The sequence below is a fragment of the Salmo salar genome, chromosome ssa25 (genome assembly GCF_905237065.1).
Source record: "Salmo salar chromosome ssa25, Ssal_v3.1, whole genome shotgun sequence".
Classification (NCBI taxonomy): domain Eukaryota; kingdom Metazoa; phylum Chordata; class Actinopteri; order Salmoniformes; family Salmonidae; genus Salmo; species Salmo salar.
Window position 1 is genome coordinate 44,831,348 of NC_059466.1, and position 72,089 is coordinate 44,903,436.

Genomic DNA, 72,089 nt, shown 5'->3' on the forward strand with positions numbered 1-72,089 from the left:
CATCCTGCTCCCTCAGAGGTGATAACTGTAGAGCATCCTGCTCTCTCAGAGGTGATAACTATAGAGCATCCTGCTCCCTCAGAGGTGATAACTATAGAGCCATCCTGCTTCCTCAGAGGTGATAACAATAGAGTCATCCTGCTCCCTCAGAGGTGATAACTATAGCGTCACCCTGCTCCCTCAGAGGTGACAACTATAGAGTCATCCTGCTCCCTCAGAGGTGATAATTATCGAGTCATCCTTCTCCCTCAGAGGTGATAACTATAGAGTCACCCTGCTCCCTCAGAGGTGACAACTATAGAGTCATCCTGCTCCCTCAGAGGTGATAATTATAGAGTCATCCTGCTCCCTCAGAGGTGATAACTCTTATAGAGTCATCCTGCTCCCTCAGAGGTGATAACTATAGAGTCATCCTGCTCCCTCAGAGGTGATAACTATAGAGTCATCCTGCTCCCTCAGAGGTGATAACTATAGAGTCATCCTATATAGAGTCATCCTGCTCCCTCAGAGGTGATAACTATAGAGTCAAACTATAAGAGTCATCCTGCTCCCTCAGAGGTAATAACTATAGAGTCATCCTGCTCCCTCAGAGGTGATAACTATAGAGTCATCCTGCTCCCTCAAATGTAATAACTATAGAGTCATCCTGCTCCCTCAGAGGTAAAAACTATAGAGCATCCTGCTCCTTCAGAGGTGATAACTATAGAGTCATCCTGCTCCCTCAGAGTGAATAACTATAGATCATCCTGCTCCTTCAGAGGTGATAACTATAGAGCCATCATGCTCCCTCAGAGTTGATAACTATAGTTCATCCTGCTCCTTCAGAGGTGATAACTATAGAGTCATCCTATATAGACTATCCTGCTCCCTCAGAGGTGATAACTGTAGAGCATCCTGCTCCCTCAGAGGTGATAACTGTAGAGCATCCTGCTCCCTCAGAGGTGATAACTATAGAGCATCCTGCTCCCTCAGAGGTGATAACTATCGAGCATCCTGCTCCCTCAGAGGTGATAACTATAGAGCATCCTGCTCCCTCAGAGGTGATAACTGTAGAGCATCCTGCTCTCTCAGAGGTGATAACTATAGAGTCATCCTGCTCCCTCAGAGGTGATAATTATAGAGTCATCCTGCTCCCTCAGAGGTGATAACTATAGAGTCATCCTGCTCCCTCAGAGGTTATAACTATAGAGTCATCCTGCTCCCTCAGAGGTAATAACTATAGAGTCATCCTGCTCCCTCAGAGGTGATAACTATAGAGTCATCCTGCTCCCTCAGAGGTGATAACTATAGAGTCACCCTGCTCCCTCAGAGGTGACAACTATAGAGTCATCCTGCTCCCTCAGAGGTGATAACTATAGAGTCATCCTGCTCCCTCAGAGGTGATAACTATAGAGTCATCCTGTGCTCCCTCAGAGGTGATAACTATAGAGTCATCCTATATAGAGTCATCCTGCTCCCTCAGAGGTGATAACTATAGAGTCATCCTGCTCCCTCAGAGGTGATAACTATAGAGTCATCCTGCTCCCTCAGAGGTGATAACTATAGAGTCATCCTGCTCCCTCAGAGGTGATAACTATAGAGTCATCCTATATAGAGTCATCCCGCTCCCTCAGAGGTGATAACTATAGAGTCATCCTGCTCCTCAGAGGTGATAACTATAGAGTCATCCTGCTCCCTCAGAGGTGATAACTATAGAGTCATCCTGCTCCCTCAGAGGTAATAACTATAGAGCATCCTGCTCCTTCAGAGGTGATAACTATAGAGTCATCCTATATAGTCATCCTGCTCCCTCAGATGTGATAACTATAGAGTCATCCTGCTCCCTCAGAGGTGATAACTATAGAGCATCCTGCTCCCTTAGAGGTGATAACTATAGAGCATCCTGCTCCCTCAGAGGTGATAACTATATAGTCATCCTGCTCCCTCAGAGGTAATAACTATAGAGTCATCCTGCTCCCTCAGAGATGATAACTATAGAGCATCCTGCTCCCTCAGAGGTGATAACTATAGAGCATCCTGCTCCCTTAGAGGTGATAACTATAGAGCCATCCTGCTCCCTCAGAGGTGATAACTATAGAGTCATCCTGCTCCCTCAGAGGTTATAACTATAGAGACCCTATATAGAGTCATCCTGCTATCTCAGAGGTGATAACTGTAGAGTCATCCTGCTCCCTCAGAGGTGATATCTTTAGAGTCATCCTGCTCCCTCAGTGGTGATAACTAGAGAGTCATCCTGCTCCCTCAGAGGTGATAACTATAGATATCTATCATCCTGCTCCCTCAGAGGTGATAACTATAGAGACCCTTTAGAGTCATCCTGCTCCCTCAGAGGTGATAACTATAGAGTAAGTCATCCTGCTCCCTCAGAGGTGATAACTTTAGAGTCATCCTGCTCCCTCAGAGGTGATAACTATAAGTCTAGAGTCATCCTGCTCCCTCAGAGGTGATAACTATAGAGTCATCCTGCTCCCTCAGAGGTGATAACTATAGAGTCAAACTATATAGAGTCATCCTGCTCCCTCAGAGGTGATAACTATAGAGTCATCCTGCTCCTTCAGAGGTGATAACTATAGAGTCATCCTGCTCCCTCAGAGGTAATAACTATAGAGTCATCCTGCTCCCTCAGAGGTGATAACTATAGAGCATCCTGCTCCTTCAGAGGTGATAACTATAGAGTCATCCTGCTCCCTCAGAGGTGAATAACTATAGAGTCATCCTGCTCCTTCAGAGGTGATAACTATAGAGCCATCCTGCTCCCTCAGAGTTGATAACTATAGTGTCATCCTGCTCCCTCAGAGGTGATAACTATAGAGTCATCCTATATAGACTATCCTGCTCCCTCAGAGGTGATAACTGTAGAGCATCCTGCTCCCTCAGAGGTGATAACTGTAGAGCATCCTGCTCCCTCAGAGGTGATAACTATAGAGTCATCCTGCTCCCTCAGAGGTGATAACTATGCCGAGTCATCCTGCTCCCTCAGAGGTGATAACTATAGAGCATCCTGCTCCCTCAGAGGTGATAACTGTAGAGCATCCTGCTCTCTCAGAGGTGATAACTATAGAGCATCCTCTATAGAGTCATCCTGCTCCCTCAGAGGTGATAACTAATAGAGTCATCCTGCTCCCTCAGAGGTGATAACTATAGCGTCACCCTGCTCCCTCAGAGGTGACAACTATAGAGTCATCCTGCTCCCTCAGAGGTGATAACTATAGAGTCATCCTGCTCCCTCAGAGGTGATAACTATAGAGTCATCCTATATGTCATTCCGCTCCCTCAGAGGTGATAACTACAGAGTCATCCTATATAGAGTCATCCTGCTCCCTCAGAGGTGATAACTATAGAGTCATCCTGCTCCCTCAGAGGTGATAACTATAGAGTCATCCTATATAGAGTCATCCTGCTCCCTCAGAGGTGATAACTATAGAGTCATCCTGCTCCTTCAGAGGTGATAACGATAGAGTCATCCTGCTCCCTCAGAGGTGATAACTATAGAGTCATCCTATATAGAGTCATCCCGCTCCCTCAGAGGTGATAACTATAGAGTCATCCTGCTCACTCAGAGGTGATAACTATAGAGTCAACCTGCTCCCTCAGATGTGATAACTATATAGTCATCCTTCTCCCTCAGAGGTAATAACTATAGAGCATCCTGCTCCTTCAGAGGTGATAACTATAGAGTCATCCTATATAGAGTCATCCTGCTCCCTCAGATGTGATAACTATAGAGTCATCCTGCTCCCTCAGAGGTGATAACTATAGAGTCAATCTGCTCCCTCAGAGGTGATAACTATAGAGTCAACCTATATAGAGTCATCCTGCTCCCTCAAATGTGATAACTATATAGTCATCCTGCTCCCTCAGAGGTAAAAACTATAGAGCATCCTGCTCCTTCAGAGGTGATAACTATAGAGTCATCCTGCTCCCTCAGAGTGAATAACTATAGATCATCCTGCTCCTTCAGAGGTGATAACTATAGAGCCATCATGCTCCCTCAGAGTTGATAACTATAGTTCATCCTGCTCCTTCAGAGGTGATAACTATAGAGTCATCCTATATAGACTATCCTGCTCCCTCAGAGGTGATAACTGTAGAGCATCCTGCTCCCTCAGAGGTGATAACTGTAGAGCATCCTGCTCCCTCAGAGGTGATAACTATAGAGCATCCTGCTCCCTCAGAGGTGATAACTATCGAGCATCCTGCTCCCTCAGAGGTGATAACTATAGAGCATCCTGCTCCCTCAGAGGTGATAACTGTAGAGCATCCTGCTCTCTCAGAGGTGATAACTATAGAGCATCCTGCTCCCTCAGAGGTGATAACTATAGAGCCATCCTGCTTCCTCAGAGGTGATAACAATAGAGCCATCCTGCTCCCTCAGAGGTTATAACTATAGAGCCATCCTGCTCCCTCAGAGGTAATAACTATAGAGTCATCCTGCTCCCTCAGAGGTGATAACTATAGAGTCATCCTTCTCCCTCAGAGGTGATAACTATAGCGTCACCCTGCTCCCTCAGAGGTGACAACTATAGAGTCATCCTGCTCCCTCAGAGGTGATAATTATCGAGTCATCCTGCTCCCTCAGAGGTGATAACGATAGAGTCATCCTATATAGAGTCATTCCGCTCCCTCAGAGGTGATAACTACAGAGTCATCCTATATAGAGTCATCCTGCTCCCTCAGAGGTGATAACTAAAGAGTCATCCTGCTCCCTCAGAGGTGATAACTATAGAGTCATCCTATATAGAGTCATCCTGCTCCCTCAGAGGTGATAACTATAGAGTCATCCTGCTCCTTCAGAGGTGATAACGATAGAGTCATCCTGCTCCCTCAGAGGTGATAACTATAGAGTCATCCTATATAGAGTCATCCCGCTCCCTCAGAGGTGATAACTATAGAGTCATCCTGCTCACTCAGAGGTGATAACTATAGAGTCAACCTGCTCCCTCAGATGTGATAACTATATAGTCATCCTTCTCCCTCAGAGGTAATAACTATAGAGCATCCTGCTCCTTCAGAGGTGATAACTATAGAGTCATCCTATATAGAGTCATCCTGCTCCCTCAGATGTGATAACTATAGAGTCATCCTGCTCCCTCAGAGGTGATAACTATAGAGTCAATCTGCTCCCTCAGAGGTGATAACTATAGAGTCAACCTATATAGAGTCATCCTGCTCCCTCAAATGTGATAACTATATAGTCATCCTTCTCCCTCAGAGGTAATAACTATAGAGCATCCTGCTCCTTCAGAGGTGATAACTATAGAGTCATCCTGCTCCCTCAGAGGTGATAACTATAGAGTCATCCTGCTCCCTCAGAGGTAATAACTATAGAGCATCCTGCTCCTTCAGAGGTGATAACTATAGAGTCATCCTGCTCCCTCAGAGGTGATAACTATAGAGTAATCCTGCTCCTTCAGAGCTGATAAATATAGAGTCATCCTGCTCCCTCAGAGGTGATAACTATAGAGTCACCCTATATAGAGTCACCCTGCTATCTCAGAGGTGATATCTGTAGAGTTATCCTGCTCCCTCAGAGGTGATATCTTTAGAGTCATCCTGCTCCCTCAGTGGTGATAACTATAGAGTCATCCTGCTCCCTCAGAGGTGATAACTATAGAGTCATCCTATATAGAGTCATCCTGCTCCCTCAGAGGTAATAACTATAGAGCATCCTGCTCCCTCAGAGGTGATAACTAAAGAGTCATCCTGCTCCCTCAGAGGTGATAACTATAGAGTCATCCTATATAGAGTCATCCCGCTCCCTCAGAGGTGATAACTAAAGAGTCATCCTGCTCCCTCAGAGGTGATAACTATAGCGTCAACCTATTAGTCATCCTGCTCCCTCAGAGGTAATAACTATAGAGTCATCCTGCTCCCTCAGAGGTAATAACTATAGAGTCATCCTGCTCCCTCAGAGGTGATAACTATAGAGTCATCCTGTCCTTCAGAGGTGATAACTATAGAGTCATCCTATATAGAGTCATCCTTCTCCCTCAGAGGTGATAACTATAGAGGATCCTGCTCCTTCAGAGGTGATAACTATAGAGTCATCCTGCTCCCTCAGAGGTGATGGCTATAGAGTCATCCTGCTCCATCAGAGGTGATAACTATAGAGCATACTGCTCCTTCAGAGGTGATAAATATAGAGTCATCCTTCTCCCTCAGAGGTGATAACTATAGAGTCACCCTATATAGAGTCATCCTGCTCCCTCAGAGGTGATAACTATAGAGTCATCCTGCTCCCTCAGAGGTGATGGCTATAGAGTCATCCTGCTCCATCAGATGTGATAACTATAGAGCATACTGCTCCTTCAGAGGTGATAACTATAGAGTCATCCTGCTCCCTCAGAGGTGATGGCTATAGAGTCATCCTGCTCCTTCAGAGGTGATAACTATAGAGTCATCCTGCTCCCTCAGAGGTGATAACTATAGAGCATCCTGCTCCCTCAGAGGTAATAACTATAGAGTATCCTGCTCCCTCAGAGGTGATAACTATAGAGTCATCCTATATAGAGTCATTCTTCTCCCTCAGAGGTGATAACAATAGAGTCATCCTGCTCCCTCAGAGGTAATAACTATAGAGCATCCTGCTCCTTCAGAGGTGATAACTATAGAGCCATCCTGCTCCCTCAGAGGTGATAACTGTAGAGTCATCCTTCTCCCTCAGAGGTGATAACTGTAGAGCATCCTGCTCCCTCAGAGGTGATAACTATAGAGCATCCTGCTCCCTTAGAGGTGATAACTATAGAGCATCCTGCTCCCTCAGAGGTGATAACTGTAGAGCATCCTGCTCCCTCAGAGGTGATAACTATAGAGTCATCCTGCTCCCTCAGAGATGATAACTATAGAGCATCCTGCTCCCTCAGAGGTGATAACTATAGAGCATCCTGCTCCCTCAGAGGTGATAACTATAGAGCCATCCTGCTCCCTCAGAGGTGATAACTATAGAGTCATCCTGCTCCCTCAGAGGTGATAACTATAGAGACCCTATATAGAGTCATCCTGCTATCTCAGAGGTGATAACTATAGAGTCATCCTGCTCCCTCAGAGGTGATATCTTTAGAGTCATCCTGCTCCCTCAGTGGTGATAACTAGAGAGTCATCCTGCTCCCTCAGAGGTGATAATTATAGAGTCATCCTGCTCCCTCAGAGGTGATAACTATAGAGTCATCCTATATTGAGTCATCCTGCTCCCTCAGAGGTGATAACTATAGAGTCATCCTATATAGTCATCCTGCTCCCTCAGAGGTAAAAACTATAGAGCATCCTGCTCCTTCAGAGGTGATAACTATAGAGTCATCCTGCTCCCTCAGAGTTAATAACTATAGATCATCCTGCTCCTTCAGAGGTGATAACTAAAAAGCCATCATGCTCCCTCAGAGTTGATAACTATAGTTCATCCTGCTCCTTCAGAGGTGATAACTATAGAGTCATCCTATATAGACTATCCTGCTCCCTCAGAGGTGATAACTGTAGAGCATCCTGCTTCCTCAGAGGTGATAACTGTAGAGCATCCTGCTCCCTCAGAGGTGATAACTATAGAGCATCCTGCTCCCTCAGAGGTGATAACTATCGAGTCATCCTGCTCCCTCAGAGGTGATAACTATAGAGCATCCTGCTCCCTCAGAGGTGATAACTGTAGAGCATCCTGCTCTCTCAGAGGTGATAACTATAGAGCATCCTGCTCCCTCAGAGGTGATAACTATAGAGCCATCCTGCTTCCTCAGAGGTGATAACAATAGAGCCATCCTGCTCCCTCAGAGGTTATAACTATAGAGCCATCCTGCTCCCTCAGAGGTAATAACTATAGAGTCATCCTGCTCCCTCAGAGGTGATAACTATAGAGTCATCCTGCTCCCTCAGAGGTGATAACTATAGCGTCACCCTGCTCCCTCAGAGGTGACAACTATAGAGTCATCCTGCTCCCTCAGAGGTGATAATTATCGAGTCATCCTGCTCCCTCAGAGGTGATAACTATAGAGTCATCCTATATAGAGTCATCCCGCTCCCTCAGAGGTGATAACTATAGAGTCATCCTGCTCCCTCAGAGGTGATAACTATAGAGTCATCCTGCTCCCTCAGAGGTGATAACTATAGAGTCATCCTATATAGAGTCATCCCGCTCCCTCAGAGGTGATAACTATAGAGTCATCCTGCTCACTCAGAGGTGATAACTATAGAGTCAACCTGCTCCCTCAGATGTGATAACTATATAGTCATCCTTCTCCCTCAGAGGTAATAACTATAGAGTCATCCTGCTCCTCCAGAGGTGATAACTATAGAGTCATCCTATATAGAGTCATCCTGCTCCCTCAGAGGTGATAACTATAGAGTCATCCTGCTCCCTCAGAGGTGATAACTATAGAGTCATCCTGCTCCCTCAGAGGTGATAACTATAGAGTCAACCTATATAGAGTCATCCTGCTCCCTCAAATGTGATAACTATAGAGTCATCCTGCTCCCTCAGAGGTAATAACTATAGAGCATCCTGCTCCTTCAGAGGTGATAACTATAGAGTCATCCTGCTCCCTCAGAGGTGATAACTATAGAGTCATCCTGCTCCCTCAGAGGTAATAACTATAGAGCATCCTGCTCCTTCAGAGGTAATAACTATAGAGTCATCCTGCTCCTTCAGAGGTGATAACTATAGAGTCACCCTATATAGAGTCATCCTGCTATCTCAGAGGTGATATCTGTAGAGTTATCCTGCTCCCTCAGAGGTGAAATCTTTAGAGTCATCCTGCTCCCTCAGTGGTGATAACTATAGAGTCATCCTGCTCCCTCAGAGGTGATAACTATAGAGTCATCCTATATAGAGTCATCATTCTCCCTCAGAGGTGATAACTATAGAGTCATCCTGCTCCCTCAGAGGTGATAACTATAGAGTCAACCTATATAGAGTCATCCTGCTCCCTCAGGGGTAATAACTATATAGTCATCCTTCTCCCTCAGAGGTAATAACTATAGAGCATCCTGCTCCTTCAGAGGTGATAACTATAGAGTCATCCTGCTCCCTCAGAGGTGATAACTATAGAGTCATCCTGCTCCCTCAGAGGTAATAACTATAGAGCATCCTGCTCCTTCAGAGCTGATAACTATAGAGTCATCCTGCTCCCTCAGAGGTGATAACTATAGAGTCACCCTATATAGAGTCATCCTGCTATCTCAGAGGTGATATCTGTAGAGTTATCCTGCTCCCTCAGAGGTGATATCTTTAGAGTCATCCTGCTCCCTCAGTGGTGATAACTATAGAGTCATCCTGCTCCCTCAGAGGTGATAACTATAGAGTCATCCTATATAGAGTCATCCTGCTCCCTCAGAGGTAATAACTATAGAGCATCCTGCTCCCTCAGAGGTGATAACTAAAGAGTCATCCTGCTCCCTCAGAGGTGATAACTATAGAGTCATCCTATATAGAGTCATCCCGCTCCCTCAGAGGTGATAACTAAAGAGTCATCCTGCTCCCTCAGAGGTGATAACTATAGCGTCAACCTATATATAGTCATCCTGCTCCCTCAGAGGTAATAACTATAGAGTCATCCTGCTCCCTCAGAGGTAATAACTATAGAGTCATCCTGCTCCCTCAGAGGTGATAACTATAGAGTCATCCTGTCCTTCAGAGGTGATAACTATAGAGTCATCATATAGAGTCATCCTTCTCCCTCAGAGGTGATAACTATAGAGGATCCTGCTCCTTCAGAGGTGATAACTATAGAGTCAACCTATATAGAGTCATCCTGCTCCCTCAGAGGTGATAACTATAGAGTCATCCTGCTCCCTCAGAGGTGATGGCTATAGAGTCATCCTGCTCCATCAGAGGTGATAACTATAGAGTCATCCTGCTCCTTCAGAGGTGATAAATATAGAGTCATCCTTCTCCCTCAGAGGTGATAACTATAGAGTCACCCTATATAGAGTCATCCTGCTCCCTCAGAGGTGATAACTATAGAGTCACCCTATATAGAGTCATCCTGCTCCCTCAGAGGTGATGGCTATAGAGTCATCCTGCTCCATCAGATGTGATAACTATAGAGCATACTGCTCCTTCAGAGGTGATAACTATAGAGTCATCCTGCTCCCTCAGAGGTGATAACTATAGAGTCACCCTATATAGAGTCATCCTGCTCCCTCAGAGGTGATAACTATAGAGTCATCCTGCTCCTTCAGAGGTGATAACTATAGAGTCATCCTGCTCCCTCAGAGGTGATAACTATCGAGTCATCCTGCTCCTTCAGAGGTGATAACTATAGAGTCATCCTATATAGAGTCATCCTGCTCCCTCAGAGGTGATAACTATAGAGCATCCTGCTCCTTCAGAGGTGATAACTATAGAGTCAACCTATATAGAGTCATCCTGCTCCCTCAGAGGTGATAACTATAGAGTCATCCTATATAGAGTCATCCTTCTCCCTCAGAGGTGATAACAATAGAGTCATCCTGCTCCCTCAGAGGTAATAACTATAGAGCATCCTGCTCCTTCAGAGGTGATAACTATAGAGCCATCCTGCTCCCTCAGAGGTGATAACTGTAGAGTCATCCTGCTCCCTCAGAGGTGATAACTGTAGAGCATCCTGCTCCCTCAGAGGTGATAACTATAGAGCATCCTGCTCCCTCAGAGGTGATAACTGTAGATCATCCTGCTCCCTCAGAGGTGATAACTATAGAGTCATCCTGCTCCCTCAGAGATGATAACTATAGAGCATCCTGCTCCCTCAGAGGTGAGAACTATAGAGCATCCTGCTCCCTCAGAGGTGATAACTATAGAGCCATCCTGCTCCCTCAGAGGTGATAACTATAGAGTCATCCTGCTCCCTCAGAGGTTATAACTATAGAGACCCTATATAGAGTCATCCTGCTATCTCAGAGGTGATAACTATAGAGTTATCCTGCTCCCTCAGAGGTGATATCTTTAGAGTTATCCTGCTCCCTCAGTGGTGATAACTAGAGAGTCAGCCTGCTCCCTCAGAGGTGATAATTATAGAGTCATCCTGCTCCCTCAGAGGTGATAACTATAGAGACCCTATATAGAGTCATCCTGCTATCTCAGAGGTGATAACTATAGAGTTATCCTGCTCCCTCAGAGGTGATATCTTTAGAGTCATCCTGCTCCCTCAGTGGTGATAACTAGAGAGTCATCCTGCTCCCTCAGAGGTGATAATTATAGAGTCATCCTGCTCCCTCAGAGGTGATAACTATAGAGTCAAACTATATAGAGTCATCCTGCTCCCTCAGAGGTAATAACTATAGAGCATCCTGCTCCTTCAGAGGTGATAACTATAGAGTCATCCTGCTCCCTCAGAGGAAATAACTATAGAGTCATCCTGCTCCCTCAGAGGTAAAAACTATAGAGCATCCTGCTCCTTCAGAGGTGATAACTATAGAGTCATCCTGCTCCCTCAGAGTTAATAACTATAGATCATCCTGCTCCTTCAGAGGTGATAACTATAGAGCCATCATGCTCCCTCAGAGTTGATAACTATAGTTCATCCTGCTCCTTCAGAGGTGATAACTATAGAGTCATCCTATATAGACTATCCTGCTCCCTCAGAGGTGATAACTGTAGAGCATCCTGCTCCCTCAGAGGTGATAACTGTAGAGCATCCTGCTCCCTCAGAGGTGATAACTATAGAGCATCCTGCTCCCTCAGAGGTGATAACTATAGAGCATCCTGCTCCCTCAGAGGTGATAACTGTAGAGCATCCTGCTCTCTCAGAGGTGATAACTATAGAGCATCCTGCTCTCTCAGAGGTGATAACTATAGAGCATCCTGCTCCCTCAGAGGTGATAACAATAGAGCCATCCTGCTCCCTCAGAGGTGATAACTATAGAGTCATCCTGCTCCCTCAGAGGTGATAACTATAGAGTCATCCTGCTCCCTCAGAGGTGATAACTATAGAGCCATCCTGCTTCCTCAGAGGTGATAACAATAGAGCCATCCTGCTCCCTCAGAGGTTATAACTATAGAGCCATCCTGCTCCCTCAGAGGTAATAACTATAGAGTCATCCTGCTCCCTCAGAGGTGATAACTATAGAGTCATCCTTCTCCCTCAGAGGTGATAACTATAGCGTCACCCTGCTCCCTCAGAGGTGACAACTATAGAGTCATCCTGCTCCCTCAGAGGTGATAATTATCGAGTCATCCTGCTCCCTCAGAGGTGATAACGATAGAGTCATCCTATATAGAGTCATTCCGCTCCCTCAGAGGTGATAACTACAGAGTCATCCTATATAGAGTCATCCTGCTCCCTCAGAGGTGATAACTAAAGAGTCATCCTGCTCCCTCAGAGGTGATAACTATAGAGTCATCCTATATAGAGTCATCCCGCTCCCTCAGAGGTGATAACTATAGAGTCATCCTGCTCCTTCAGAGGTGATAACGATAGAGTCATCCTGCTCCCTCAGAGGTGATAACTATAGAGTCATCCTATATAGAGTCATCCCGCTCCCTCAGAGGTGATAACTATAGAGTCATCCTGCTCACTCAGAGGTGATAACTATAGAGTCAACCTGCTCCCTCAGATGTGATAACTATATAGTCATCCTTCTCCCTCAGAGGTAATAACTATAGAGCATCCTGCTCCTTCAGAGGTGATAACTATAGAGTCATCCTATATAGTCATCCTGCTCCCTCAGATGTGATAACTATAGAGTCATCCTGCTCCCTCAGAGGTGATAACTATAGAGTCAATCTGCTCCCTCAGAGGTGATAACTATAGAGTCAACCTATATAGAGTCATCCTGCTCCCTCAAATGTGATAACTATATAGTCATCCTTCTCCCTCAGAGGTAATAACTATAGAGCATCCTGCTCCTTCAGAGGTGATAACTATAGAGTCATCCTGCTCCCTCAGAGGTGATAACTATAGAGTCATCCTGCTCCCTCAGAGGTAATAACTATAGAGCATCCTGCTCCTTCAGAGGTGATAACTATAGAGTCATCCTGCTCCCTCAGAGGTGATAATTATAGAGTCATCCTGCTCCCTCAGAGGTGATAACTATAGAGTCAAACTATATAGAGTCATCCTGCTCCCTCAGAGGTAATAACTATAGAGCATCCTGCTCCTTCAGAGGTGATAACTATAGAGTCATCCTGCTCCCTCAGAGGAAATAACTATAGAGTCATCCTGCTCCCTCAGAGGTAAAAACTATAGAGCATCCTGCTCCTTCAGAGGTGATAACTATAGAGTCATCCTGCTCCCTCAGAGTTAATAACTATAGATCATCCTGCTCCTTCAGAGGTGATAACTATAGAGCCATCATGCTCCCTCAGAGTTGATAACTATAGTTCATCCTGCTCCTTCAGAGGTGATAACTATAGAGTCATCCTATATAGACTATCCTGCTCCCTCAGAGGTGATAACTGTAGAGCATCCTGCTCCCTCAGAGGTGATAACTGTAGAGCATCCTGCTCCCTCAGAGGTGATAACTATAGAGCATCCTGCTCCCTCAGAGGTGATAACTATCGAGCATCCTGCTCCCTCAGAGGTGATAACTGTAGAGCATCCTGCTCCCTCAGAGGTGATAACTGTAGAGCATCCTGCTCCCTCAGAGGTGATAACTATAGAGCCATCCTGCTTCCTCAGAGGTGATAACAATAGAGCCATCCTGCTCCCTCAGAGGTTATAACTATAGAGCCATCCTGCTCCCTCAGAGGTGATAACTATAGAGCCATCCTGCTCCCTCAGAGGTTATAACTATAGAGCCATCCTGCTCACTCAGAGGTAATAACTATAGAGTCATCCTGCTCCCTCAGAGGTGACAACTATAGAGTCATCCTGCTCCCTCAGAGGTGATAATTATCGAGTCATCCTGCTCCCTCAGAGGTGATAACGATAGAGTCATCCTATATAGAGTCATTCCGCTCCCTCAGAGGTGATAACTACAGAGTCATCCTATATAGAGTCATCCTGCTCCCTCAGAGGTGATAACTAAAGAGTCATCCTGCTCCCTCAGAGGTGATAACTATAGAGTCATCCTATATAGAGTCATCCCGCTCCCTCAGAGGTGATAACTATAGAGTCATCCTGCTCCTTCAGAGGTGATAACTATAGAGTCATCCTGCTCCCTCAGAGGTGATAACTATAGAGTCATCCTAATCGCTCCCTCAGAGGTGATAACTATAGAGTCATCCTGCTCCCTCAGAGGTGATAACTATAGAGTCATCCTGCTCCTTCAGAGGTGATAACTATAGAGTCATCCTGCTCCCTCAGAGGTGATAACTATAGAGTAATCCTGCTCCTTCAGAGCTGATAACTATAGAGTCATCCTGCTCCCTCAGAGGTGATAACTATAGAGTCACCCTATATAGAGTCACCCTGCTATCTCAGAGGTGATATCTGTAGAGTTATCCTGCTCCCTCAGAGGTGATATCTTTAGAGTCATCCTGCTCCCTCAGTGGTGATAACTATAGAGTCATCCTGCTCCCTCAGAGGTGATAACTATAGAGTCATCCTATATAGAGTCATCCTGCTCCCTCAGAGGTAATAACTATAGAGCATCCTGCTCCCTCAGAGGTGATAACTAAAGAGTCATCCTGCTCCCTCAGAGGTGATAACTATAGAGTCATCCTATATAGAGTCATCCCGCTCCCTCAGAGGTGATAACTAAAGAGTCATCCTGCTCCCTCAGAGGTGATAACTATAGCGTCAACCTATATATAGTCATCCTGCTCCCTCAGAGGTAATAACTATAGAGTCATCCTGCTCCCTCAGAGGTAATAACTATAGAGTCATCCTGCTCCCTCAGAGGTGATAACTATAGAGTCATCCTGCTCCTTCAGAGGTGATAACTATAGAGTCATCCTATATAGAGTCATCCTTCTCCCTCAGAGGTGATAACTATAGAGGATCCTGCTCCTTCAGAGGTGATAACTATAGAGTCAACCCATATAGAGTCATCCTGCTCCCTCAGAGGTGATAACTATAGTGTCATCCTGCTCCCTCAGAGGTGATGGCTATAGAGTCATCCTGCTCCATCAGAGGTGATAACTATAGAGCATACTGCTCTTTCAGAGGTGATAAATATAGAGTCATCCTTCTCCCTCAGAGGTGATAACTATAGAGTCACCCTATATAGAGTCATCCTGCTCCCTCAGAGGTGATAACTATAGAGTCATCCTGCTCCCTCAGAGGTGATGGCTATAGAGTCATCCTGCTCCATCAGATGTGATAACTATAGAGCATACTGCTCCTTCAGAGGTGATAACTATAGAGTCATCCTGCTCCCTCAGAGGTGATGGCTATAGAGTCATCCTGCTCCTTCAGAGGTGATAACTATAGAGTCATCCTGCTCCCTCAGAGGTGATAACTATAGAGCATCCTGCTCCCTCAGAGGTAATAACTATAGAGTATCCTGCTCCCTCAGAGGTGATAACTATAGAGTCATCCTGCTCCCTCAGAGGTGATAACTATAGAGTCATCCTGCTCCCTCAGAGGTGATGGCTATAGAGTCATCCTGCTCCTTCAGAGGTGATAACTATAGAGTCATCCTGCTCCCTCAGAGGTGATAACTATAGAGCATCCTGCTCCCTCAGAGGTAATAACTATAGAGTATCCTGCTCCCTCAGAGGTGATAACTATAGAGTCATCCTGCTCCCTCAGAGGTGATAACTATAGAGTCATCCTATATAGAGTCATCCTTCTCCCTCAGAGGTGATAACAATAGAGTCATCCTGCTCCCTCAGAGGTAATAACTATAGAGCATCCTGCTCCTTCAGAGGTGATAACTATAGAGCCATCCTGCTCCCTCAGAGGTGATAACTGTAGAGTCATCCTTCTCCCTCAGAGGTGATAACTGTAGAGCATCCTGCTCCCTCAGAGGTGATAACTATAGAGCATCCTGCTCCCTTAGAGGTGATAACTATAGAGCATCCTGCTCCCTCAGAGGTGATAACTGTAGAGCATCCTGCTCCCTCAGAGGTGATAACTATAGAGTCATCCTGCTCCCTCAGAGGTGATAACTATAGAGCATCCTGCTCCCTCAGAGGTGATAACTATAGAGCATCCTGCTCCCTCAGAGGTGATAACTATAGAGCCATCCTGCTCCCTCAGAGGTGATAACTATAGAGTCATCCTGCTCCCTCAGAGGTGATAACTATAGAGACCCTATATAGAGTCATCCTGCTATCTCAGAGGTGATAACTATAGAGTTATCCTGCTCCCACAGAGGTGATATCTTTAGAGTCATCCTGCACCCTCAGTGGTGATAACTAGATAGTCATCCTGCTCCCTCAGAGGTGATAATTATAGAGTCATCCTGCTCCCTCAGAGGTGATAACTATAGAGTCATCCTATATTGAGTCATCCTGCTCCCTCAGAGGTGATAACTATAGAGTCAAACTATAGAGTCATCCTGCTCCCTCAGAGATGATAACTATAGAGCATCCTGCTCCCTCAGAGGTGATAACTATAGAGCATCCTGCTCCCTCAGAGGTGATAACTATAGAGTCATCCTGCTCCCTCAGAGGTGATAACTATAGAGTCATCCTGCTCCCTCAGAGGTGATAACTATAGAGACTCTATATAGAGTCATCCTGCTATCTCAGAGGTGATAACTATAGAGTCATCCTGCTCCCTCAGAGGAAATAACTATAGAGTCATCCTGCTCCCTCAGAGGTAATAACTATAGAGCATCCTGCTCCTTCAGAGGTGATAACTATAGAGTCATCCTGCTCCCTCAGAGGAAATAACTATAGAGTCATCCTGCTCCCTCAGAGGTAAAAACTATAGAGCATCCTGCTCCTTCAGAGGTGATAACTATAGAGTCATCCTGCTCCCTCAGAGTTAATAACTATAGATCATCCTGCTCCTTCAGAGGTGATAACTAAAAAGCCATCATGCTCCCTCAGAGTTGATAACTATAGTTCATCCTGCTCCTTCAGAGGTGATAACTATAGAGTCATCCTATATAGACTATCCTGCTCCCTCAGAGGTGATAACTGTAGAGCATCCTGCTCCCTCAGAGGTGATAACTGTAGAGCATCCTGCTCCCTCAGAGGTGATAACTATAGAGCATCCTGCTCCCTCAGAGGTGATAACTATCGAGCATCCTGCTCCCTCAGAGGTGATAACTATAGAGCATCCTGCTCCCTCAGAGGTGATAACTGTAGAGCATCCTGCTCTCTCAGAGGTGATAACTATAGAGCATCCTGCTCCCTCAGAGGTGATAACTATAGAGCCATCCTGCTTCCTCAGAGGTGATAACAATAGAGCCATCCTGCTCCCTCAGAGGTTATAACTATAGAGCCATCCTGCTCCCTCAGAGGTAATAACTATAGAGTCATCCTGCTCCCTCAGAGGTGATAACTATAGAGTCATCCTTCTCCCTCAGAGGTGATAACTATAGAGTCATCCTTCTCCCTCAGAGGTGATAACTATAGCGTCACCCTGCTCCCTCAGAGGTGACAACTATAGAGTCATCCTGCTCCCTCAGAGGTGATAATTATCGAGTCATCCTGCTCCCTCAGAGGTGATAACGATAGAGTCATCCTATATAGAGTCATTCCGCTCCCTCAGAGGTGATAACTACAGAGTCATCCTATATAGAGTCATCCTGCTCCCTCAGAGGTAATAACTATAGAGCATCCTGCTCCCTCAGAGGTGATAACTAAAGAGTCATCCTGCTCCCTCAGAGGTGATAACTATAGCGTCAACCTATATATACTCATCCTGCTCCCTCAGAGGTAATAACTATAGAGTCATCCTGCTCCCTCAGAGGTAATAACTATAGGGTCATCCTGCTCCCTCCGAGGTGATAACTAGAGAGTCATCCTGCTCCCTCAGAGGTGATAATTATAGAGTCATCCTGCTCCCTCAGAGGTGATAACTATATAGTCATCCTTCTCCCTCAGAGGTAATAACTATAGAGCATCCTGCTCCCTCAGAGGTGATAATTATAGAGTCATCCTGCTCCCTCAGATGTGATAACTATAGAGTCATCCTGCTCCCTCAGAGGTGATAACTATAGAGTCAATCTGCTCCCTCAGAGGTGATAACTATAGAGTCAACCTATATAGAGTCATCCTGCTCCCTCAAATGTGATAACTATATAGTCATCCTTCTCCCTCAGAGGTAATAACTATAGAGCATCCTGCTCCTTCAGAGGTGATAACTATAGAGTCATCCTGCTCCCTCAGAGGTGATAACTATAGAGTCATCCTGCTCCCTCAGAGGTAATAACTATAGAGCATCCTGCTCCTTCAGAGGTGATAACTATAGAGTCATCCTGCTCCCTCAGAGGTGATAACTATAGAGTAATCCTGCTCCTTCAGAGCTGATAACTATAGAGTCATCCTGCTCCCTCAGAGGTGATAACTATAGAGTCACCCTATATAGAGTCACCCTGCTATCTCAGAGGTGATATCTGTAGAGTTATCCTGCTCCCTCAGAGGTGATATCTTTAGAGTCATCCTGCTCCCTCAGTGGTGATAACTATAGAGTCATCCTGCTCCCTCAGAGGTGATAACTATAGAGTCATCCTATATAGAGTCATCCTGCTCCCTCAGAGGTAATAACTATAGAGCATCCTGCTCCCTCAGAGGTGATAACTAAAGAGTCATCCTGCTCCCTCAGAGGTGATAACTATAGAGTCATCCTATATAGAGTCATCCCGCTCCCTCAGAGGTGATAACTAAAGAGTCATCCTGCTCCCTCAGAGGTGATAACTATAGCGTCAACCTATATATAGTCATCCTGCTCCCTCAGAGGTAATAACTATAGAGTCATCCTGCTCCCTCAGAGGTAATAACTATAGAGTCATCCTGCTCCCTCAGAGGTGATAACTATAGAGTCATCCTGTCCTTCAGAGGTGATAACTATAGAGTCATCCTATATAGAGTCATCCTTCTCCCTCAGAGGTGATAACTATAGAGGATCCTGCTCCTTCAGAGGTGATAACTATAGAGTCAACCCATATAGAGTCATCCTGCTCCCTCAGAGGTGATAACTATAGAGTCATCCTGCTCCCTCAGAGGTGATGGCTATAGAGTCATCCTGCTCCATCAGAGGTGATAACTATAGAGCATACTGCTCCTTCAGAGGTGATAAATATAGAGTCATCCTTCTCCCTCAGAGGTGATAACTATAGAGTCACCCTATATAGAGTCATCCTGCTCCCTCAGAGGTGATGGCTATAGAGTCATCCTGCTCCATCAGATGTGATAACTATAGAGCATACTGCTCCTTCAGAGGTGATAACTATAGAGTCATCCTGCTCCCTCAGAGGTGATGGCTATAGAGTCATCCTGCTCCTTCAGAGGTGATAACTATAGAGTCATCCTGCTCCCTCAGAGGTGATAACTATAGAGCATCCTGCTCCCTCAGAGGTAGTAACTATAGAGCATCCTGCTCCCTCAGAGGTGATAACTATAGAGTCATCCTGCTCCCTCAGAGGTGATAACTATAGAGTCATCCTATATAGAGTCATCCTTCTCCCTCAGAGGTGATAACAATAGAGTCATCCTGCTCCCTCAGAGGTAATAACTATAGAGCATCCTGCTCCTTCAGAGGTGATAACTATAGAGCCATCCTGCTCCCTCAGAGGTGATAACTGTAGAGTCATCCTTCTCCCTCAGAGGTGATAACTGTAGAGCATCCTGCTCCCTCAGAGGTGATAACTATAGAGCATCCTGCTCCCTTAGAGGTGATAACTATAGAGCATCCTGCTCCCTCAGAGGTGATAACTGTAGAGCATCCTGCTCCCTCAGAGGTGATAACTATAGAGTCATCCTGCTCCCTCAGAGATGATAACTATAGAGCATCCTGCTCCCTCAGAGGTGATAACTATAGAGCATCCTGCTCCCTCAGAGGTGATAACTATAGAGCCATCCTGCTCCCTCAGAGGTGATAACTATAGAGTCATCCTGCTCCCTCACAGGTGATAACTATAGAGACCCTATATAGAGTCATCCTGCTATCTCAGAGGTGATAACTATAGAGTTATCCTGCTCCCTCAGAGGTGATATCTTTAGAGTCATCCTGCACCCTCAGTGGTGATAACTAGAGAGTCATCCTGCTCCCTCAGAGGTGATAATTATAGAGTCATCCTGCTCCCTCAGAGGTGATAACTATAGAGTCATCCTATATTGAGTCATCCTGCTCCCTCAGAGGTGATAACTATAGAGTCAAACTATATAGAGTCATCCTGCTCCCTCAGAGGTAATAACTATAGAGCATCCTGCTCCTTCAGAGGTGATAACTATAGAGTCATCCTGCTCCCTCAGAGGAAATAACTATAGAGTCATCCTGCTCCCTCAGAGGTAATAACTATAGAGCATCCTGCTCCTTCAGAGGTGATAACTATAGAGTCATCCTGCTCCCTCAGTGGTGATAACTATAGAGTCATCCTGCTCCCTCAGAGGTGATAACTATAGAGTCATCCTATATAGAGTCAGCCTGCTCCCTCAGAGGTAATAACTATAGAGCATCCTGCTCCCTCAGAGGTGATAACTAAAGAGTCATCCTGCTCCCTCAGAGGTGATAACTAAAGAGTCATCCTATATAGAGTCATCCCGCTCCCTCAGAGGTGATAACTAAAGAGTCATCCTGCTCCCTCAGAGGTGATAACTTTAGAGTCATCCTATTTGGAGTCATCTTGCTCCCTCAGAGGTGATAACTATAGAGCATCCTGCTCCCTCAGAGGTGATAACTATAGAGTCATCCTATATAGAGCATCCTGCTCCCTCAGAGGTGATAACTAAAGATTCTAGAGTCATCCTGCTCCCTCAGAGGTGATAACTATAGAGCATCCTGCTCCTTCAGAGGTGATAACTATAGAGTCATACTGCTCCCTCAGAGGTGATAACTATAGAGTAATCCTGCTCCTTCAGAGGTGATAACTATAGAGTCATCCTTCTCCCTCAGAGGTGATAACTATAGAGTCACCCTATATAGAGTCATCCTGCTATCTCAGAGGTGATATCTGTAGAGTCGTCCTGCTCCCTCAGAGGTGATATCTTTAGAGTCATCCTGCTCCCTCAGAGGTGATAACTATAGAGTCATCCTGCTCCCTCAGAGGTGATAACTATAGAGTCATCCTATATAGAGTCATCCTTCTCTCTCAGAGGTGATAACTATAGAGTCATCCTGCTCCCTCAGAGGTGATAACTATAGAGTCAACCTATTGAGTTATCCTGCTCCCTCAGAGGTAATAACTATAGAGTCATCCTGCTCCCTCAGAGGTGATAAGTATAGAGTCACCCTATATAGAGTCATCCTTCTCCCTCAGAGGTAACAACTATAGAGTCATCCTGCTCCTTCAGAGGAGATAACTATAGAGTCATCCTGCTCCCTCAGAGGTGATAACTATAGAGTCACCCTATATAGAGTCATCCTGCTCCCTCAGAGGTAATAACTATAGAGTCATCCTGCTCCTTCAGAGGTGATAACTATAGAGTCATCCTGCTCCCTCAGAGGTGATAACTATCGAGTCATCCTGCTCTTTCAGAGGTGATAACTATAGAGTCATTCTATATAGAGTCATCCTGCTCCCTCAGAGTTGATAACTATAGAGCATCCTGCTCCTTCAGAGGTGATAACTATAGAGTCAACCTATATAGAGTCATCCTGCTCCCTCAGAGGTGATAACTATAGAGTCATCCTATATAGAGTCATCCTTCTCCCTCAGAGGTGATAACAATAGAGTCATCCTGCTCCCTCAGAGGTAATAACTATAGAGCATCCTGCTCCTTCAGAGGTGATAACTATAGAGCCATCCTGCTTCCTCAGAGGTGATAACTCTAGAGTCATCCTGCTCCCTCAGAGGTGATAACGATAGAGTCATCCTATATAGAGTCATCCCGCTCCCTCATAGGTGATAACTACAGAGTCATCCTATATAGAGTCATCCTGCTCCCTCAGAGGTGATAACTAAAGAGTCATCCTGCTCCCTCAGAGGTGATAACTATAGAGTCATCCTATATAGAGTCATTCTGCTCCCTCAGAGGTGATAACTATAGAGTCATCCTGCTCCATCAGAGGTGATAACGATAGAGTCATCCTGCTCCCTCAGAGGTGATAACTATAGAGTCATCCTATATAGAGTCATCCCGCTCCCTCAGAGGTGATAACTATAGAGTCATCCTGCTCCCTCAGAGGTGATAACTATAGAGTCAACCTGCTCCCTCAGATGTGATAACTATATAGTCCTCCTTCTCCCTCAGAGGTAATAACTATAGAGCATCCTGCTCCTTCAGAGGTGATAACTATAGAGTCATCCTGCTCCCTCAGATGTGATAACTATAGAGTCATCCTGCTCCCTCAGAGGTGATAACTATAGAGTCATTCTGCTCCCTCAGAGGTGACAACTATAGAGTCGACCTATATAGAGTCATCCTGCTCCCTCAAATGTGATAACTATATAGTCATCCTTCTCCCTCAGAGGTAATAACTATAGAGCATCCTGCTCCTTCAGAGGTGATAACTATAGAGTCATCCTGCTCCCTCAGAGGTGATAACTATCGAGTCATCCTGCTCCTTAAGAGGTGATAACTATAGAGTCATCCTATATAGAGTCATCCTGCTCCCTCAGAGGTGATAACTATAGAGCATCCTGCTCCTTCAGAGGTGATAACTATAGAGTCAACCTATATAGAGTCATCCTGCTCCCTCAGAGGTGATAACTATAGAGTCATCTTGCTCCCTCAGAGGTGATAACTATAGAGTCAACCTATATAGAGTTATCCTGCTCCCTCAGGGGTAATAACTATAGAGTCATCCTGCTCCCTCAGAGGTGATAACTATAGAGTCACCCTATATAGAGTCATCCTTCTCCCTCAGAGGTAACAACTATAGAGTCATCCTGCTCCTTCAGAGGTGATAACTATAGAGTCATCCTGCTCCCTTAGAGGTGATAACTATAGAGTCACCCTATATAGAGTCATCCTGCTCCCTCAGAGGTAATAACTATAGAGTCATCCTGCTCCTTCAGAGGTGATAACTATAGAGTCATCCTGCTCCCTCAGAGGTAATAACTATCGAGTCATCCTGCTCCTTCAGAGGTGATAACTATAGAGTCATCCTATATAGAGTCATCCTGCTCCCTCAGAGGTGATAACTATAGAGCATCCTGCTCCCTCAGAGGTGATAACTATAGAGTCAACCTATATAGAGTTATCCTGCTCCCTCAGGGGTAATAACTATAGAGTCATCCTGCTCCCTCAGAGGTGATAACTATAGAGTCACCCTATATAGAGTCATCCTTCTCCCTCAGAGGTAATAACTATAGAGTCATCCTGCTCCTTCAGAGGTGATAACTATAGAGTCATCCTGCTCCCTCAGAGGTGATAACTATAGAGTCACCCTATATGAGTCATCCTGCTCCCTCAGAGGTGATAACTATAGAGTCATCCTGCTTCTTCAGAGGTGATAACTATAGAGTCATCCTGCTCCCTCAGAGGTGATAACTATAGAGTCAACCTATATAGAGTTATCCTGCTCCCTCAGGGGTAATAACTATAGAGTCATACTGCTCCCTCAGAGGTGATAACTATAGAGTAATCCTGCTCCTTCAGAGCTGATAACTATAGAGTCATCCTTCTCCCTCAGAGGTGATAACTATAGAGTCACCCTATATAGAGTCATCCTGCTATCTCAGAGGTGATATCTGTAGAGTCATCCTGCTCCCTCAGAGGTGATAACTATAGAGTAATCCTGCTCCTTCAGAGCTGATAACTATAGAGTCAACCTTCTCCCTCAGAGGTGATAACTATAGAGTCACCCTGCTCCCTCAGAGGTGATAACTATAGAGTCACCCTATATAGAGTCATCCTTCTCCCTCAGAGGTAATAACTATAGAGTCATCCTGCTCCTTCAGAGGTGATAACTATAGAGTCATCCTGCTCCCTCAGAGGTGATAACTATAGAGTCACCCTATATAGAGTCATCCTGCTCCCTCAGAGGTAATAACTATAGAGTCATCCTGCTTCTTCAGAGGTGATAACTATAGAGTCATCCTGCTCCCTCAGAGGTGATAACTATCGAGTCATCCTGCTCCTTCAGAGGTGATAACTATAGAGTCATCCTATATGTCATCCTGCTCCCTCAGAGGTGATAACTATAGAGTCATCCTGCTCCTTCAGAGGTGATAACTGTAGAGTCAACCTATATAGAGTCATCCTGCTCCCTCAGAGGTGATAACTATAGAGTCATCCTGCTCCCTCAGAGGTGATGGCTATAGAGTCATCCTGCTCCATCAGAGGTGATAACTATAGAGTCATCCTGCTCCTTCAGAGGTGATAACTATAGAGTCATCCTTCTCCCTCAGAGGTGATAACTATAGAGTCACCCTATATAGAGTCATCCTGCTCCCTCAGAGGTGATAACTATAGAGCATCCTGCTCCCTCAGAGGTAATAACTATAGAGCATCCTGCTCCCTCAGAGGTGATAACTATAGAGTCATCCTGCTCCCTCAGAGGTGATAACCATAGAGTCATCCTATATAGAGTCATCCTTCTCCCTCAGAGGTGATAACTATAGAGTCATCCTGCTCCCTCAGAGGTAATAACTATAGAGCATCCTGCTCCTTCAGAGGTGATAACTATAGAGCCATCCTGCTCCCTCAGAGGTGATAACTGTAGAGTCATCCTGCTCCCTCAGAGGTGATAACTGTAGAGTCATCCTGCTCCCTCAGAGGTGATAACTATAGAGCATCCTGCTCCCTTAGAGGTGATAACTATAGAGCATCCTGCTCCCTCAGAGGTGATAACTATAGAGTCATCCTGCTCCCTCAGAGGTGATAACTGTAGAGCATCCTGCTCCCTCAGAGGTGATAACTATAGAGTCATCCTGCTCCCTCAGAGGTAATAACTATAGAGTCATCCTGCTCCTTCGGAGGTGATAACTATAGAGTCATCCTGCTCCCTCAGAGGTGATAACTATAGCGTCAACCTATATAGAGTCATCCTGCTCCCTCAGAGGTGATAACTATAGAGTCATCCTGCTCCCTCAGAGGTAATAACTATAGAGTCATCCTTCTCCCTCAGAGGTGATAACTATAGAGTCACCCTATATAGAGTCATCCTGCTCCCTCAGAGGTGATAACTATAGAGCATCCTGCTCCCTCAGAGGTGATAACTATAGAGTCATCCTGCTCCCTCAGAGGTGATAACTATAGAGTCATCCTGCTCCCTCAGAGGTGATAACTATAGAGTCATCCTATATAGAGTCATCCTTCTCCCTCAGAGGTGATAACTATAGAGTCATCCTATATAGAGTCATCCTTCTCCCTCAGATGTGATAACTATAGAGTCATCCTGCTCCCTCAGAGGTGATAACTATAGAGTCATCCTGCTCCTTCAGAGGTGACAACTATAGAGTCAACCTATATAGAGTCATCCTGCTCCCTCAAATGTGATAACTATATAGTCATCCTTCTCCCTCAGAGGTAATAACTATAGAGCATCCTGCTCCTTCAGAGGTGATAACTATAGAGTCATCCTGCTCCCTCAGAGGTGATAACTATCGAGTCATCCTGCTCCTTCAGAGGTGATAACTATAGAGTCATCCTATATAGAGTCATCCTGCTCCCTCAGAGGTGATAACTATAGAGCATCCTGCTCCTTCAGAGGTGATAACTATAGAGTCAACCTATATAGAGTCATCCTGCTCCCTCAGAGGTGATAACTATAGAGTCATCTTGCTCCCTCAGAGGTGATGGCTATAGAGTCATCCTGCTCCATCAGAGGTGATAACTATAGAGCATACTGCTCCTTCAGAGGTGATAACTATAGAGTCATCCTTCTCCCTCAGAGGTGATAACTATAGAGTCACCCTATATAGAGTCATCCTGCTCCCTCAGAGGTAATAACTATAGAGCATCCTGCTCCCTCAGAGGTGATAACTAAAGAGTCATCCTTCTCACTCAGAGGTGATAACTATAGAGTCATCCTATATAGAGTCATCCTTCTCCCTCAGAGGTGATAACTAAAGAGTCATCCTGCTCCCTCAGAGGTGATAACTTTAGAGTCATCCTATTTGGAGTCATCTTGCTCCCTCAGACGTGATAACTATAGAATAATACTATATAGAGTCATCCTGCTCCCTCAGAGGTGATAACTATAGAGCATCCTGCTCCCTCAGAGGTGATAACTATAGAGTCATCCTATATAGAGCATCCTGCTCCCTCAGAGGTGATAACTATAGAGTTATCCTATATAGAGTCATCCTGCTCCCTCAGAGGTGATAACTATAGAGTCATCCTGCTCCCTCAGAGGTGATAACTATATAGTCATCCTTCTCCCTCAGAGGTAATAACTATAGAGCATCCTGCTCCTTCAGAGGTAATAACTATAGAGCATCCTGCTCCTTCAGAGGTGATAACTATAGAGTCATACTGCTCCCTCAGAGGTGATAACTATAGAGTAATCCTGCTCCTTCAGAGCTGATAACTATAGAGTCAACCTTCTCCCTCAGAGGTGATAACTATAGAGTCACCCTATATAGAGTCATCCTGCTATCTCAGAGGTGATATCTGTAGAGTTATCCTGCTCCCTCAGAGGTGATATCTTTAGAGTCATCCTGCTCCCTCAGTGGGGATAACTATAGAGTCATCCTGCTCCCTCAGAGGTGATAACTATAGAGTCATCCTATATAGAGTCATCCTTCTCCCTCAGAGGTGATAACTATAGAGTCATCCTGCTCCCTCAGAGGTGATAACTATAGAGTCAACCTATATAGAGTTATCCTGCTCCCTCAGGGGTAATAACTATAGAGTCATCCTGCTCCCTCAGAGGTGATAACTATAGAGTCACCCTATATAGAGTCATCCTTCTCCCTCAGAGGTAATAACTATAGAGTCATCCTGCTCCTTCAGAGGTGATAACTATAGAGTCATCCTGCTCCCTCAGAGGTGATAACTATAGAGTCACCCTATATAGAGTCATCCTGCTCCCTCAGAGGTAATAACTATAGAGTCATCCTGCTCCTTCAGAGGTGATAACTATAGAGTCATCCTGCTCCCTCAGAGGTGATAACTATCGAGTCATCCTGCTCCTTCAGAGGTGATAACTATAGAGTCATCCTATATAGAGTCATCCTGCTCCCTCAGAGGTGATAACTATAGAGCATCCTGCTCCTTCAGAGGTGATAACTGTAGAGTCAACCTATATAGAGTCATCCTGCTCCCTCAGAGGTGATAACTATAGAGTCATCTTGCTCCCTCAGAGGTGATGGCTATAGAGTCATCCTGCTCCATCAGAGGTGATAACTATAGAGCATACTGCTCCTTCAGAGGTGATAACTAAAGAGTCATCCTTCTCCCTCAGAGGTGATAACTATAGAGTCACCCTATATAGAGTCATCCTGCTCCCTCAGAGGTGATAACTATAGAATAATACTATATAGAGTCATCCTGCTCCCTCAGAGGTGATAACTATAGAGCATCCTGCTCCCTCAGAGGTGATAACTATAGAGTCATCCTATATAGAGTATCCTGCTCCCTCAGAGGTGATAACTATAGAGTTATCCTATATAGAGTTATCCTATATAGAGTCATCCTGCTCATTGCTATATAGAGTCATCCTATCATTGCTATGCAGACGACACACAATTAATCTTCTCCTTTCCCCCTTCTGATAACCAGGCGGTGAATCGCATCTCTGCATGTCTGTCAGACATATCAGTGTGGATGACGGATCACCAGCTCAAGCTGAACCTCGGCAAGACGGAGCTGCTCTTCCTCCCGGGGAAGGACTGCCCGTTCCATGATCTCGCCATCACGGTTGACAACTCCCTTGTGTCCTCCTCCCAGAGTGCTAAGAACCTTGGCGTGATCCTGGACAACACCCTGTCGTTCTCCACTAACATCAAGATGGTGACCCGATCCTGTAGGTTCATGCTCTACAACATTCGCAGAGTACGACCCTGCCTCACACAGGAAGCGGCACAGGTCCTAATCCAGGCACTTGTCATCTCCCGTCTGGATTACTGCAACTCGCTGTTGGCTGGACTCCCTGCCTGTGCCATTAAACCCCTACAACTCATCCAGAACGCCGCAGCCCGTCTGGTGTTCAACCTTCCCAAGTTCTCTCACGTCACCCCGCTCCTCCGCTCTCTCCACTGGCTTCCAGTTGAAGCTCGCATCCGCTACAAGACCATGGTGATTGCCTACGGAGCTGTGAAGGGAACGGCACCTCCATACCTTCAGGCTCTGATCAGGCCCTACACCCAAACAAGGGCACTGCGTTCATCCACCACTGGCCTGCTGGCCCCCCTACCTCTGAGGAAGCACAGTTCCCGCTCAGCCCAGTCAAAACTGTTCGCTGCTCTGGCACCCCAATGGTGGAACAAGCTCCCTCACGACGCCAGGACAGCGGAGTCAATCACCACCTTCCGGAGACACCTGAAACCCCACCTCTTTAAGGAATACCTAGGATAGGATAAAGTAATCCTTCTAACCCCCCCCCTTAAAAGATTTAGATGCACTATTGTAAAGTGGTTGTTCCACTGGATATCATAAGGTGAATGCACCATTTTGTAAGTCGCTCTGGATAAGAGCGTCTGCTAAATGACTTAAATGTAAATGTAATGTAATGTAAACTATAGAGCATCCTGCTCCCTCAGAGGTAATAACTATAGAGCATCCTGCTCCCTCAGAGGTGATAACTATAGAGTCATCCTGCTCCCTCAGAGGTGATAACTATAGAGTCATCCTATATAGAGTCATCCTTCTCCCTCAGAGGTGATAACAATAGAGTCATCCTGCTCCCTCAGAGGTAATAACTATAGAGCATCCTGCTCCTTCAGAGGTGATAACTATAGAGCCATGCTGCTCCCTCAGAGGTGATAACTGTAGAGTCATACTGCTCCCTCAGAGGTGATAACTGTAGAGCATCCTTCTCCCTCAGAGGTGATAACTATAGAGCATCCTGCTCCCTTAGAGGTGATAACTATAGAGCATCCTGCTCCCTCAGAGGTGATAACTATAGAGCATCCTGCTCCCTCAGAGGTGATAACTGTAGAGCATCCTGCTCCCTCAGAGGTGATAACTATAGAGTCATCCTGCTCCCTCAGAGGTAATAACTATAGAGTCATCCTGCTCCTTCGGAGGTGATAACTATAGAGTCATCCTGCTCCCTCAGAGGTGATAACTATAGCGTCAACCTATATAGAGTCATCCTGCTCCCTCAGAGGTAATAACTATAGAGTCATCCTGCTCCCTCAGAGGTAATAACTATAGAGTCATCCTTCTCCCTCAGAGGTGATAACTATAGAGTCACCCTATATAGAGTCATCCTGCTCCCTCAGAGGTGATAACTATAGAGCATCCTGCTCCCTCAGAGGTAATAACTATAGAGCATCCTGCTCCCTCAGAGGTGATAACTATAGAGTCATCCTGCTCCCTCAGAAATGATAACTATAGAGTCATCCTATATAGAGTCATCCTTCTCCCTCAGAGGTGATAACAATAGAGTCATCCTGCTCCCTCAGAGGTAATAACTAGAGACCATCCTGCTCCTTCAGAGGTGATAACTACAGAGCCATCCTGCTCCCTCAGAGGTGATAACTGTAGAGTCATACTGCTCCCTCAGAGGGTATAACTGTAGAGCATCCTGCTCCCTCAGAGGTGATAACTATAGAGCATCCTGCTCCCTTAGAGGTGATAACTATAGAGCATCCTGCTCACTCAGAGGTGATAACTATAGAGCATCCTGCTCCCTCAGAGGTGATAACTGTAGAGCATCCTGCTCCCTCAGAGGTGATAACTATAGAGTCATCCTGCTCCCTCAGAGGTAATAACTATAGAGTCATGCTGCTCCTTCGGAGGTGATAACTATAGAGTCATCCTGCTCCCTCAGAGGTGATAACTATAGCGTCAACCTATATAGAGTCATCCTGCTCCCTCAGAGGTAATAACTATAGAGTCATCCTGCTCCCTCAGAGGTAATAACTATAGAGTCATCCTGCTCCCTCAGAGGTGATAACTATAGAGTCATCCTGTCCTTCAGAGGTGATAACTATAGAGTCATCCTATATAGAGTCATCCTGCTCCCTCAGAGGTGATAACTATAGAGTCATCCTGTCCTTCAGAGGTGATAACTATAGAGTCATCCTATATAGAGTCATCCTGCTCCCTCAGAGGTGATAACTATAGAGGATCCTGCTCCTTCAGAGGTGATAACTATAGAGTCAACCTATATAGAGTCATCCTGCTCCCTCAGAGGTGATAACTATAGAGTCATCCTGCTCCCTCAGAGGTGATGGCTATAGAGTCATCCTGCTCCATCAGAGGTGATAACTATAGAGCATACTGCTCCTTCAGAGGTGATAAATATAGAGTCATCCTTCTCCCTCAGAGGTGATAACTATAGAGTCACCCTATGTAGAGTCATCCTGCTCCCTCAGAGGTGATAACTATAGAGTCATCCTGCTCCCTCAGAGGTGATGGCTATAGAGTCATCCTGCTCCATCAGAGGTGATAACTATAGAGCATACTGCTCCTTCAGAGGTGATAACTATAGAGTCATCCTGCTCCCTCAGAGGTGATGGCTATAGAGTCATCCTGCTCCTTCAGAGGTGATAACTATAGAGTCATCCTGCTCCCTCAGAGGTGATAACTATAGAGCATCCTGCTCCCTCAGAGGTGATAACTATAGAGTCATCCTATATAGAGTCATCCTTCTCCCTCAGAGGTGATAACAATAGAGTCATCCTGCTCCCTCAGAGGTAATAACTATAGAGCATCCTGCTCCTTCAGAGGTGATAACTATAGAGCCATCCTGCTCCCTCAGAGGTGATAAATATAGAGTCATCCTTCTCCCTCAGAGGTGATAACTATAGAGTCACCCTATATAGAGTCATCCTGCTCCCTCAGAGGTAATAACTATAGAGCATCCTGCTCCCTCAGAGGTGATAACTATAGAGCATCCTGCTCCCTCAGAGGTAATAACTATAGAGCATCCTGCTCCCTCAGAGGTGATAACTGTAGAGCATCCTGCTCCCTCAGAGGTGATAACTATAGAGCATCCTGCTCCCTCAGAGGTGATAACTATAGAGCCATCCTGCTCCCTCAGAGGTAATAACTATAGAGTATCCTGCTCCCTCAGAGGTAATAACTATAGAGCCATCCTGCTCCCTCAGAGGTGATAACTATAGAGTCATCCTATATAGAGTCATCCTGCTCCCTCAGAGGTGATAACTATAGAGTCATCCTGCTCCCTCAGAGGTAATAACTATAGAGTCATCCTGCTCCCTCAGAGGTGATAACTATAGAGTCATCCTGCTCCCTCAGAGGTGATAACTATAGAGCATTCTGCTCCCTCAGAGGTGATAACTATAGAGTCATCCTATATAGAGTCATCCTGCTCCCTCAGAGGTGATAACTATAGAGCATCCTTCTCCCTCAGAGGTGATAACTATAGAGTCATCCTTCTCCCTCAGAGGTGATAACTATAGAGCATCCTGCTCCCTCAGAGGTAATAACTATAGAGCATCCTGCTCCTTCAGAGGTGATAACTATAGAGTCATCCTGCTCCCTCAGAGGAAATAACTATAGAGTCATCCTGCTCCCTCAGAGGTAATAACTATAGAGCATCCTGCTCCTTCAGAGGTGATAACTATAGAGTCATCCTGCTCCCTCAGTGGTGATAACTATAGAGTCATCCTGCTCCCTCAGAGGTGATAACTATAGAGTCATCCTATATAGAGTCAGCCTGCTCCCTCAGAGGTAATAACTATAGAGCATCCTGCTCCCTCAGAGGTGATAACTAAAGAGTCATCCTGCTCCCTCAGAAGTGATAACTAAAGAGTCATCCTATATAGAGTCATCCCGCTCCCTCAGAGGTGATAACTAAAGAGTCATCCTGCTCCCTCAGAGGTGATAACTTTAGAGTCATCCTATTTGGAGTCATCTTGCTCCCTCAGAGGTGATAACTATAGAGCATCCTGCTCCCTCAGAGGTGATAACTATAGAGTCATCCTATATAGAGCATCCTGCTCCCTCAGAGGTGATAACTAAAGAGTTATCCTATATAGAGTCATCCTGCTCCCTCAGAGGTGATAACTATAGAGTCATCCTGCTCCCTCAGAGGTGATAACTATATAGTCATCCTTCTCCCTCAGAGGTGATAACTATAGAGTAATCCTGCTCCTTCAGAGGTGATAACTATAGAGTCATCCTTCTCCCTCAGAGGTGATAACTATAGAGTCACCCTATATAGAGTCATCCTGCTATCTCAGAGGTGATATCTGTAGAGTTGTCCTGCTCCCTCAGAGGTGATATCTTTAGAGTCATCCTGCTCCCTCAGTGGTGATAACTATAGAGTCATCCTGCTCCCTCAGAGGTGATAACTATAGAGTCATCCTATATAGAGTCATCCTTCTCTCTCAGAGGTGATAACTATAGAGTCATCCTGCTCCCTCAGAGGTGATAACTATAGAGTCAACCTATATAGAGTTATCCTGCTCCCTCAGGGGTAAAAACTATAGAGTCATCCTGCTCCCTCAGAGGTGATAAGTATAGAGTCACCCTATATAGAGTCATCCTTCTCCCTCAGAGGTAACAACTATAGAGTCATCCTGCTCCTTCAGACGTGATAACTATAGAGTCATCCTGCTCCCTCAGAGGTGATAACTATAGAGTCATCCTGCTCCCTCAGAGGTGATAACTATAGAGTCAACCTGCTCCCTCAGATGTGATAACTATATAGTCCTCCTTCTCCCTCAGAGGTAATAACTATAGAGCATCCTGCTCCTTCAGAGGTGATAACTATAGAGTCATCCTGCTCCCTCAGATGTGATAACTATAGAGTCATCCTGCTCCCTCAGAGGTGATAACTATAGAGTCATTCTGCTCCCTCAGAGGTGACAACTATAGAGTCGACCTATATAGAGTCATCCTGCTCCCTCAAATGTGATAACTATATAGTCATCCTTCTCCCTCAGAGGTAATAACTATAGAGCATCCTGCTCCTTCAGAGGTGATAACTATAGAGTCATCCTGCTCCCTCAGAGGTGATAACTATCGAGTCATCCTGCTCCTTCAGAGGTGATAACTATAGAGTCATCCTATATAGAGTCATCCTGCTCCCTCAGAGGTGATAACTATAGAGCATCCTGCTCCTTCAGAGGTGATAACTATAGAGTCAACCTATATAGAGTCATCCTGCTCCCTCAGAGGTGATAACTATAGAGTCATCTTGCTCCCTCAGAGGTGATAACTATAGAGTCAACCTATATAGAGTTATCCTGCTCCCTCAGGGGTAATAACTATAGAGTCATCCTGCTCCCTCAGAGGTGATAAGTATAGAGTCACCCTATATAGAGTCATCCTTCTCCCTCAGAGGTAACAACTATAGAGTCATCCTGCTCCTTCAGAGGTGATAACTATAGAGTCATCCTGCTCCCTTAGAGGTGATAACTATAGAGTCACCCTATATAGAGTCATCCTGCTCCCTCAGAGGTAATAACTATAGAGTCATCCTGCTCCTTCAGAGGTGATAACTATAGAGTCATCCTGCTCCCTCAGAGGTGATAACTATCGAGTCATCCTGCTCTTTCAGAGGTGATAACTATAGAGTCATCCTATATAGAGTCATCCTGCTCCCTCAGAGGTGATAACTATAGAGCATCCTGCTCCCTCAGAGGTGATAACTATAGAGTCAACCTATATAGAGTTATCCTGCTCCCTCAGGGGTAATAACTATGGAGTCATCCTGCTCCCTCAGAGGTGATAACTATAGAGTCACCCTATATAGAGTCATCCTTCTCCCTCAGAGGTAATAACTATAGAGTCATCCTGCTCCTTCAGAGGTGATAACTATAGAGTCATCCTGCTCCCTCAGAGGTGATAACTATAGAGTCACCCTATATAGAGTCATCCTGCTCCCTCAGAGGTAATAACTATAGAGTCATCCTGCTCCTTCAGAGGTGATAACTATAGAGTCATCCTGCTCCCTCAGAGGTGATAACTATAGAGTCAACCTATATAGAGTTATCCTGCTCCCTCAGGGGTAATAACTATAGAGTCATACTGCTCCCTCAGAGGTGATAACTATAGAGTAATCCTGCTCCTTCAGAGCTGATAACTATAGAGTCAACCTTCTCCCTCAGAGGTGATAACTATAGAGTCACCCTATATAGAGTCATCCTGCTATCTCAGAGGTGATATCTGTAGAGTTATCCTGCTCCCTCAGAGGTGATATCTTTAGAGTCATCCTGCTCCCTCAGTGGGGATAACTATAGAGTCATCCTGCTCCCTCAGAGGTGATAACTATAGAGTCATCCTGCTCCCTCAGAGGTGATAACTATAGAGTCACCCTATATAGAGTCATCCTTCTCCCTCAGAGGTAATAACTATAGAGTCATCCTGCTCCTTCAGAGGTGATAACTATAGAGTCATCCTGCTCCCTCAGAGGTGATAACTATAGAGTCACCCTATATAGAGTCATCCTGCTCCCTCAGAGGTAATAACTATAGAGTCATCCTGCTCCTTCAGAGGTGATAACTATAGAGTCATCCTGCTCCCTCAGAGGTGATAACTATCGAGTCATCCTGCTCCTTCAGAGGTGATAACTATAGAGTCATCCTATATAGAGTCATCCTGCTCCCTCAGAGGTGATAACTATAGAGCATCCTGCTCCTTCAGAGGTGATAACTGTAGAGTCAACCTATATAGAGTCATCCTGCTCCCTCAGAGGTGATAACTATAGAGTCACCCTATATAGAGTCATCCTGCTCCCTCAGAGGTAATAACTATAGAGTCATCCTGCTCCTTCAGAGGTGATAATTATAGAGTCATCCTGCTCCCTCAGAGGTGATAACTATAGAGTCAACCTATATAGAGTTATCCTGCTCCCTCAGGGGTAATAACTATAGAGTCATCCTGCTCCCTCAGAGGTGATAACTATAGAGTCACCCTATATAGAGTCATCCTTCTCCCTCAGAGGTAATAACTATAGAGTCATCCTGCTCCTTCAGAGGTGATAACTATAGAGTCATCCTGCTCCCTCAGAGGTGATAACTATAGAGTCACCCTATATAGAGTCATCCTGCTCCCTCAGAGGTAATAACTATAGAGTCATCCTGCTCCTTCAGAGGTGATAACTATAGAGTCATCCTGCTCCCTCAGAGGTGATAACTATCGAGTCATCCTGCTCCTTCAGAGGTGATAACTATAGAGTCATCCTATATAGAGTCATCCTGCTCCCTCAGAGGTGATAACTATAGAGCATCCTGCTCCTTCAGAGGTGATAACTGTAGAGTCAACCTATATAGAGTCATCCTGCTCCCTCAGAGGTGATAACTATAGAGTCATCTTGCTCCCTCAGAGGTGATGGCTATAGAGTCATCCTGCTCCATCAGAGGTGATAACTATAGAGCATACTGCTCCTTCAGAGGTGATAACTATAGAGTCATCCTTCTCCCTCAGAGGTGATAACTATAGAGTCACCCTATATAGAGTCATCCTGCTCCCTCAGAGGTGATAACTATAGAGCATCCTGCTCCCTCAGAGGTAATAACTATAGAGCATACTGCACCCTCAGAGGTGATAACTATAGAGTCATCCTGCTCCCTCAGAGGTGATAACTATAGAGTCATCCTATATAGAGTCATCCTTCTCCCTCAGAGGTGATAACAATAGAGTCATCCTGCTCCCTCAGAGGTAATAACTATAGAGCATCCTGCTCCTTCAGAGGTGATAACTATAGAGCCATCCTGCTCCCTCAGAGGTGATAACTGTAGAGTCATACTGCTCCCTCAGAGGTGATAACTGTAGAGCATCCTGCTCCCTCAGAGGTGATAACTATAGAGCATCCTGCTCCCTTAGAGGTGATAACTATAGAGCATCCTGCTCCCTCAGAGGTGATAACTATAGAGCATCCTGCTCCCTCAGAGGTGATAACTGTAGAGCATCCTGCTCCCTCAGAGGTGATAACTATAGAGTCATCCTGCTCCCTCAGAGGTAATAACTATAGAGTCATCCTGCTCCTTCGGAGGTGATAACTATAGAGTCATCCTGCTCCCTCAGAGGTGATAACTATAGCGTCAACCTATATAGAGTCATCCTGCTCCCTCAGAGGTAATAACTATAGAGTCATCCTGCTCCCTCAGAGGTAATAACTATAAAGTCATCCTTCTCCCTCAGAGGTGATAACTATAGAGTCACCCTATATAGAGTCATCCTGCTCCCTCAGAGGTGATAACTATAGAGCATCCTGCTCCCTCAGAGGTAATAACTATAGAGCATCCTGCTCCCTCAGAGGTGATAACTATAGAGTCATCCTGCTCCCTCAGAGGTGATAACTATAGAGTCATCCTATATAGAGTCATCCTTCTCCCTCAGAGGTGATAACTATAGAGTCATCCTATTTATCTGCTCCCTCAGATGTGATAACTATAGAGTCATCCTGCTCCCTCAGAGGTGATAACTATAGAGTCATCCTGCTCCCTCAGAGGTGACAACTATAGAGTCAACCTATATAAAGTCATCCTGCTCCCTCAGATGTGATAACTATATAGTCATCCTTCTCCCTCAGAGGTAATAACTATAGAGTCATCCTGCTCCTTCAGAGGTGATAACTATAGAGTCATCCTGCTCCCTCAGAGGTGATAACTATAGAGTCATCCTGCTCCTTCAGAGGTGATAACTATAGAGTCATCCTATATAGAGTCATCCTGCTCCCTCAGAGGTGATAACTATAGAGCATCCTGCTCCTTCAGAGGTGATAACTGTAGAGTCAACCTATATAGAGTCATCCTGCTCCCTCAGAGGTGATAACTATAGAGTCATCTTGCTCCCTCAGAGGTGATGGCTATAGAGTCATCCTGCTCCTTCAGAGGTGATAACTATAGAGTCATACTGCTCCTTCAGAGGTGATAACTATAGAGTCATTCCTTCTCCCTCAGAGGTGATAACTATAGAGTCATCCTGCTCCCTCAGAGGTGATAACTATAGAGTCAACCTATATAGAGTTATCCTGCTCCCTCAGGGGTAATAACTATAGAGTCATCCTGCTCCCTCAGGGGTGATAACTATAGAGTCATCCTGCTCCCTCAGAGGTGATAACTATAGAGTCACCCTATATAGAGTCATCCTTCTCCCTCAGAGGTAATAACTATAGAGTCATCCTGCTCCTTCAGAGGTGATAACTATAGAGTCATCCTGCTCCCTCAGAGGTGATAACTATAGAGTCACCCTATATAGAGTCATCCTGCTCCCTCAGAGGTAATAACTATAGAGTCATCCTGCTCCTTCAGAGGTGATAACTATAGAGTCATCCTGCTCCCTCAGAGGTGATAACTATCGAGTCATCCTGCTCCTTCAGAGGTGATAACTATAGAGTCATCCTATATAGAGTCATCCTGCTCCCTCAGAGGTGATAACAATAGAGTCATCCTGCTCCCTCAGAGGTAATAACTATAGAGCATCCTGCTCCTTCAGAGGTGATAACTATAGAACCATCCTGCTCCCTCAGAGGTGATAACTGTAGAGTCATACTGCTCCCTCAGAGGTGATAACTGTAGAGCATCCTGCTCCCTCAGAGGTGATAACTATAGAGCATCCTGCTCCCTTAGAGGTGATAACTATAGAGCATCCTGCTCCCTCAGAGGTGATAACTATAGAGCATCCTGCTCCCTCAGAGGTGATAACTGTAGAGCATCCTGCTCCCTCAGAGGTGATAACTATAGAGTCATCCTGCTCCCTCAGAGGTAATAACTATAGAGTCATCCTGCTCCTTCGGAGGTGATAACTATAGAGTCATCCTGCTCCCTCAGAGGTAATAACTATAGAGTCATCCTGCTCCCTCAGAGGTAATAACTATAGAGTCATCCTTCTCCCTCAGAGGTGATAACTATAGAGTCACCCTATATAGAGTCATCCTGCTCCCTCAGAGGTGATAACTATAGAGCATCCTGCTCCCTCAGAGGTAATAACTATAGAGCATCCTGCTCCCTCAGAGGTGATAACTATAGAGTCATCCTGCTCCCTCAGAGGTGATAACTATAGAGTCATCCTATATAGAGTCATCCTTCTCCCTCAGAGGTGATAACTATAGAGTCATCCTATATAGAATCATCCTGCTCCCTCAGATGTGATAACTATAGAGTCATCCTGCTCCCTCAGAGGTGATAACTATAGAGTCATTCTGCTCCCTCAGAGGTGACAACTATAGAGTCAACCTATATAGAGTCATCCTGCTCCCTCAAATGTGATAACTATATAGTCATCCTTCTCCCTCAGAGGTAATAACTATAGAGCATCCTGCTCCTTCAGAGGTGATAACTATAGAGTCATCCTGCTCCCTCAGAGGTGATAACTATCGAGTCATCCTGCTCCTTCAGAGGTGATAACTATAGAGTCATCCTATATAGAGTCATCCTGCTCCCTCAGAGGTGATAACTATAGAGCATCCTGCTCCTTCAGAGGTGATAACTATAGAGTCAACCTATATAGAGTCATCCTGCTCCCTCAGAGGTGATAACTATAGAGTCATCTTGCTCCCTCAGAGGTGATGGCTATAGAGTCATCCTGCTCCATCAGAGGTGATAACTATAGAGCATACTGCTCCTTCAGAGGTGATAACTATAGAGTCATCCTTCTCCCTCAGAGGTGATAACTATAGAGTCATCCTGCTCCCTCAGAGGTGATAACTATAGAGTCAACCTATATAGAGTTATCCTGCTCCCTCAGGGGTAATAACTATAGAGTCATCCTGCTCCCTCAGGGGTAATAACTATAGAGTCATCCTGCTCCCTCAGAGGTGATAACTATAGAGTCACCCTATATAGAGTCATCCTTCTCCCTCAGAGGTAATAACTATAGAGTCATCCTGCTCCTTCAGAGGTGATAACTATAGAGTCATCCTGCTCCCTCAGAGGTGATAACTATAGAGTCACCCTATATAGAGTCATCCTGCTCCCTCAGAGGTAATAACTATAGAGTCATCCTGCTCCTTCAGAGGTGATAACTATAGAGTCATCCTGCTCCCTCAGAGGTGATAACTATCGAGTCATCCTGCTCCTTCAGAGGTGATAACTATAGAGTCATCCTATATAGAGTCATCCTGCTCCCTCAGAGGTGATAACTATAGAGCATCCTGCTCCTTCAGAGGTGATAACTGTAGAGTCAACCTATATAGAGTCATCCTGCTCCCTCAGAGGTGATAACTATAGAGTCATCTTGCTCCCTCAGAGGTGATGGCTATAGAGTCATCCTGCTCCATCAGAGGTGATAACTATAGAGCATACTGCTCCTTCAGAGGTGATAACTATAGAGTCATCCTTCTCCCTCAGAGGTGATAACTATAGAGTCACCCTATATAGAGTCATCCTGCTCCCTCAGAGGTGATAACTATAGAGCATCCTGCTCCCTCAGAGGTAATAACTATAGAGCATCCTGCTCCCTCAGAGGTGATAACTATAGAGTCATCCTGCTCCCTCAGAGGTGATAACCATAGAGTCATCCTATATAGAGTCATCCTTCTCCCTCAGAGGTGATAACAATAGAGTCATCCTGCTCCCTCAGAGGTAATAACTATAGAGCATCCTGCTCCTTCAGAGGTGATAACTATAGAGCCATCCTGCTCCCTCAGAGGTGATAACTGTAGAGTCATACTGCTCCCTCAGAGGTGATAACTGTAGAGCATACTGCTCCCTCAGAGGTGATAACTATAGAGCATCCTGCTCCCTTAGAGGTGATAACTATAGAGCATCCTGCTCCCTCAGAGGTGATAACTATAGAGCATCCTGCTCCCTCAGAGGTGATAACTGTAGAGCATCCTGCTCCCTCAGAGGTGATAACTATAGAGTCATCCTGCTCCCTCAGAGGTAATAACTATAGAGTCATCCTGCTCCTTCGGAGGTGATAACTATAGAGTCATCCTGCTCCCTCAGAGGTGATAACTATAGCGTCAACCTATATAGAGTCATCCTGCTCCCTCAGAGGTAATAACTATAGAGTCATCCTGCTCCCTCAGAGGTAATAACTATAGAGTCATCCTTCTCCCTCAGAGGTGATAACTATAGAGTCACCCTATATAGAGTCATCCTGCTCCCTCAGAGGTGATAACTATAGAGCATCCTGCTCCCTCAGAGGTAATAACTATAGAGCATCCTGCTCCCTCAGAGGTGATAACTATAGAGTCATCCTGCTCCCTCAGAGGTGATAACTATAGAGTCATCCTATATAGAGTCATCCTTCTCCCTCAGAGGTGATAACTATAGAGTCATCCTATATAGAGTCATCCTTCTCCCTCAGATGTGATAACTATAGAGTCATCCTGCTCCCTCAGAGGTGATAACTATAGAGCATCCTGCTCCTTCAGAGGTGACAACTATAGAGTCAACCTATATAGAGTCATCCTGCTCCCTCAAATGTGATAACTATATAGTCATCCTTCTCCCTCAGAGGTAATAACTATAGAGCATCCTGCTCCTTCAGAGGTGATAACTATAGAGTCATCCTGCTCCCTCAGAGGTGATAACTATCGAGTCATCCTGCTCCTTCAGAGGTGATAACTATAGAGTCATCCTATATAGAGTCATCCTGCTCCCTCAGAGGTGATAACTATAGAGCATCCTGCTCCTTCAGAGGTGATAACTATAGAGTCAACCTATATAGAGTCATCCTGCTCCCTCAGAGGTGATAACTATAGAGTCATCTTGCTCCCTCAGAGGTGATGGCTATAGAGTCATCCTGCTCCATCAGAGGTGATAACTATAGAGCATACTGCTCCTTCAGAGGTGATAACTATAGAGTCATCCTTCTCCCTCAGAGGTGATAACTATAGAGTCACCCTATATAGAGTCATCCTGCTCCCTCAGAGGTAATAACTATAGAGCATCCTGCTCCCTCAGAGGTGATAACTAAAGAGTCATCCTTCTCACTCAGAGGTGATAACTATAGAGTCATCCTATATAGAGTCATCCCGCTCCCTCAGAGGTGATAACTAAAGAGTCATCCTGCTCCCTCAGAGGTGATAACTTTAGAGTCATCCTATTTGGAGTCATCTTGCTCCCTCAGACGTGATAACTATAGAATAATACTATATAGAGTCATCCTGCTCCCTCAGAGGTGATAACTATAGAGCATCCTGCTCCCTCAGAGGTGATAACTATAGAGTCATCCTATATAGAGCATCCTGCTCCCTCAGAGGTGATAACTATAGAGTTATCCTATATAGAGTCATCCTGCTCCCTCAGAGGTGATAACTATAGAGTCATCCTTCTCCCTCAGAGGTGATAACTATATAGTCATCCTTCTCCCTCAGAGGTAATAACTATAGAGCATCCTGCTCCTTCAGAGGTAATAACTATAGAGCATCCTGCTCCTTCAGAGGTGATAACTATAGAGTCATACTGCTCCCTCAGAGGTGATAACTATAGAGTAATCCTGCTCCTTCAGAGCTGATACCTATAGAGTCAACCTTCTCCCTCAGAGGTGATAACTATAGAGTCACCCTATATAGAGTCATCCTGCTATCTCAGAGGTGATATCTGTAGAGTTATCCTGCTCCCTCAGAGGTGATATCTTTAGAGTCATCCTGCTCCCTCAGTGGGGATAACTATAGAGTCATCCTGCTCCCTCAGAGGTGATAACTATAGAGTCATCCTATATAGAGTCATCCTTCTCCCTCAGAGGTGATAACTATAGAGTCATCCTGCTCCCTCAGAGGTGATAACTATAGAGTCAACCTATATAGAGTTATCCTGCTCCCTCAGGGGTAATAACTATAGAGTCATCCTGCTCCCTCAGAGGTGATAACTATAGAGTCACCCTATATAGAGTCATCCTTCTCCCTCAGAGGTAATAACTATAGAGTTATCCTGCTCCTTCAGAGGTGATAACTATAGAGTCATCCTGCTCCCTCAGAGGTGATAACTATAGAGTCACCCTATATAGAGTCATCCTGCTCCCTCAGAGGTAATAACTATAGAGTCATCCTGCTCCTTCAGAGGTGATAACTATAGAGTCATCCTGCTCCCTCAGATGTGATAACTATCGAGTCATCCTGCTCCTTCAGAGGTGATAACTATAGAGTCATCCTGTATAGAGTCATCCTGCTCCCTCAGAGGTGATAACTATAGAGCATCCTGCTCCTTCAGAGGTGATAACTGTAGAGTCAACCTATATAGAGTCATCCTGCTCCCTCAGAGGTGATAACTATAGAGTCATCTTGCTCCCTCAGAGGTGATGGCTATAGAGTCATCCTGCTCCATCAGAGGTGATAACTATAGAGCATACTGCTCCTTCAGAGGTGATAACTAAAGAGTCATCCTTCTCCCTCAGAGGTGATAACTATAGAGTCACCCTATATAGAGTCATCCTGCTCCCTCAGAGGTGATAACTATAGAATAATACTATATAGAGTAATCCTGCTCCCTCAGAGGTGATAACTATAGAGCATCCTGCTCCCTCAGAGGTGATAACTATAGAGTCATCCTATATAGAGTATCCTGCTCCCTCAGAGGTGATAACTATAGAGTTATCCTATATAGAGTTATCCTATATAGAGTCATCCTGCTCATTGCTATATAGAGTCATCCTACTCCCTCAGAGGTAATAACTATAGAGCATCTGCTCCCTCAGAGGTGATAACTATAGAGTCATCCTGCTCCCTCAGAGTGTGACAACTATAGAGTCATCCTGCTCCTCAGAGGTGATAACTATATAGAGTCATCCTATATAGAGTCATCCTGCTCCCTCAGAGGTGATAACTATAGAGCATCCTGCTCCCTCAGAGGTGATAACTATAGAGAGCATCCTGCTCCCTCAGAGGTGATAACTATAGAGTCATCCTGCTCCCTCAGAGGTGATAACTATAGAGTCATCCTGCTCCCTCAGAGGTGATAACTATAGAGTCATCCTGCTCCTTCAGAGGTGATAACTATAGAGTCATCCTGCTCCCTCAGAGGTGATAACTATAGAGTCATCCTGCTCCTTCAGAGGTGATAACTATAGAGCCATCCTGCTCCCTCAGAGGTGATAACTATAGAGTCATCCTGCTCCCTCAGAGGTGATAACTATAGGTCCCCTATAGAGTCATCCTGCTCCCTCAGAGGTGATAACTATAGAGTCATCCTGCTCCCTTCAGAGGTGATAACTATAGAGTCATCCTGCTCCCTCAGAGGTGATAACTATAGAGTCATCCTGCTCCTTCAGAGGTGATAACTATAGAGTCATCCTGCATATAGAGTCATCCTGCTCCCTCAGAGGTGATAACTATAGAGCATCCTGCTCCTTCAGAGGTGATAACTGTAGAGTCAACCTATATAGAGTCATCCTGCTCCCTCAGAGGTGATAACTATAGAGTCATCCTGCTCCCTCAGAGGTATGGCTATAGAGTCATCCTGCTCCCTCAGAGGTGATAACTATAGAGTCATCCTGCTCCTTCAGAGGTGATAACTAAAGAGTCATCCTTCTCCCTCAGAGGTGATAACTATAGAGTCACCCTATATAGAGTCATCCTGCTCCCTCAGAGGTGATAACTATAGAGCATCCTGCTCCCTCAGAGGTAATAACTATAGAGTCATCCTGCTCCTCAATTACTATAGAGTCATCCTGCTCCCTCAGAGGTGATAACTATAGAGTCATCCTATATAGAGTCATCCTTCTCCCTCAGATATAACAATAGAGTCATCCTGCTCCCTCAGAGGTAATAACTAGAGAGCATCCTGCTCCTTCAGAGGTGATAACTACAGAGCCATCCTGCTCCCTCAGAGGTGATAACTGTAGAGTCATACTGCTCCCCTCAGAGGTGATAACTGTAGAGCATCCTGCTCCCTCAGAGGTGATAACTATAGAGCATCCTGCTCCTTCAGAGGTGATAACTATAGAGCCATCCTGCTCACTCAGAGGTGATAACTATAGAGCATCCTGCTCCCTCAGAGGTGATAACTGTAGAGCATCCTTCTCCCTCAGAGGTGATAACTATAGAGTCATCCTGCTCCCTCAGAGGTAATAACTATAGAGTCATCCTGCTCCCTCGGAGGTGATAACTATAGAGTCATCCTGCTCCCTCAGAGGTGATAACTATAGAGTCATCCTGCTCCCTCAGAGGTAATAACTATAGAGTCATCCTGCTCCCTCAGAGGTAATAACTATAGAGTCATCCTGCTCCCTCGGAGGTGATAACTATAGAGTCATCCTGCTCCCTCAGAGGTGATAACTATAGCGTCATCCCAGTAACTATATGAGTCATCCTGCTCCCTCAGAGGTAAACTATAGAGTCATCCTGCTCCCTCAGAGGTAATAACTATAGAGTCATCCTTCTCCCTCAGAGGTGATAACTATAGAGTCACCCTATATAGAGTCATCCTTCTCCCTCAGAGGTGATAACTATAGAGCATCCTGCTCCCTCAGAGGTAATAACTATAGAGTCATCCTGCTCCCTCAGATAACTATAGAGTCATCCTGCTCCCTCAGAAGTGATAACTATAGAGTCATCCTATATGAGTCATCCTTCTCCCTCAGAGGTGATAACTATAGAGTCATCCTGCTCCCTCAGAGGTGATAACTAGAGACCATCCTGCTCCTTCAGAGGTGATAACTATAGAGCCATCCTGCTCCCTCAGAGGTGATAACTGTAGAGTCATACTGCTCCCTCAGAGGGTATAACTGTAGAGCATCCTGCTCCCTCAGAGGTGATAACTATAGAGCATCCTGCTCCCTTAGAGGTGATAACTATAGAGCATCCTGCTCACTCAGAGGTGATAACTATAGAGCATCCTGCTCCCTCAGAGGTGATAACTGTAGAGCATCCTGCTCCCTCAGAGGTGATAACTATAGAGTCATCCTGCTCCCTCAGAGGTAATAACTATAGAGTCATGCTGCTCCTTCGGAGGTGATAACTATAGAGTCATCCTGCTCCCTCAGAGGTGATAACTATAGCGTCAACCTATATAGAGTCATCCTGCTCCCTCAGAGGTAATAACTATAGAGTCATCCTGCTCCCTCAGAGGTAATAACTATAGAGTCATCCTGCTCCCTCAGAGGTGATAACTATAGAGTCATCCTGTCCTTCAGAGGTAATAACTATAGAGTCATCCTGCTCCCTCAGAGGTGATAACTATAGCGTCAACCTATATAGAGTCATCCTGCTCCCTCAGAGGTAATAACTATAGAGTCATCCTGCTCCCTCAGAGGTGATAACTATAGAGTCATCCTATATAGAGTCATCCTGCTCCCTCAGAGGTGATAACTATAGAGTCATCCTGCTCCTTCAGAGGTGATAACTATAGAGTCATCCTTTCATCCTGCTCCCTCAGAGGTGATAACTATAGAGGATCCTGCTCCCTCAGAGGTGATAACTATAGAGTCAACCTATATAGAGTCATCCTGCTCCCTCAGAGGTGATAACTATAGAGTCATCCTGCTCCCTCAGAGGTGATGGCTATAGAGCCATCCTGCTCCATCAGAGGTGATAACTATAGAGCATCCTGCTCCTTCAGAGGTGATAAATATAGAGCCATCCTTCTCCCTCAGAGGTGATAACTATAGAGTCACCCTATGTAGAGTCATCCTGCTCCCTCAGAGGTGATAACTATAGAGTCATCCTGCTCCCTCAGAGGTGATGGCTATAGAGTCATCCTGCTCCATCAGAGGTGATAACTATAGAGCATACTGCTCCTTCAGAGGTGATAACTATAGAGTCATCCTGCTCCCTCAGAGGTGATGGCTATAGAGTCATCCTGCTCCTTCAGAGGTACTATAGAGTCATCCTGCTCCCTCAGAGGTGATAACTATAGAGCATCCTGCTCCCTCAGAGGTGATAACTATAGAGTCATCCTATATAGAGTCATCCTTCTCCCTCAGAGGTGATAACAATAGAGTCATCCTGCTCCCTCAGAGGTAATAACTATAGAGCATCCTGCTCCTTCAGAGGTGATAACTATAGAGCCATCCTGCTCCCTCAGAGGTGATAAATATAGAGTCATCCTTCTCCCTCAGAGGTGATAACTATAGAGTCACCCTATATAGAGTCATCCTGCTCCCTCAGAGGTAATAACTATAGAGCATCCTGCTCCCTCAGAGGTGATAACTATAGAGCATCCTGCTCCCTCAGAGGTAATAACTATAGAGCATCCTGCTCCCTCAGAGGTGATAACTGTAGAGCATCCTGCTCCCTCAGAGGTGATAACTATAGAGCATCCTGCTCCCTCAGAGGTGATAACTATAGAGCCATCCTGCTCCCTCAGAGGTAATAACTATAGAGTATCCTGCTCCCTCAGAGGTAATAACTATAGAGCCATCCTGCTCCCTCAGAGGTGATAACTATAGAGTCATCCTATATAGAGTCATCCTGCTCCCTCAGAGGTGATAACTATAGAGTCATCCTGCTCCCTCAGAGGTAATAACTATAGAGTCATCCTGCTCCCTCAGAGGTGATAACTATAGAGTCATCCTGCTCCCTCAGAGGTGATAACTATAGAGCATTCTGCTCCCTCAGAGGTGATAACTATAGAGTCATCCTATATAGAGTCATCCTGCTCCCTCAGAGGTGATAACTATAGAGCATCCTTCTCCCTCAGAGGTGATAACTATAGAGTCATCCTTCTCCCTCAGAGGAGATAACTATAGAGCATCCTGCTCCCTCAGAGGTAATAACTATAGAGCCTCCTGCTCCTTCAGAGGTGATAACTATAGAGTCATCCTGCTCCCTCAGAGGTGATAACTATAGAGGCATCCTATATAGAGTCATCCTTCTCCCTCAGAGGTGATAACTATAGAGTCATCCTGCTCCTTCAGAGGTGATAACTATAGAGTCATCCTATATAGAGTCATCCTGCTCCCTCAGAGGTGATAACTATAGAGTCATCCTGCTCCCTCAGAGGTGATAACTATAGAGTCATCCTATATAGAGTCATCCTGCTCCCTCAGAGGTGATAACTATAGAGTCATCCTGCTCCCTCAGAGGTGATAACTATAGAGTCATCCTTCTCCCTCAGAGGTGATAACTATAGAGTCATCCTATATAGAGTCATCCTATATAGAGTCATGCCTCTGAGACTTATTAGACAAGGATCAGCACCATACAGCCGACATGTTGGTCATTTAGCTTTTCTAAATTGCAACCTCTGTAGAATTCATGCCTTATCTAATTTGGATGAAGTTAAGCAATGTAACGTAACTGCAATGTAACTTAACGTTGCTATCAGGCATTATATTGCCTGTCGTAACCTACTGCATGAGCTGATTTCTCACTCAATGAAACAAAATGAATGTCTTTTTTTTACATACAGAACATTAATTTGGTTTCAAATATTTATTTGTGCGACTTAGTGACAAAATTTACTACAAACATGTTCATATTTTGATACTGATTGTTTTCCCACTTGACAAAGGGTCCTTTCAGCCTGAAGGTCCAATGGCCATGCATTTAAATAGTACAACTTCAAACATGCTCTTTCAAATTTATAATACAGTTTACATTGAATCATTATGAAAAAATATATTCTTCATTTATAAAATCTTGCATATGACACATTATACAATAAACAGTCATACGGTACACAGTATATGGGAACAATCACACAAAACACTTACCGTAACAATAACATTGAAACAATAGGCTATACAGTATATAAAGATGCATATTACACATTACATTAGCTTTGATTATTGTCCATTTAATTTAAGAGTGTCCATACTCCGGGAGGGATATCTCACCAGTCTCTACTATCCTGGCTGGTGTTGGTGGACAAACCAGAATATAATCAAATTCTTGGTGCTGGACTTTTTCATAGACGCTTTGCAGACCGTTGGTCTTGGGTAGGTGAGCCTGTTGGTAGTAGGTGTCTCTTTGCAGACTGTTCCGTGGCAACGAGGCTGTCTTGGAGAAGGTTGAGAGGTGTGGTCCGTGGGAGAGGCTGGTGTTGGGTCTAGAGGCTGAGGGGCTCCAGCATCGGTCTGAGTGGCCTAGGATTTTACACTCACTGGTGCAGGCCCAGAGACCTGTGGAAACAACACAACAACCAAAACTGTTAGCCCTTGGTGAACTGTGCTGCATATGTTAGGGTTTAATAGCCTGGATTTTATGAAACACCGTTATCATTTAATATCTGACCATAAAAAGCTTGAGAACATCACAGAGGGTGATGCCTTTTATGGATTTTTTTAATAATGTGTCATCACTGTGTTTAAAATCACATGAACATCCTGTGATTGATTAGTAGTACTTACTGTTTATCGGTGGGGAGTCTTTTTTGTGTCCATCTCCACTGATGTCAGAGTCACTGTCATTAAAGTCACTGTCTCCTTTCCCACTGTCCTTCCCACTGAACTGAGGATCTCTGGCTGAGATGGTTGTGAATGAGTTGCCCTTCCATATGGTTATGGGTCGGAGGGTTTCTTTCCTATAACCGGGCAGTGTTGAATAACCCTGTGAAGAGGCAAACACAATACTCACACATGGAAGTTGTGATGGGGCAAAAACTACAACAAAACAGCCAATCCATACAGTGAGTCACAACGACTTACCTCTAATTTACTCTCCATTATCCCATTGTCAAAGTCACACTCTTGTTCTTGTCTGCCATCACCTGGGGCTGTTTTTATTGTGTTGCTGGAGGCCAACAGTGCTTCCTCAGGAAAAGGGTGTACATCAAACACATTGCTTTTGTGGTTGGTGATCAATGAATCAATATGACTGCTCTCCCCCTTCTCCACATGTTGTATGCCTACTTTGTCATTGCATCCCGCCTCTCTCTTCTCCCGTTTGTGTCGACTGCAGGTGGTAGTGATCAAAATGATGCCTAGCAAGAGGAGGGAGCAGCTCCCTGCTAAGGCAATGATAATAGCTATGGACATGTCCCATTCAAAGACTTCCTCACTGTCGTTTTGGACCATAGCGGGAACACTGGGAGGGGTGCCTTCGATGAGAGTGAGGTGTATAGTGGCTGTGGAGGTCAGAGAAGGTGTTCCATTGTCGTTGACAGCCACTAGGACTCTCAGTGTTTCAGACAGGTCGTAGTTCAGCTCACAACTCACATGTAACTTCCCAGTAACCTTGTTAATGGAGAAACCCAAGTGTCCCCCCTCTGTGATATTGTAAGACAGCTGTGCATTTATGCCTTCATCAGCATCCATGGCCTTTATCTGGGTTACAACATAACCTGCAGGTGCATGTTTGGGCAGGAAAACCTCAGCAGATCCCTTATTAAGGACGGGCTCTATGATGGACGGAGAGTTGTCATTCTGATCAACTATTTTTAGATTGATGATGGCACTACTCTGAAGCTGGGGTGAGCCCCCGTCACTTGCCTGGACGTGTACCTCCAGATGTTTCATGACTTCATAGTTGAAGCTTCTCAGTGCATATATTGAACCAGAGATTGCATTTAGAGATACAAACGTGTTGACAGGTGATCCCATTATAACACTGTCTAATAGTCTGTATGTAATTTTGCCATTAGTCCCCAAGTCTGCATCTCTGGCCTCAACAGTTGTAATATATGCCCCTGGTGCATTATTTTCTACGACAGAAACTTCATAGACATGTTTAGTAAAGTGTGGGGCGTTGTCATTCTCGTCGCTTAGCCTTATGGTGTATTGTGTGATTTTTCTCAATGGAGGTGACCCGAAATCTTCAGCCATCACAGTTAAATTGTACTCGCTTATCTTCTCCCTGTCCAGGGCTGCTGCGGTGACAATCATGTAGCTGTCCTCATAGGCCTGTTTAAGTTTGAAATGGTCGTGCCCATATAAGGTGCAATGGACCTGGCTGTTAACGCCCGAGTCCCTGTCCGCGGTGCTGATCAGCGCCACTAGGCTGTCCTTTTCTGCGGTCTCGCTGATATATGCGATGCCTGTTGAGATGGAGGTCATTGGCGTAATACTGATTTCTGGGGCATTGTCATTAACGTCTTTGACATTAATTATTATTTTACAGATGGCGGGGATCGGGTTGGCTCCTAGATCAGTCGCCTGCACGTCTAACTCATATGTTTTCTTGGTCTCAAAATCCACTGGGTTCTTGAGCGTTAGGCGCCCGGATTTACTGTACACTTCGAAAAGTGCTCGGATCTCCGCAGAAACCTGTTTTCCGAACCCATAGACCACCTCTCCGTTTAAACCCTCATCTGGATCAACTGCATTTAAGTCCAATAAAACGAATCCAACCGGTGCGTCCTCGGGCAAAGTGACCGAGAAATTATTCTGGTCAAAAACAGGACGGTTGTCATTAAAGTCTGTCACTTTTATTGTTATTTTTGTTGAACCCGAGCTAAATGGGTTTCCTCCGTCGGTTGCAATAAGCTCCATCGCATAAGATGACTGAGTCTCCCTGTCTAACTCTTTCATTAGCACCAACTCCGCATATTTAACCCCATCTGCTCTCAAAAGCACATCAATGGAAAAATGACTGTTGACAGAAATTTGATAGCTTTGGATGTAGTTTGATCCGACGTCTGCGTCCTCGGCTGGGTCCAAAGGAATACGGAACCCCACATCAGCATTTTCAGAGATCTCCACTGTAGATTCCTTGTTTGGAAACTCCGGAGAGTTATCATTAATGTCTTTTACCTCCACCTCGACATGAATCAAATTGTACCTCTCTTTTGAAAAACTGACAACATCAAAAGTGATGAGACACTGTAAAGTGTGCCTGCAGATTCTCTCTCTGTCAATCCTTTCCCCGACAGTAAGCTCCCCGTCGGTTTCTCTCACCCTGATAAAAGAATTGTTGAATTGTTTCATCATTCTAAAATTAGTCTTGGAGCTAAAAGAGCGACTCAAGGACATGTCCTTGGCCAGGTTTCCGATCACTGTTCCTGGACTTCGCTCCTCGTTAGTCTGGTATTTCAGAGTATTTCCCTCAGACTCAGCCAGGGACACAAATAACGTTTGTAGTGTTATGAATCCAAAAATCCACCGATGCCAACCTGTTAAAATGCCACGCATCATTTTCAAAGCCCGCAGGTTAGTTGGTTAGTTTTACAGAGCCAAGCCGCTTCCCTTTTACTAAACAGATTAGATCACATCAAATGGTGAAAATGCCTCCTCTCAACAGTACCAACATCAGCTTCTCTGAACTGTGCTGAAAGTCAAGCAGGCGCGCTTGTTGCCTCCCGCTTTCCTTCCACACAGCTTCACATCCTGCCGTGGCGGAGTTATAACCCACAGCTCCCCATGCTAATGAGACGAAGTGTGACCAATCACACCGCTTTAGAATTAAAAATAGGCAGGCAGTATGAAAGACCTCTAAGCCTGTTTTCAATGTGCATAGAGCTCAAGCAGCAAAATAAAAAAGATTTGGATTGCTTGGAGTCAAGTTTTGCACTGGCTTTGAATGTGTGTATGCACAGGCATAGCCGGGAGAAGTAGGGTGCTGAGGGTGGTGCAGCACCCACTGGTAAAAAAAAATGTCATACAGTACCAGTCAAAAGTTTGGACACATACTCATTCAAGGGTTTTTATTTATTTTACTATTTTCTACATTGTACTATTTGGAATCATGTAGTAACCTATTTTTTTTTTAAACAAATCAAAATATATTTTATATTTGAGATTCTTCAAAGTAGCCACCCTATGCCTTAATGACAGCTTTGCACACTCTTGGCATTCTATCAACCTGCTTCATGAGGAACATTTTTCCAACGGTCTTGAAGGAGTTCCCATATATGCTGAACACTTGTTGGTGGCTTTTCCTTCACTCTGCAGTCCAACTCATCCCAAAACATCTCAATTGGGTTGAGGTTGTGTGATTGTGGAGGCCAGGTCATCTGATGCAGCACTCCATCACTCTCCTTCTTGGTCAAATAGTCCTTACACAGCCTCGAGGTGTGTTGGGTCATTGTCCTGTTGAAAAACAAATGATAGTGGGACTAAGCCCAAACCAGATTGGATGGTGTATTGCTGCAGAATGCTGTGGTAGCCATGCTGGTTAAGTGTGCCTTGAATTCTAAATAAATCACAGACAGTGTCACCAGCAAAGCACCCCCACACCATAACACCTCCTCCTCCATACGTCATGGTGGGAACCACACATGCAGAGATCATTCGTTCACCTACTCTGCGTCTCACAGAGACACGACGGTTGAAACCAAAAATGTCAAATTTGGACTCCAGACCAAAGGACAGATTTCCACCAGTCTAATGTCCATTGCTCGTGTTTCTTTGCCCAAGCAAGTCTCTTCTTCTTATTGGTGTCTTTTCGTAGTGGTTTCTTTGCAGCAATTTGACCATGAAGGCCTTATTCATGCAGTTTCTGAGGCTGGTAACTCTAATGAACTTATCCGCTGCAGCAGAGGTAACTCTTTCTCTTCCTTTCCTGTGGCTGTCCTCATGAGAGCCAGTTTCATCATAGCGCCAAATGGTTTTTGTAACTGCACTTGAAGAAACGTTTACGGATTGACTGACCTTCATTTCTTAAAGTAATGATGGACTGTCGTTTCATTTTGCTTATTTGAGCTGTTCTTGCCTAATATGGAATTGGTCTTTTATCAAACAGGGCTATCTTCTGTACCCCTACCTTGTCTACCTTGTCACAACACAACTGATTAGCTCAAAAGCATTAAGAAGGAAAGAAATTCCACAAATTAACTTTTAAGAAGGCACACCTATTAATTGAAATGCATTCCACGTGACAACCTCATGAAGCTGGTTGAGAGAATGCCAAGAGTGTGCAAAGCTGTCATCAAGGCAAAGGGTGTCAACTTTGAAGAATCTAACATTTGAAATATAGTTTGATTTGTTTAGCACTTTTTTGGCTACTACATGATTCCTTATGTGTTATTTCATAGTTTTGATGTCTTCACTATTATTCTACAATGTAGAAAATAGTAAAAATAAAGGAAAACCCTTGAATGAGTAGGTGTGTCCAAACTTTTGACTGGTACTGTATATATATGTGTATATGTGGTCATCATGGCCAAAAAGTCCTATCTTTGTCCCCATGTGCAGTTGCAAACCGTAGTCTGGCTTTTTTATGGCAGTTTTGGAGCAGTGGCTTCTTCCTTGCTGAGCGGCCTTTCAGGTTATGTCGATATAGGACTCGTTTTACTGTGGATATAGATGCTTTTGTACCTGTTTCCTCCAGCATCTTCACAAGGTCCTTTGCTGTTGTTCTGGGATTGATTTGCACTTTTCACACCAAAGTACGTTCATCTCTAGGAGAAGGAATGCGTCTCCTTCCTGAGAGGTATGACGGCTGCGTGGTCCCATGGTGTTTATACTTGCGTACTATTGTTTGTACAAATAAATGCATGAAATGAAATGTATGCATTCACTACTGTAAGTCGCTCTGGATAAGAGCGTCTGCTAAATGACTAAAATGTAAAAATGTAAATGTAATGAACGTGGTACCTTCAAGCGTTTGGAAATTGCTCCCAAGGATGCACCAGACTTGTGGAGGTCTACAGTTTCTTTTCTGAGATCTTGGCTGATTTATTCAGATTTTTCCATGATGTCAAGCAAAGAGACACTGAGTTTGAAGGTAGGCCTTGAAATACATCGACAGGTACACCTCCAATTGACTCAAATTATGTCAATTAGCCTATCAGAAGCTTCTAAAGCCATGACATAATTTTCTGGAATATTTCAAGCTGTTTAAAGGCACAGTCAACTTAGTGTATGTAAACTTCTGACACACTGGAATTGTGATACAGTGAATTATAAGTGAAATAATCTGTCTGTAAACAATTGTTGGAAAAATGACTTGTGTCATGCACAAAGTAAATGTCCTAACCGACTTGCCAAAACTATAGTTTGTTAACAAGACATTTGTGGAGTGGTTGAAAAACTAGTTTTAATGACTCCAACCAAAGTGTATGTAAAATTTGTGAACTAGGCCTTTCTTACTCCTTTATGAACAGAGAAAAATACTCCTTAGCACCCGAGAGGGTCGGCTTCCGGCAGTGGTGTAGGCCTAGCGGAGGGTTGGTTACTGGCAGTGGTGTAGGCCTAGTGGAGGGTCAGCTACCGGCAGTGGTGTAGGCCTAGCGGAGGGTCGGTTACCGGCAGTGGTGTAGGCCTAGTGGAGGGTCAGCTACCGGCAGTGGTGTAGGCCTAGCGGAGGGTCGGTTACCGGCAGTGGTGTAGGTCTAGTGGAGGGTCGGTTACCGGCAGTGGTGTAGGTCTGGAGGAGGGTCGGTTACCGGCAGTGGTGTAGGCCTAGTGGAGGGTCAGCTACCGGCAGTGGTGTAGGCCTAGCGGAGGGTCGGTTACCGGCAGTGGTGTTGGCCTAGTGGAGGGTCGGTTACCGGCAGTGGTGTAGGTCTATCGGAGGGTCGGTTACCGGCAGTGGTGTAGGTCTAGTGGAGGGTCGGTTACCGGCAGTGGTGTAGGTCTAGTGGAGGGTCGGTTACCGGCAGTGGTGTAGGTCTAGTGGAGGGTCGGTTACCGGCAGTGGTGTAGGCCTAGTGGAGGGTCGGTTACCGGCAGTGGTGTAGGCCTAGTGGAGGGTCGGTTACCGGCCGTGGTGTAGGCCTAGTGGAGGGTCGGTTACAGGCAGTGGTGTAGGCCTAGTGGAGGGTCGGTTACCGGCCGTGGTGTAGGCCTAGTGGAGGGTCGGTTACAGGCAGTGGTGTAGGCCTAGTGGAGGGTCGGTTACCGGCAGTGGTGTAGGCCTAGTGGAGGGTCGGTTACCGGCCGTGGTGTAGGCCTAGTGGAGGGTCGGTTACAGGCAGTGGTGTAGGCCTAGTGGAGGGTCGGTTACCGGCCGTGGTGTAGGCCTAGTGGAGGGTCGGTTACAGGCAGTGGTGTAGGCCTAGTGGAGGGTCGGCTACCGGCAGTGGTGTAGGCCTAGTGGAGGGTCGGTTACCGGCAGTGGTGTAGGCCTAGTGGAGGGTCGGTTACCGGCAGTGGTGTAGGTCTAGTGGAGGGTCGGTTACCGGCCGTGGTGTAGGCCTAGTGCAGGGTCGGTTACAGGCAGTGGTGTAGGCCTAGTGGAGGGTCGGTTACAGGCAGTGGTGTAGGCCTAGTGGAGGGTCGGTTACAGGCAGTGGTGTAGGCCTAGTGGAGGGTCGGTTACAGGCAGTGGTGTAGGCCTAGTGGAGGGTCTGCTACCGGCAGTGGTGTAGGCCTAGTGGAGGGTCGGTTACCGGCAGTGGTGTAGGCCTAGTGGAGGGTCGGTTACCGGCAGTGGTGTAGGTCTAGTGGAGGGTCGGTTACCGGCCGTGGTGTAGGCCTAGTGCAGGGTCGGTTACAGGCAGTGGTGTAGGCCTAGTGGAGGGTCGGTTACAGGCAGTGGTGTAGGCCTAGTGGAGGGTCGGTTACAGGCAGTGGTGTAGGCCTAGTGGAGGGTCGGTTACAGGCAGTGGTGTAGGCCTAGTGGAGGGTCGGCTACCGGCAGTGGTGTAGGCCTAGTGGAGGGTCAGTTACAGGCAGTGGTGAAGGCCTAGTGGAGGGTCGGTTACAGGCAGTGGTGTAGGCCTAGTGGAGGGTCGGCTACCGGCAGTGGTATAGGCCTAGTGGAGGGTCGGATACCGGCAGTGGTGTAGGCCTAGTGGAGGGTCGGTTACCGGCAGTGGTGTAGGCCTAGTGGAGGGTCGGTTACCGGCAGTGGTGTAGGCCTAGTGGAGGGTCGGTTACCGGCAGTGGTGTAGGCCTAGTGGAGGGTCGGTTACAGGCAGTGGTGTAGGCCTAGTGGAGGGTCGGTTACAGGCAGTGGTGTAGGCCTAGTGGAGGGTCGGTTACAGGCAGTGGTGTAGGCCTAGTGGAGGGTCGGTTACCGGCAGTGGTGTAGGTCTAGTGGAGGGTCGGTTACAGGCAGTGGTGTAGGCCTAGTGGAGGGTCGGTTACAGGCAGTGGTGTAGGCCTAGTGGAGGGTCGGTTACCGTCAGTGGTGTAGGCCTAGTGGAGGGTCGGTTACAGGCAGTGGTGTAGGTCTAGTGGAGGGTCGGTTACAGGCAGTGGTGTAGGTCTAGTGGAGGGTCGGTTACAGGCAGTGGTGTAGGCCTAGTGGAGGGTCGGTTACAGGCAGTGGTGTAGGCCTAGTGGAGGGTCGGTTACAGGCAGTGGTGTAGGTCTAGTGGAGGGTCGGTTACATGCAGTGGTGTAGGTCTAGTGGAGGGTCGGTTACCGGCCGTGGTGTAGGCCTAGTGGAGGGTCGGTTACCGGCAGTGGTGTAGGTCTAGTGGAGGGTCGGTTACCGGCCGTGGTGTAGGCCTAGTGGAGGGTCGGTGACCGGCCGTGGTGTAGGTCTAGTGGAGGGTAAACGCAAGTAAACACAGTTTAACCACCTTTTTCAGAAAAATGAATTGAAAGTAAAGAGAGCATTCACTTTTTTGACCGCGACTGGCAATCAAAGTTGAACCACCTATTTTACATCTCTGGTTACAGGTAGGCCTGATTGAAGAGCATAGTAACACACATTGTAGCCAAGTCTGGTAAATTAACCATGTGGGTTAGGGTGACCATGCCGTTTATCCTGGGACAGTTCCAGACCCATTTCAAGTGTCCCAACTTTTCAGGCAAAACAAAAACTCAATTTGTCAGCAAGACGCATCAATTAATGTAGGCCTAATCAATATAGGCCTAATCAATATAGGCCTAATCAATATAGGCCTAATCAAAATGGGCTTAATCAAAATGGGCCTAATCAAAATGGGCCTAATCAATCTAGGCCTAATCAATATGGGCCTAATCAATATGGGCCTAATCAATATAGATGTAATCAATATAGACCTAATTAATATAGACCTAATTAATATAGACCTCATCAATGGCAATCGCAAATGTGATTTGGCATACTTCTTGGTGTTTTGTAAACAGATGTCTATTTCCATTCATCAAATGGCGTGAGTGTACATTCACTTTTTGAATGCTGCAATTATTTTGGAGTGGAAGAATGTTCACAGGTAGCTTACTTTTTTAAGTGATTTATTTGAGAAATTGCGAGCACGTGCTCCCAGAGACCGCCCTGAATGTGACGGTGTAATTTACACTCTGATTACATGGCAACGCAGGAATTTTTATAGCGCACAGGACTGCGGGTCAGAAGGTTGTGAGTTTGCAGACCACTGTGGACAACAGTAGGGGTGCAAAGATCTCCTTCATAGTAAAAACATTGTTTGAATCTATCATCATGTTTGCAGAATCTTTTTTAATACCACACAAATTACCAAAATTACAGGCTAACAACCGACAGAGAGACAGACCTATGTGTTCTTCTTATCATATTTCTCCAATGCCAAATCAGTGTGTTGTCTTTGCAACGAAGCTTCCCTTGTGAAAATAATTCAATCTGAGACGTCATTAGGAATCTGAGCATGGTACTTTCAAAAGTTAGGTCTACCTGTCCACCACAGACAGAGAAGGCCTACCGACACAGAAAAAAGTCAACTTTAACTGCTGGCTACTCTTCTTCCGTGGCTTAACCCAGTGAGAGAATGTGAAAAGTGCTAGGGACATCTACTTTAAGTGCTGCCTGTCTTCCCAGTGTCCTACTTGGTGTGTGAACTGCTGACTGCTCATAACTTGCAGAAGATTGTTGACACATCAACCAGGATTAAGGGGCAGGGCAATTTGACTGTTGTTTTTTTTGTAATCAGTAGATGTATTGGGGGGAGTGGTTTCTTCTCTCCTAGGCAATCAGCAATTAGTAGCAGTAGGCAGTGGTGTGAAGTACTTACAGTGGCTTGCAAAAGTTTTCACCCCCCTTGGCATTTTTCCTATTTTGTTGCCTTAGCCTCTGGAATTAAAATAGATTTTTTGGGGGGTTGTATCATTTCATTTACACAACATGCCTACCACTTAGAAGACACAAAATATTTTTTATTGTGAAACAAACAAGAAATAAGGAAAAAACCAGAAAACTTCAGCGTGCATAACTATTCACCCCCCAAAGTCAATACTTTGTAGAGCCACCTTTTGCAGCAATTACAGCTGCAAGTCTCTTGGGGTATGTCTCTATAAGCTTGGCACATCTAGCCACTGGGATGTTTGCCCATTCTTCAAGGCAGAACTGCTCCAGCTCCTTTAAGTTGGATGGATTCCGCTGGTGAGCAGCAATCTTTAAGTCATACCACAGATTCTCAATTGGATTGAGGTCTGGGCTTTGACTAGGCCATTCCAAGACATTTAAATGTTTCCCCTTAAACCACTTGAGTGTTGCTTTAGCAGTATGCTTAGGGTCATTGTCCTGCTGGAAGGTAAACCTCCGTCCCTGTCTCTAATCTCTGGAAGACTGAAACAGGTTTCCCTCAAGAAATTCCATGTATTTAGCGCCATCCATCATTCCTTCAATTCTGACCAGTTTCTCAGTCCCTGCACCACCATGCATCACTGTGGGGATGATGTTCTTGGGGTGATGGGAGGTGTTGGGTTTGCGCCAGACAGAGCGTTTTCTTGATTGCCAAAAGGCTCAATTTTAGTCTCATCTGACCAGAGTACCTTCTTACATATGTTTGGGGAGTCTCCCACATGCCTTTTGGCGAACACCAAACATGTTTGCTTCTTTTTTTTGGCCACTCTTCTGTAAAGCCCAGCTCTCTGGAGTGTATGGCTTAAAGTGGTCATTAAAATATTGTTTTTAATAAAATCAATGAATTAGTAGCAAACTATCAAAGTTGCCCTCCAGTCCTCCTTAAGCGGCTCAGAGGTCTAAGGCACTGCATCTCAGTGCTAGAGGTGTCACTACAGACACCCTGGTTTGAATCCAGGCTGTTTCACAACCAGCCATGTTTGGGAGTCCCATAGGGCAGCGCACAATTGACCCAGCGTATTCCGAGTCTGGCCGGTGTAGGCCATCATTGTAAATAATAATTTGTTCTTCACTGGCTTGCCTAGTTAAGGAAAATAAAATGATCATCTTCTCAAACTAAGCTGAACAGAACATAGGCTAGACTGTGCACAAGATAGTACATATTTTGCATTTATTATAATCAAAAATAATTTTCGAAAGAAGCCTTTGACTCCTGAACTGCCAACGTACAGTAGGCCTACACAGCACAGCCATTGGTTAGGCAGCACACAACGTGTTTGATCAGCAAGAGCAGAGCAGGCGGCGATCAGGGTTGGAATATCCACTGCAGTGTGTAATGCAGCCTAGTTTTATTTACAACATCCCAGCAGCTATCTTGGAAATATAACTTTGCTCTGTGCTTCTCCAAACATGTGATTCGTAGCTTGTAGGCTATGGATCATTTGATTGAGACCACACTAAATAGCCAATAGTCATACTTGATATTATGCGCCAAGCAGAGAATCAGAGATGAGGGGCGGCATCAGGCACACATCAATATATACCCTAATAAGCAACTAAAACACTGAGAAAAATTGACATTTCATCAATTACTAATTACATGACTAGATAAAAAAACAAATGATAATCCCTCCCCTTGAATGAAATTAAAAAGCATGAGGTATCCCCCTTTCCATGGTGCAAAAACATTACATCAGGCTACGCTACACTGTAAAATACAAAATCCTGTTGTTTTTACAGTAATTTACTGACAGCCTGTAAGTTACTGTAAAAAAAAAAAAGTACAGTATGTTACCGTAAATTCCAAAGGCTCTTTAGTTTAACTGTTAAACCAAAGTTTCTTTGGAATTTACGGTAACATACTGGAAAGTTTCCTTGGAGTTGCTGTGGTAGTTTGTTCCACTCAACAGCGTTGGTATATAAAAGGTGTTCTTAGCACATAGACTCTTACATTTAAAACAAGCAATACCAGAGTCTCTGGCTCTCTCAGGTGTTGCATTAGTGGACATCACTAACAGTCAAATATTTCAATGGGTACCTGGGGTGCTTAGTCAGTATTAAGTAATAGGCTCTGTTTGTGTGTGTGTGTGTGTGTGTGTGTGTGTGTGTGTGCGTGCGTGCGTGCGTGCGTGCGTGCGTGCGTGCGTGTGTGTGTGTGTGTGTGTGTCTGTCTACTCTTGGGTAGGGGTTGGTAGTTGCTGCCGTCAGTGTGGTATGACCATGATCGCTCTGACAACTGAACAGGAGAAGAATATTCCTCCGTGGGTGTTTACATCTTTTCAAAGCGAAACAAAAACAGATTCTTGTTTTGTGGTGAATGGAAACTTGGTGAATTCCATCCCTCTTATATGACACCGGAATTGTCCTGTTCACTTGCAACAAAGAATGTATAAATACTATGAGAGAAATTCAACCTTTACTCAAAATATTTTTTGTTGTTGTTATCATAATATTTTGTATCATCTTGGAAGCTGTGTTATCCAACTTCACTTCTCAGTCAGCTTAAAATTCAAACGTTGGAACTCTCTGCCGTCCACTGCAAGACGTTTACCATAAAAGTACGGACCAGATTTTGTGAATTCTGATATAACGGCATGGCTCCATCAGCCCATAATAACATTTTATGCTGTGATTTTTCATGGCCTTGAATGGATGGAACAAGACAGAGAAAGGAACCCAGGCAGAAGAGGAAAATGCATGAGAACTGTTTCAGGGAAGATAGGGATTTCACATTTACCGTTGGCCCACAGACACAATTCCATTTTTAATGGGATTGTAAATGCATTGAGTTTCAGGGGATGCCTTTCCATTTTAAATTCTCTAATCACTTCGGTCCATAACATGCCTGAAGAAATTCCATGATAGTCTGCATTTTGTGGAACGCACTTAGCTTCTCATTCTTTTAAAAAGATTAGAAATCACACGCTTTTGGAGCTCAACTGGACTGATTCATTCTTCAATGGGAGATCACTTCTTGCTTTTAAGAATTCAGAATAAATCATTTCTTTAGACTTTTTAAAGCAAGAACTTCGACACAATGACTCCTTAACCGTGTTGCATTTTGTTCACTGCCTCTGCACCCACCATGTCAGAGCCTCGTCCCATGCCCTGCCATGTGACTGCCCTGCCTCTGCACCCACCATGTCAGAGCCTCGTCCCATGCCCTGCCATGTGACTGCCCTGCCTCTGCACCCACCATGTCAGAGCCTCGTCCCATGCCCTGCCATGTGACTGCCCTGCCTCTGCCTCTACTAGCGTAGCCATCTGGGTACTCTTCTAGCCTTTCGCTGACACTAATTTTCCAGATGTTCTGTATTTGCATTGATGTAAATATATGTCAAAGCAGTCCATGTAGTCATTCTTGTTCTTCAGAATATTGCAGCGATTACTCTTATGTTGCTCTTTTGGCAACAGACCTTACATAGATGATAGCCGTCTACTTTATATTAACAACATTATAGAAGGGAAGGTAGGGATGGATGGAATCCCCGAGCTGACAAGGTAAAAATCTGTCGTTCTGTGCCTGAGCAAGGCAGTTAACCCACTGGTCCCCGGGCCCTGAGCAAGGCAGTTAACCCACTGTTCCCCGGGCCCTGAGCAAGGCAGTTAACCCACTGTTCCCCGGGCCCTGAGCAAGGCAGTTAACCCACTGTTCCCCGGGCCCTGAGCAAGGCAGTTAACCCACTGTTCCCAGGGGCGCCGAACACATGGATGTCGATTAAGGCAGCCCCTCAGCACCTCTCTGATTCAGAGACACATTTCAGTTGAATACATTCAGTTGACTAGGTAACTGACTAGGTATCCCCCTTTTCCTTGGCTTAATAGTATTCTGCCGTTTCATCTCAGATGAAGTAGGGCCCAATGGGGATCTTTATGCTCTTTTTGAAACATAGTGACGATGGGGTCACTCCAGCCTTCCTTTCAGCTGTGTCCTTAGTTTTCCCCAAGTAACCATCAACATCTGTCGATCCGTCTGCATAATTGCCTTGTCGTCATCATTCTGGCAGCGTTCAGACACATTTCTAAGAGGGGTTTTAACCATTGGGTTTTGTTATGGTTTTAAACGTGTGTGATTGAAGACATTAATGTTGTAGTGTTTTATTTTTTCTCTCTCACTTTTTGAAGAGAGGGTTATGTTCTCTACTGCAGTGGTTTCCAACCTTTTTTTGAACCGTGGCACTGCTTGATGGGATATTTAATTCCTGCTTCACACCTATAATGTCCCTATTCATTTATTTTGTGATAATGACCTCATCTCATCTGATCCATACTGCAGACATTCTATTTTCCCTCAACAAACATTTTTTTTATAGATTAAATAGGGTTTCTTTTAAATATTTTCATAGTTTTAATAGTTCCATATTCATGATGGTTCATTTGTGTGTACCCCTTTAATAGCGTCTCGCGAATCTGTGCCCTAAATGTAACAACAGCCTGAGCACACTGGACTTGAAACAACCGTACAGATGTAGCCGTTTGCCTCTTAATCTGTTATCTGACCCCCACTAATGCTCCCAAGTCAAAATGCCATGTACATTCCACAGATCACAGTTATAAGTTAATGTTAAAAAAAATCAGGATTAGGAAAGGTTTGCAGGACACCTGAGAGTTCCTCAGGGCACACGGGTGTGAAGAAGCACACCTGAGAGTTCCTCAGGGCACACGGTGTGAAGCAGCACACCTGAGAGTTCCTCAGGGCACACGGTGTGAAGCAGCACACCTGAGAGTTCCTCAGGGCACACGGGTGTGAAGAAACACACCTGAGAGTTCCTCAGGGCACACGGTGTGAAGCAGCACACCAGTTGAAAACCAGTGCTCTACAGCAGGGATGGGAAACCCGTTTTTAAGGCTCGCAGACCGATATCCAAAAACTGAAAAAATAAAAGAATTATAATACTGCTGAGAGTTAGAATAGTAGAATACACAAGGTGCAATTTAGACATTTCATTGTGCATCAAAAGTATTTTTCTTGTCATGTCACTCACTCAATAAGCCATGTCAGCTAACGGCTGGTAAATTAGTCTAGCTAGCTATCTAAACCTGTAGTAATCATGATCGAATTACCAACTGGGAGGCCCCCCCTGATTTTGTTAGTCACTCTCACTCGGATATCATACTAAAACCTGTTCGGGCTAGGGGGCAGTATTTTCACGGCCGGATAAAAAACGTACCCTAATCTGGTTACTACTCCTGCCCAGAAACTAGAATATGCATATACTTAGTAGATTTGGATAGAAAACACTCTAAAGTTTCTAAAACTGTTTGAATGGCGTCTGTGAGTATAACAGAACTCATATGGCAGGTCAAAACCTGAGAAGATTCCATACAGGAAGTGCCCTGTCTGACAATTTGTTGTCCTTCTGTTGCATCTCTATCAAAAATACAGCATCTGTGCTGTAACGTGACACTTTCTAAGGCTCCCATTGGCTCTCTAAAGCCACCAGAAAGTGTAATGGGGTGTCTGCTGTCTCTGGGCGAAGAACAGCAGGAGAATTTGTGAGTGGTCAGCCTGGGGACAGTGACACTGGAGATGCGCGTTCATGAGAATTCTCAAATTTTTTCTTTCAGCCTTTGAATGAATACAACGTCGCCCGGTTGGAATATTATCGCTATTTTACGAGAAAATTTGATTTTAAACAGCGTTTGACATGCTTCGAAGTACGGTAATGGAATATTTTGACATTTTTTGTCACGAAATGCGCTCGCGCGTCACCCTTCGGATAGTGACCTGAACGCACGAACAAAACGGAGCTATTTGAAGATAACTATGGATTACTTGGAACCAAAACAGCATTTGTTGTTGAAGTAGAAGTCCTGGGAGTCCATTCTGACGAAGAACAGAAAGGTAATATAATTTCTAATAGTAATTCTGAGTTTAGGTTGTCCCAAACTTGGTGGGTGTCAAAATAGCTAGCCGTGATGGCCGGGCTATGTACTCAGAATATTGCAAAAGGTGCTTTCGCCGAAAAGCTATTTTAAAATCTTACACAGCGATTGCATAAAGGAGTTCTGTATCTATAATTCTTAAAATAATTGTTATGTATGTATTTTGTGAATGTTTATCGTGAGTAATTTAGTAAATTCACCGGAAGTTTGCGGTGGGTATACTAGTTCTGAACATCACATACTAATGTAAAAAGCTGGTTTTTGATATAAATATAAACTTGATTGAACAAAACATGCATGTATTGTATAACATAATGTCCTAGGAGTGTCATCTGATGAAGATCATCAAAGGTTAGTGCTGCATTTAGCTGTGGTTTTGGTTTTTGTGACATATATGCTTGCTTTGAAAATGGCTGTGTGATTATTTTTGGCAGGGTACTCTCCTGACATAATCTAATGTTTTGCTTTCGCTGTAAAGCCTTTTTGAAATCGGACAATGTGGTTAGATTAACGAGAGTCTAGTCTTTAAAATGGTGTAAAATAGTCATATGTTTGAGAAATTGAAGTTATAGCATTTTTTAGGTATTTGTATTTCGCGCCACGCGATTCCACTGGCTGTTGACTAGGGTGGGACGCTAGTCCAGGGAAGTTAAAAATGGCAAAAAAAATTCTCCCGCATGGCAAAATGTGTAGAATTGCAGCAAACTTGCTATAAAACTCCAACATTTGCTCTATGCCCCATGGCAAAATAGAATTGTGGGAAATGAACTCTAAAACTTCAAAAATGTCTCTCCCCTGTCAAGAGGAGGATGGCTGAAATGTTTTGCTCTGACAACATGTGTGGGTATGGATGTGGGTACGTAGACCTGCGAGCCGCTGCTGCTCCTCAAGATGAGTTCAACGTTTTTGTGCCCATCACTGCTCTATGGGGTGAGATTTATCTAATGAGAATATGTGGTAGAACAATACAATGCGATTAGCTGGGTTTTGTACTCCACATATATAAGAAGGTCCCTAGATTGTTTGTTCGAGTCTCTATGAGCTTATTATGGCTGTTGAAACGCATTCATCAAAAACATGCTTTTAAACACTTGCCATAAATTCCCGTATGACCGCAGATCCCAAAGGCAACATCAGTACTTTTTGTTCAGAAGGAGCTCTCAACTGATTAATTCAAAGATCAAAATGAAACTCTGGTGGTGTTTTTTGTGTTCTGTGCGAGAATAGATGGTTGTGCCGCCACAAGGGGTTCAAACCTCATCGGAAACCATCAATTCAGATCGGAGCAGATATGATGTTTTATTGATTCTTCTCCTAGAGCCTGGAGACAATGAAGTGCTTGAATATTGAATGTATTTTTTTCTCTTTATGCTTGTACTGAGAGCTACGTATCTTCCAATGTTCAAGGTGTCTGTTAGAGGTGTCCCTCAGCAGAGATAAACAAAGTGATTATTATAGATGAGTAAGACGACGATACAGAGGGAAATCCAAAGCGTTAGAGGTGTGAGGGAACTCTCTGATCATGACGTATTTCCACTGAGGATTTATCCCAGTATTTTACCCTAAAGGCTCAGACATTTCTGTTTCTGTCTACGTGGGCCGCCACCCGTGTCTCACTGGGCCCATGGCTCCGGAGAACCTGCTCTCACTTGGAGTCATGGCATGGCCCTGGGTACTTTCAACTCGCATTAACATAACAATGGCTAACTGTGAACTTTAACACCTTCTCACAAAGAAACTATCTTGCATGATGCAGAGGTTATTAATTCTGCTCGCCACAAGTCTTTAGTGTCAAATCCCTGGTGGAAAACACAATAACACTAGATGGTATATGAACATAAAACCCAACAACACTAGATGGTATATGAACATAAAACACAATAACACTAGATGTTATATGAACATAAAACACAACAACACTAGATGTTATATGAACATAAAACACAACAACACTAGATGGTATATGAACATAAAACACAATAACACTAGATGGTATATGAACATCAAACACAACAACACTAGATGGTATATGAACATAAAACACAATAACACTAGATGGTATATGAACATAAAACACAATAACACTAGATGGTATATGAACATAATACACAATAACACTAGATGGTATATGAACATAAAACACTGGCGACACACTGGTGGAGGGGTAAGTCTCAATGGAAAACTATTTCTTGGTGGAGGGGTAAGTCTCAATGGAAAACTATCTCCTGGTGGAGGGGTAAGTCTCAATGGAAAACTATCTCCTGGTGTAGGGGTAAGTCTGAATGGAAAACTATCTCCTGGTGTAGGGGTAAGTCTCAATGGAAAACTATCTCCTGGTGGAGGGGTAAGTCTCAATGGAAAAGCATCTCCTGTACCTGACAGTACATTCTGACAGAACAGTTATAACTGTCTGTTATCACTCATTAGGCTGTCTGGCTTCTTGGAGAATATTGTTGTTTTTGTACTTCCAATGTTACTTTGGAGAATACAGTCGACAGGCCTACTACTTGATGATGGAGTTGGAAATGTGTTTGGCCACGCAGTCGTGGATATACAGGGAATACATGAAGGGACTGAGGATACTCCCTTGTGGGGCCCCTGTGTTGATGATCAGTGTGGTGGGCGGCCCGTCAGGAAGTCCAGGACCCAGTTGCATAGGGAGGAGTTCAGACCCAGGGCTATGAGCTTTGTAATGAGCTTATAGGACACTATGGTATTGAAGGAATGAGCAGCATCCTCACATATGCATTCTTTTTGGCCAGTTGGGTAAGGGCAGTATGCAGTGCAATGGCAAATGTGTTTTCCATGGATCTGTCAAGGCGGTAGGCGAATTGGAGAGGGTCGAGTGTGTCGATGAGGAAGGAGGTGATATGGTTTTTGACTAGCCTCTCAAAGCACTTCATGATGACGGAAGTGAGTGCTACTTGTCTTTAGTCTTTCAGTTCAGTTAGTTCCCCTTTCTTGGGCACGCGGATGATAGTGGACATCTTGAAGCAGGTGGGTGTAGAGGCCTGAGCTAGGGAGAGATTGGAAATGTCACAGAACACAACAGCCAGCTGATCTGCACATACTCTGAACCAGAATTAGCTGAAATATCGATAAGAACTAAAGCAACATACCGGTGATTTCAATAATAATCCACAATTATTTTTTAGGCGTACTTCCCTCTTAGTGAAGCCGTCGCGCCTTAAAAATGGTACAGATGGGAGAAACACTCTCATCACGAATACCTAATTTTTTTGCCACAGGGGTTAAAGATGTGGCTATTTCCCTCCTTTTTCTCACTAGAAGCAACACTGAATGAGAGGCAGTAGCATCAGAAGGCAGGAAGAGGTATAATTATGCAAATTTGTCCCAAAAAATATTCAGTAACAGCTCATGTGGAATGAAGATGTCAACAAGGTGTTCACAATCACTGGCAAAATTGGTTAATTACACATGACACCATTTCTTCCCCAACACATGGCAGTATACAGTCTCACACTGAGATGAAAATACAAGAGAGGATATTTACATTACCAGACTCCAGAATTGGAAGATAATTTGCTCTAAAAATAAAAGCTTCCCACTGGGCACAGATGTAAGTTCAACGTCTAGTTTTGATTTACATTTCACTCTGTCATTGGATTTAGCTGAAAAGTCGGGTGAAAAAAAATGATGAAATTCCCTTAAGTTGATTACTTTTTGTAAATCCAATCAGTTTTCAGAATCCGTTTTCACTTAATTGATGTGGAATTGACGTGGAAACAACGTTGATTCAACCAGTTTTAGCCCAGTGGGTTGGTAGTGCTACTGTATTGCAGTTACTGTATTAAGGAAGAGAAACTGATCTTCAGTTCACTTGAGGATCTTTAAACCATAAAGATAACTATAAATATAACTGTTGTTATGTCCTACTCCTGGAGAATATAACTGTTGTTATGTCCTACTCCAGGAGAATATAACTGTTGTTATGGCCTACTCCAGGAGAATATAACTGTTGTTATGTCCTAGTCCTGGAGAATATAACTGTTGTTATGGCCTACTCCAGGAGAATATAACTGTTGTTATGTCCTACTCCTGGAGAATAGAACTGTTGTTATGTCCTACTCCTGGAGAATATAACTGTTGTTATGTCCTACTCCTGGAGAATATAACTGTTGTTATGTCCTACTCCTGGACAATATAACTGTTGTTATGTCCTACTCCAGGCGATGATAACTGTTGTTATGTCCTACTCCAGGAGAATATAACTGTTGTTATGTCCTACTCCAGGAGAATATAACTGTTGTTATGTCCTACTCCTGGAGAATATAACTGTTGCTATGTCCTACTCCAGGAGAATATAACTGTTGTTATGTCCTACTCCAGGAGAATATAACTGTTGTTATGTCCTACTCCAGGAGAATATAACTGTTGTTATGTCCTACTCCAGGAGAATATAACTGTTGTTATGTCCTACTCCTGGAGAATATAACTGTTGTTATGTCCTACTCCAGGAGAATATAACTGTTGTTATGTCCTACTCCAGGATAATATAACTGTTGTTATATCCTACTCCAGGAGAATATAATGTTGTTATGCCCTACTCCTGGAGAATATAACTGTTGTTATGTCCTAATATAACTGTTGATATATCCTACTCCAGGAGAATGAGATGATTGTTTACATGGGTTATTCATGTTGCTCACTACATTTATGAATGAGATAGCAATGGTTAAAGGTTTGAATAAACTGTTTTCCCTAGAGAGCATAGTATATATAAGATTATTTACCAGATTATTTACCAGATTATCTACCAGATTATCTACCAGATTATCTACCAGATTATCTACCAGATTATTTACCAGATTATTTACCGGATTATATACCAGATTATCTACCAGACAATAGAAATTGTATATTTCCAGTGTGTGATATCTCACTCTGCTAGGGGTGGTAGGTAGCCTAGTGGTTAAGAGCGTTAGGCCAGTAACCAAAAGGATGCTTGTTTGAATCCCCGAGCCGACAAATCTGTTAATGTGCCCTTGAGCAAGGTACTTAACCCTAATTGCTCCTGTAAATAACTCTTGATAAGTGCGTCTTGATAAATAACTAAAATGTAAATGTCTAAAACTGAAAAAAGGGTCTGTATCCAGTTATAGAAAATAAATTGTGTTGTAGCCATGGTGAACATACTTGTGACCATGGAGAACATACTTCCCAGCTAGCAATGAGGAATCGGCCCAGGTGTGTCCCTCATCAGGGGGAGTGCCGGAACTGATTGAATCGGCCCGGAATCGGGTGTCGGACTCGGCCCGGAATCAGAATGAACAACTGCCCATAATTGGCCCAAGTACATCGGGCCGTTTTCATCTACCTAAATTCAGCAGACTTTGCTGGCATCTTACCAGAAGCGGCTCGATGTAAATGTATACAAAATTACCCAATTTAGTAATTTTAAATATTATTATTATACATTTTCTGCTTGCAAATTATACCCATCCACCCCCAAAAAATTGTCGGAGGAAACACCATACACCTGGTGACTGTGTCAGCGTGCAGGCGCCTGGCCCGCCACAGGAGTTGCTAGATCGCCATGGGACAAGGACATCCCGTCCGGCCAAACCCCCCCCTAACTCGGACGATGCTGGGCCAATTGTGCGTCGCCTCCTGGGTCTCCCGGTCACGGCTGGCACGGATATCGAACTGGCATCGCAGTTTGACTTGCACAAAGTATCAAAATACTAAAATACTACTTTATCAAGACACTCAAAGAATTTAATTGAAATGGTAATTGTATTTTTTGATCACAGAGACAATGAGAAAATATGGAAAAATAAATAAATAATGAAATGTTAATTATATAAAGCAGCCCGTGTAATCATGTCACGTCCTGACCAGTAAAAGGGGTTATTTGTTTTTGTAGTTTGGTCAGGGCATGGCAGGGGTGTTTGGTTTGTGTGTTTCGGGGTTTTTGGGTTATGTTCTACGTTAGTCTATTTCTATGTTTATTCTAGGTTGTCTATGTCTAGGTTGGAAGTGTTTGGGATTGGTCTCTAATTGGAGGCAGCTGTATCTCGTTGCCTCTGATTAGAGACTATATTTAAGTAGGGGTTTATTCTCATTGTGTTTGTGGGTGGTTATTTTCTGTTCAGTGTTTCGTGTACCTGACAGTACTGTTTGGCTGTCGTGTTTTTCTTGTTTTGTTTAGTGTTCTAAATAAAGTTAATTATGAGCACTCAACCCGCTGTGCCTTGGTCTACTCCCTTCGACGGCCATTACAAATCATCTGCCAGACAGTAGCCCCAATCGTCCCGAGACCCGAGTAATACGTTTGGGCCAGATAACACTCATCGGAATCGGCCCGAGCTCAATCCCTGCATCCTAGACATAAGTAATACTGCTGAAGGCGGCCCAGACTTGGGTCACATGCCGAGTCTGACTGTCTGCCGAGTGTCCATACTCTCAGCCGGAATTGGACCAGATCCACTGTGCTAGCTGGGTTATGGCCATGGAGAACATACAGGAGAACAAGTGTTTTGGTTTGGGGTCTCTAGTAATAGTCAGTGCATGTGAAACAGGGCTGAGTGCTAAGACAATTAATGGGCGTGAGACAAAGTGCTTGGAGAGCTTGTGAGCGACACATGAACTTTAGCGAAATGGGGGGGGGGGTCCATACGTTTTTTCCTCCTCTTGCGTTTGCCTCAGATGAATTGGCTTTTCAGATTTAAGAAAGTACATGGCTGAAATACAAACAGAGGCTCATCTATCAGAGCTGAATAGTGAGAGAAAATCCTATGGCTGTGTGGAAGTGGGGGGGGGTGGGGCTGTTGGTCTCTGATTAGACCCAGGGCCAGTTACGCTCAGGGTTTGCAGCGCAAACATCAATCCTCTATTCTCCCCCTCCAAAGCCTTTGAACCACAGGAGACACTTTCTTCACAGCAAGCTCTGTTTTAATAAAGATTCTCTCAAAAACTAGCTAACACATGTTATTGAACATTTAATGCAACTCGGTTGTTTTTTCCTCATGGCGGATGTGATCAGATGAAAAACAAGCGTTCAACATCACCAATGTCAGTTTGACAACATTAAAGCAGGCTGCAGATCCATCGCTCAAACATGAGCTGTCAACAGAACTGTCAGATAGTGAGTGACGATGTGGATTGGGCTGAGAGGGGGGAAAAAACACATTGAAAACGGCCCTCTTAGAGAGAAAATCACTCTAAACATGGAGTGTAGAAAATAGTGATGAATTTTAAGATTACGTTTGGGTCTGCTAAACACATAGTTGAAAAGAACATAATCAATTAAACACTGAGAGAGAGAGACATGGAAAGCTTTTATAACGGTTTTCAAGGCATCAGGATCTTCTTAATGTTTTATGCGGTTTTATGTGCATCCAAAGTATGAATTGGCCCCCAGTTTTCTGTGGTGACAAGAGGTAAACACCAAATTCCAATAACTGTCAGTCGAACATTAAATCAAACTGACATCTCTCTAAAAAGGCTTGGCCATGAAAAATTAACAGGCAGATTTTGAGGAGCCTTGGAAGTGAGTTCTTCTCACCTCTATGTGAAGCTGGTAGGATTCCCATGCAGCGCATTATTTTGGTTTGTTGTAGACTACTGGGTTTTGGTTTGTATTAGACTACTGGGTTTTGGTTTGTATTAGACTACTGGGTTTTGGTTTGTATTAGACTACTGGGTTTTGGTTTCTATTAGACTACTGGGTTTTGGTTTGTTATTAGACTCCAGGGTTTTGGTTTGTATTAGACTACTGGGTTTTGGTTTGTATTAGACTACTGGGTTTTGATTTGTATTAGACTACTGGGTTTTGGTTTGTATTAGACTACTGGGTTTTGGTTTGTGTTAGACTACTGGGTTTTGGTTTGTATTAGACTACTGGGTTTTGGTTTGTGTTAGACTACTGGGTTTTGGTTTGTTATTAGACTCCAGGGTTTTGGTTTGTATTAGACTACTGGGTTTTGGTTTGTATTAGACTACTGGGTTTTGGTTTCTATTAGACTACTGGGTTTTGGTTTGTTATTAGACTCCAGGGTTTTGGTTTGTATTAGACTACTGGGTTTTGGTTTGTCGTAGACTACTGGGTTTTGGTTTGTATTAAACGATTGTGTTTTGGTTTGTTGTAGACTACTGGGTTTTGGTTTGTATTAGCCTACTGGGTTTTGGTTTGTATTAGACTACTGGGTTTTGGTTTCTATTAGTTCTACTGGGTTTTGGTTTGTTATTAGACTCCAGGGTTTTGGTTTGTATTAGACTCCAGGGTTTTGGTTTGTATTAGACTACTGGGTTTTGGTTTGTATTAGACTACTGGGTTATGGTTTGTATTAGACTACTGGGTTATGGTTTGTATTAGACTACTGAGTTATGGTTTGTATTAGACTACTGGGTTTTGGTTTGTATTAGACTACTGGGTTTTGGTTTGTATTAGACTACTGGGTTTTGGTTTGTATTAGACTACTGGGTTTTGGTTTGTCGTAGACTACTGGATTTTGGTTTGTATTAGACGACTGTGTTTTGGTTTGCATTAGATTACTGGGTTTTGGTTTGTATTAGACTACTGGGTTTTGGTTTGTATTAGGCTACTGGGTTTTGGTTTGTATTAGACTACTGGGTTTTGGTTTGTCGTAGACTACTGGGTTTTGGTTTGTC

General features: G+C 44.6%; 1 protein-coding gene across 1 annotated transcript; it reads right to left on the reverse strand.

Moving 5' to 3' along the window:
• Window positions 1–47,185: 47,185 nt before the first annotated feature.
• LOC106586835 (protocadherin-8) lies at window positions 47,186–51,041 on the reverse strand. The gene is made up of 3 exons (XM_014174548.2): window positions 48,407–51,041; window positions 48,110–48,308; window positions 47,186–47,881 (listed from the first exon to the last, which is right to left on the reverse strand). The coding sequence occupies exons 1-3, from the start codon at window positions 50,828–50,830 to the stop codon at window positions 47,562–47,564; spliced, it is 2,943 nt and encodes a 980-aa protein (XP_014030023.1). The 5' UTR covers window positions 50,831–51,041; the 3' UTR covers window positions 47,186–47,561.
• Window positions 51,042–72,089: the final 21,048 nt, after the last annotated feature.

What these genes read in the sequence shown, in the direction of transcription:
- LOC106586835 (XM_014174548.2), bottom strand. Translation starts at nt 50,830, where the DNA reads ATGATGCGTGGCATTTTAACAGGTTGGCATCGGTGGATTTTTGGATTC. An exon ending in TAATGGAGAGTAAATTAGAG is followed by an intron (nt 48,309 to 48,406) that starts GTAAGTCGTTGT and finishes GCCTCTTCACAG; the next exon opens with GGTTATTCAACACTGCCCGG. An exon ending in AGACTCCCCACCGATAAACA is followed by an intron (nt 47,882 to 48,109) that starts GTAAGTACTACT and finishes TTGTTTCCACAG; the next exon opens with GTCTCTGGGCCTGCACCAGT.